The sequence below is a fragment of the Nerophis ophidion genome, linkage group LG04, assembly GCF_033978795.1.
Source record: "Nerophis ophidion isolate RoL-2023_Sa linkage group LG04, RoL_Noph_v1.0, whole genome shotgun sequence".
In the NCBI taxonomy this organism is placed as follows: Eukaryota; Metazoa; Chordata; class Actinopteri; order Syngnathiformes; family Syngnathidae; genus Nerophis; species Nerophis ophidion.
In genome coordinates this window covers 82,497,250-82,569,338 of record NC_084614.1, presented here as the reverse complement: position 1 = coordinate 82,569,338, position 72,089 = coordinate 82,497,250, and the positions used below count along the sequence as shown (strand labels likewise).

Genomic DNA, 72,089 nt, shown 5'->3' with positions numbered 1-72,089 from the left:
ATTCCAATTTTTGAGACTTACAAAAACACTGTAGTCAAAGATCCTCTATAAGGCAGGACCATTCCAATTTGTGTGACCTATAAAAACACTGTAGTCAAAGATCCTCTCTTACGACAGGAGCACTCTGCTGTGTTTAATAACCTCCAAAAGTTAGTCGCTCCAAGTTTTAGCGCTAGAGGCTAACACCAGGAGGTGTCCTGGCTGGTCCGCTACAACGACACCTTTCTACAAGCAGGTGAGTGAACGTCGCCATGGCAACAAGCCATCGTGATTGTGAAGCGGCGATCGGAATGCGAGGGGAAAAAAAACGATTCCATATCGTTGCTTCTTTGTAAATGGCGATGTGTGAAACACGCCCCCTACGTGTCGACACGTGTCACGGCGAGCTCTCCCGTGTCATAAGGCCGCCATCGTCAAACATCATAGAGGAAAGTTGTGTTTCAAAGAGGTGGAAAGTAGTCCAATATCCGTGCAGAATTTGGCAAAACACCACAACATGGGAACCCGAGCGAGGGTCTGACCGCCAGGAGCCGGATGAAGCAATGTGTCGGCCCGCTTGCCTCAAGGAAGCGTTACCGCCGGCAACAGCGTGACCCCGAGTCACGCCAAATGGAGAGTGAAATTGAGCTGCAAATACTCTCCACCGACTTGAAGCTGCACGCCCAACGCGCTCACCTCCTCGGAGGACCCCGACGACACCGGACTTGTCTCCATGACGACTGGCTGGGACTGCTGCAGTTCTACCTGACGTGTGTGGAGGTGCGCTGTGGACCACCCGCCCCCATGGAGGCCAAAGACAACAATACTTCAAAACAAGACCACCCTGAGCCTCCCGCACAGGAGGCCCAGGCAGACCCCCCGCTCCAAGGGGGGCCGCAGAAAAAGGAGAAGGCGGATCATCAGGACGATAAGAATGGTGATCAGGAGGAGGAGGGGAAAAACCGGGAGGAGGAGGGGAAAAACCAGGAGGAGAAAAGGAGCGACCCCGTGAAGGAGGAGGGCGCGAACAAAGATGGCACGGGCGAAGACCGTGAGGAGAAAGAGAAGGACCGTCATCAGGAGGAGAAGGAGGGCGGCGAGCAGGACAAAAGGAGTGAGCGGCAGATAAAAGAAAAAGGTGGTCAGCACGGAGAGGAAAAAGGGAAAAAGGAAGAGAGCGATGAAGAGGAGAGCGACGATGACGGGGAGCTGGACAACGGAGAGAGCGACCTGGAGAAAAAAGAAAAGGCCGAGGAACACGAGAAGGAGAGCGGCGATGAGGACGCTGATAACGAAGAGAGCGACGAGGAGAAGGACAATGACGAACAGCTGGGGACTGATGATGAGTTGGACGACGAAGAGAGCGGCTGGGAGAAGGAAGGAAAGGCCGAGGAACCCGGGAAGGAGAGCGATGAGGAGGACACCGCCAATGAGGAGAAGGACGACTATAACGGGCGGGAGAGCGACGAGGCGGTGGACAACGAGGAGAGTGGCCGGGAGAAGATCAAAACGGCCGGAGAACGCGAGGAGAGCGACGACGAGGACACCGACGAGAACGACGAGGAGGAGAAGGACAATGGAGATGAGCAGGAGAGTGATGATGAGGAGAAAGAGGGCGACGACGAGGAGGCGGACAATGAAGAAAGTGACCAGGAGAGGGAGAAGGAGAGTGACAAAGAGGAGAGTGACCAGGAGGAGAAGAAGGACAAGGAGAAAGATGACCAGGAGGAGGATGAGGAGAAGCGAAGTGAGGACAATGACGAGAGCGACCAGAGTGACCAGGATGAAGATCTTGACAAAGACGAGAGTGACCAGGACGACGACGACGACGAGGAGAATCAAAGTGATCAGGAGGAAGAGGAGCGTGACAATGACGAGAGTGACCAGGAGGACGAGGGAGAAAGCGATCAGGAGGAAAAGGACGAGCGAGACAATGACGAGACCGACCGGGACGAGGACCTGAGTGACGCGGAGGAAGAGGAGTATGACAATCAGGAGGAGCGTGACATCGATGAGAGTGACCAGGACGAGGACCAGGAGGACCAAAGTGACGAGGAGGAGGAGGAGTACGACAATCAGGAGAAGGAGCGTGACAATGATGAGAGTGACCGGGAGGATGAAGACGAGAGCGACAAGGATGAGAGTGACCAGGAGGAGGACAAACAGGACCAAAGTGACCAGGAGGAGACTGACAATCAGGAGACTGAGCATGACCCAGGAGAGGAGGACGAGGACGGAGAGAATCATTGCGAGCAAAAGGAGGAGAACGGCATGAAGAATGAAGCGGAGGTAGAGGAGAACCAGGAGAACCAGGAGGCCATCAGTCACGAGGACCAGGAGAGGAAGATCAAGAGCATCAAAAAAGCCATGGGAGATCACGGGGAGAACCAGCAGGCTTTGGAGGTCCAAGGCTACCAGGCCTGGAACACAGCAGCCAGGAGGCGCTGGATCGAAAGATGGAGAATGGGGAGGAGACTGACGGGAAGGCGCTGGGTGATCATGAGGGGGAGGAGGTACAGAGCCATGAGGAGGCGCTGGATGACCACCAGGAGGCGATCCAGAGCAAAGAAGAGAGTGGCCGTGATGAGGAAGAGGGAGAGGAGAGTGACCGTGTGAACAACATGAAACACTACATCAGTGACAAATATGTAAATCATATTTATGAAACACTTATTCTTGTTATCATGCTAACATTATTTAGGGTGTGCTACAAAAACAAATAAAGTCATTAGAAACATCTGGCTGATTTTACTTTTCTATTTTAAAAAAAAAAACATACCAGATAGTCCTCCCCAGTTCAATTTCAGGACCAGATACTAGCCAAAGATCCTCTATACGACAGGAGCACTGTTTTATTTTACAAAAAAAAAAACGCTAGACAAAGATCCTTTATATGAGAAGAGCGCTCTGGTTGTTGCGTATAAACCACTAGTCAAAGATCCTCTATACGACAGGAGCACTGTTTTATTTTAGAAAAAAAAAAAAACGCTAGACAAAGATCCTTTATATGAGAGGAGCGCTCTGGTTGTTGCGTATAAACCACTAGTCAAAGATCCTCTAGATGACACAGCGCTATGCCAGGTTTTTTTTTACTTACAAAATACTAGCCAAAGATCCTCTATACGACAGGAGCACTGTTTTATTTTACAAAAAAAAAAAAGGCTAGACAAAGATCCTTTATATGAGAGGAGCGCTCTGGTTGTTGCGTATAAACCACTAGTCAAAGATCCTCTATATGACACAGCGCTATGCTGTTTCTTTTTTATTTACAAAACACTAGCCAAAGATCTTCTATACGACAGGAATACTGTTTCATTTTACAAAAAAAAAAAACGCTAGACAAAGATCCTTTATATGAGAGGAGCGCTCTGGTTGTTGCGTATAAACCACTAGTCAAAGATCCTCTATATGACACAGCGCTATGCCAGGTTTTTTTTTACTTACAAAATACTAGCCAAAGATCCTCTATACGGCAGGAGCACTGTTTTATTTTACAAAAAAAAAAACGCTAGACAAAGATCCTTTATATGAGAGGAGCGCTCTGGTTGTTGCGTATAAACCACTAGCCAAAGATCCTCTATATGACAGGAGCACTGTTTTATTTTACAAAAAAAAAAAAAAAACGCTAGACAAAGATCCTTTATATGAGGGGAGCGCTCTGGTTGTTGCGTATAAACCACTAGTCAAAGATCCTCTATATGACACAGCGCTATGCTGGGTTTTTTTTTTACTTACAAAATACTAGCCAAAGATCTTCTATACGACAGGAGCACTGTTTTATTTTACAAAAAAAAAAAAACGCTAGACAAAGATCCTTTATATGAGAGGAGCGCTCTGGTTGTTGCGTATAAACCACTAGTCAAAGATCTTCTATACGACAGGAGCACTGTTTTATTTTACAAAAAAAAAAAAAACGCTAGACAAAGATCCTTTATATAAGAGGAGCGCTCTGGTTGTTGCGTATAAACCACTAGTCAAAGATCCTCTATATGACACAGCGCTATGTTGGTTTTTTTTTTACTTACAAAATACTAGCCAAAGATCCTTTATACGACAGGAGCACTGTTTTATTTTACAAAAAAAAAAAACGCTAGACAAAGATCCTTTATATGAGAGGAGCGCTCTGGTTGTTGCGTATAAACCACTAGTCAAAGATCCTCTATATGACACAGCGCTATGCTGTTTCTTTTTTATTTACAAAATACTAGCCAAAGATCTTCTATACGACAGGAGCACTGTTTTATTTTACAAAAAAAAAAAAACGCTAGACAAAGATCCTTTATATGAGAGGAGCGCTCTGGTTGTTGCGTATAAACCACTAGTCAAAGATCTTCTATACGACAGGAGCACTGTTTTATTTTACAAAAAAAAAAAAAACGCTAGACAAAGATCCTTTATATAAGAGGAGCGCTCTGGTTGTTGCGTATAAACCACTAGTCAAAGATCCTCTATATGACACAGCGCTATGTTGGTTTTTTTTTTACTTACAAAATACTAGCCAAAGATCCTTTATACGACAGGAGCACTGTTTTATTTTACAAAAAAAAAAAACGCTAGACAAAGATCCTTTATATGAGAGGAGCGCTCTGGTTGTTGCGTATAAACCACTAGTCAAAGATCCTCTATATGACACAGCGCTATGCTGTTTCTTTTTTATTTACAAAATACTAGCCAAAGATCTTCTATACGACAGGAGCACTGTTTTATTTTACAAAAAAAAAAAAACGCTAGACAAAGATCCTTTATATGAGAGGAGCGCTCTGGTTGTTGCGTATAAACCACTAGTCAAAGATCCTCTATATGACACAGCGCTATGCTGTTTTATTTTTATTTACAAAATACTAGCCAAAGATCCTCTATACGACAGGAGCACTGTTTTATTTTACAAAAAAAAAAAACGCTAGACAAAGATCCATTATATGAGAGGAGCGCTCTGGTTGTTGCGTATAAACCACTAGTCAAAGATCCTCTATATGACACAGCGCTATGCTGGGTTTTTTTTACTTACAAAATACTAGCCAAAGATCCTCTATACGACAGGAGCACTGTTTTATTTTACAAAAAAAAAAAAAACGCTAGACAAAGATCCTTTATATAAGAGGAGCGCTCTGGTTGTTGCGTATAAACCACTAGTCAAAGATCCTCTATATGACACAGCGCTATGCTGTTTTTTTTTTACTTACAAAATACTAGCCAAAGATCCTCTATACGACAGGAGCACAGTTTTATTTTATATTAAAAAAAAAACGCTAGAAAAAGATCCTTTATATGAGAGGAGCGCTCTGGTTGTTGCATATAAACCACTAGTCAAAGATCCTCTATATGACACAGCGCAATGTTGTTTTTTTTACTTACAAAATACTAGCCAAAGATCCTTTATACGACAGGAGCACTGTTTTATTTTACAAAAAAAAAAAACGCTAGACAAAGATCCTTTATATGAGAGGAGCGCTCTGGTTGTTGCGTATAAACCACTAGTCAAAGATCCTCTATATGACACAGCGCTATGCTGTTTCTTTTTTATTTACAAAATACTAGCCAAAGATCTTCTATACGACAGGAGCACTGTTTTATTTTACAAAAAAAAAAAAACGCTAGACAAAGATCCTTTATATGAGAGGAGCGCTCTGGTTGTTGCGTATAAACCACTAGTCAAAGATCCTCTATATGACACAGCGCTATGCTGTTTTATTTTTATTTACAAAATACTAGCCAAAGATCCTCTATACGACAGGAGCACTGTTTTATTTTACAAAAAAAAAAAACGCTAGACAAAGATCCATTATATGAGAGGAGCGCTCTGGTTGTTGCGTATAAACCACTAGTCAAAGATCCTCTATATGACACAGCGCTATGCTGGGTTTTTTTTACTTACAAAATACTAGCCAAAGATCCTCTATACGACAGGAGCACTGTTTTATTTTACAAAAAAAAAAAAACGCTAGACAAAGATCCTTTATATGAGAGGAGCGCTCTGGTTGTTGCGTATAAACCACTAGTCAAAGATCCTCTATATGACACAGCGCTATGCTGTTTTATTTTTATTTACAAAATACTAGCCAAAGATCCTCTATACGACAGGAGCACTGTTTTATTTTACAAAAAAAAAAAACGCTAGACAAAGATCCATTATATGAGAGGAGCGCTCTGGTTGTTGCGTATAAACCACTAGTCAAAGATCCTCTATATGACACAGCGCTATGCTGGGTTTTTTTTACTTACAAAATACTAGCCAAAGATCCTCTATACGACAGGAGCACTGTTTTATTTTACAAAAAAAAAAAAACGCTAGACAAAGATCCTTTATATGAGAGGAGCGCTCTGGTTGTTGCGTATAAACCACTAGTCAAAGATCCTCTATATGACACAGCTATGCTGTTTCTTTTTTATTTACAAAATACTAGCCAAAGATCTTCTATACGACAGGAATACTGTTTCATTTTACAAAAAAAAAAAACGCTAGACAAAGATCCTTTATATGAGAGGAGCGCTCTGGTTGTTGCGTATAAACCACTAGTCAAAGATCCTCTATATGACACAGCGCTATGCTGTTTCTTTTTTATTTACAAAACACTAGCCAAAGATCTTCTATACGACAGGAATACTGTTTCATTTTACAAAAAAAAAAAACGCTAGACAAAGATCCTTTATATGAGAGGAGCGCTCTGGTTGTTGCGTATAAACCACTAGTCAAAGATCCTCTATATGACACAGCGCTATGCCAGGTTTTTTTTTACTTACAAAATACTAGCCAAAGATCCTCTATACGGCAGGAGCACTGTTTTATTTTACAAAAAAAAAAACGATAGACAAAGATCCTTTATATGAGAGGAGCGCTCTGGTTGTTGCGTATAAACCACTAGCCAAAGATCCTCTATATGACAGGAGCACTGTTTTATTTTACAAAAAAAAAAAAAAAACGCTAGACAAAGATCCTTTATATGAGGGGAGCGCTCTGGTTGTTGCGTATAAACCACTAGTCAAAGATCCTCTATATGACACAGCGCTATGCTGGGTTTTTTTTTTACTTACAAAATACTAGCCAAAGATCTTCTATACGACAGGAGCACTGTTTTATTTTACAAAAAAAAAAAAACGCTAGACAAAGATCCTTTATATGAGAGGAGCGCTCTGGTTGTTGCGTATAAACCACTAGTCAAAGATCTTCTATACGACAGGAGCACTGTTTTATTTTACAAAAAAAAAAAAAACGCTAGACAAAGATCCTTTATATAAGAGGAGCGCTCTGGTTGTTGCGTATAAACCACTAGTCAAAGATCCTCTATATGACACAGCGCTATGTTGGTTTTTTTTTTACTTACAAAATACTAGCCAAAGATCCTTTATACGACAGGAGCACTGTTTTATTTTACAAAAAAAAAAAACGCTAGACAAAGATCCTTTATATGAGAGGAGCGCTCTGGTTGTTGCGTATAAACCACTAGTCAAAGATCCTCTATATGACACAGCGCTATGCTGTTTCTTTTTTATTTACAAAATACTAGCCAAAGATCTTCTATACGACAGGAGCACTGTTTTATTTTACAAAAAAAAAAAAACGCTAGACAAAGATCCTTTATATGAGAGGAGCGCTCTGGTTGTTGCGTATAAACCACTAGTCAAAGATCTTCTATACGACAGGAGCACTGTTTTATTTTACAAAAAAAAAAAAAACGCTAGACAAAGATCCTTTATATAAGAGGAGCGCTCTGGTTGTTGCGTATAAACCACTAGTCAAAGATCCTCTATATGACACAGCGCTATGTTGGTTTTTTTTTTACTTACAAAATACTAGCCAAAGATCCTTTATACGACAGGAGCACTGTTTTATTTTACAAAAAAAAAAAACGCTAGACAAAGATCCTTTATATGAGAGGAGCGCTCTGGTTGTTGCGTATAAACCACTAGTCAAAGATCCTCTATATGACACAGCGCTATGCTGTTTCTTTTTTATTTACAAAATACTAGCCAAAGATCTTCTATACGACAGGAGCACTGTTTTATTTTACAAAAAAAAAAAAACGCTAGACAAAGATCCTTTATATGAGAGGAGCGCTCTGGTTGTTGCGTATAAACCACTAGTCAAAGATCCTCTATATGACACAGCGCTATGCTGTTTTATTTTTATTTACAAAATACTAGCCAAAGATCCTCTATACGACAGGAGCACTGTTTTATTTTACAAAAAAAAAAAACGCTAGACAAAGATCCATTATATGAGAGGAGCGCTCTGGTTGTTGCGTATAAACCACTAGTCAAAGATCCTCTATATGACACAGCGCTATGCTGGGTTTTTTTTACTTACAAAATACTAGCCAAAGATCCTCTATACGACAGGAGCACTGTTTTATTTTACAAAAAAAAAAAAAACGCTAGACAAAGATCCTTTATATAAGAGGAGCGCTCTGGTTGTTGCGTATAAACCACTAGTCAAAGATCCTCTATATGACACAGCGCTATGCTGTTTTTTTTTTACTTACAAAATACTAGCCAAAGATCCTCTATACGACAGGAGCACAGTTTTATTTTATATTAAAAAAAAAACGCTAGAAAAAGATCCTTTATATGAGAGGAGCGCTCTGGTTGTTGCATATAAACCACTAGTCAAAGATCCTCTATATGACACAGCGCAATGTTGTTTTTTTTACTTACAAAATACTAGCCAAAGATCCTTTATACGACAGGAGCACTGTTTTATTTTACAAAAAAAAAAAACGCTAGACAAAGATCCTTTATATGAGAGGAGCGCTCTGGTTGTTGCGTATAAACCACTAGTCAAAGATCCTCTATATGACACAGCGCTATGCTGTTTCTTTTTTATTTACAAAATACTAGCCAAAGATCTTCTATACGACAGGAGCACTGTTTTATTTTACAAAAAAAAAAAAACGCTAGACAAAGATCCTTTATATGAGAGGAGCGCTCTGGTTGTTGCGTATAAACCACTAGTCAAAGATCCTCTATATGACACAGCGCTATGCTGTTTTATTTTTATTTACAAAATACTAGCCAAAGATCCTCTATACGACAGGAGCACTGTTTTATTTTACAAAAAAAAAAAACGCTAGACAAAGATCCATTATATGAGAGGAGCGCTCTGGTTGTTGCGTATAAACCACTAGTCAAAGATCCTCTATATGACACAGCGCTATGCTGGGTTTTTTTTACTTACAAAATACTAGCCAAAGATCCTCTATACGACAGGAGCACTGTTTTATTTTACAAAAAAAAAAAAACGCTAGACAAAGATCCTTTATATGAGAGGAGCGCTCTGGTTGTTGCGTATAAACCACTAGTCAAAGATCCTCTATATGACACAGCGCTATGCTGTTTTATTTTTATTTACAAAATACTAGCCAAAGATCCTCTATACGACAGGAGCACTGTTTTATTTTACAAAAAAAAAAAACGCTAGACAAAGATCCATTATATGAGAGGAGCGCTCTGGTTGTTGCGTATAAACCACTAGTCAAAGATCCTCTATATGACACAGCGCTATGCTGGGTTTTTTTTACTTACAAAATACTAGCCAAAGATCCTCTATACGACAGGAGCACTGTTTTATTTTACAAAAAAAAAAAAACGCTAGACAAAGATCCTTTATATGAGAGGAGCGCTCTGGTTGTTGCGTATAAACCACTAGTCAAAGATCCTCTATATGACACAGCGCTATGCTGTTTCTTTTTTATTTACAAAACACTAGCCAAAGATCCTTTATACGACAGGAGCACTGTTTTATTTTACAAAAAAAAAAAACGCTAGACAAAGATCCTTTATATGAGAGGAGCGCTCTGGTTGTTGCGTATAAACCACTAGTCAAAGATCCTCTATATGACACAGCGCTATGCTGTTTTTTTTTTTTACTTACAAAACACTAGCCAAAGATCCTCTATACGACAGGAGCACTGTTTTATTTTACAAAAAAAAAAACGCTAGACAAAGATCCTTTATATGGGAGGAGCGCTCTGGTTGTTGCGTATAAACCACTAGTCAAAGATCCTCTATATGACACAGCGCTATGCTGTTTTTTTTTTACTTACAAAACACTAGCCAAAGATCCTCTATACAACAGGAGCACTGTTTTATTTTACCAAAAAAAAAACGCTAGACAAAGATCCTTTATATGAGAGGAGCGCTCTGGTTGTTGCGTATAAACCACTAGTCAAAGATCCTCTATATGACACAGCGCTATGCTATTTCTTTTTTATTTACAAAACACTAGCCAAAGATCCTTTACACGACAGGAGCACTGTTTTATTTTACAAAAAAAAAAAAAACGCTAGACAAAGATCCTTTATATGAGAGGAGCGCTCTGGTTGTTGCGTATAAACCACTAGTCAAAGATCCTCTATATGACACAGCGCTATGCTGTTTTTTTTTTATTTACAAAATACTAGCCAAAGATCCTCTATAGGACAGGAGCACTGTTTTATTTTACAAAAAAAAAACGCTAGACAAAGATCCTTTATATGAGAGGAGCGCTCTGGTTGTTGCGTATAAACCACTAGTCAAAGATCCTCTATATGACACAGCGCTATGCTGTTTTTTTTTTTACTTACAAAATACTAGCCAAAAATCCTTTATACGACAGGAGCACTGTTTTATTTTACAAAAAAAAAAACGCTAGACAAAGATCCTTTATATGAGAGGAGCGCTCTGGTTGTTGCGTATAAACCACTAGTCAAAGATCCTCTATGACACAGCGCTATGCTGGTTTTTTTTTTTACTTACAAAACACTAGCCAAAGATCCTTTATACGACAGGAGCACTGTTTTATTTTACAAAAAAAAAAAACGCTAGACAAAGATCCTTTATATGAGAGGAGCGCTCTGGTTGCGTATAAACCACTAGTCAAAGATCCTCTATATGACACAGCGCTATGCTGTTTTTTTTTATTTACAAAATACTAGCCAAAGATCCTCTATACAACAGGAGCACTGTTTTATTTTACAAAAAAAAAAAAAACGCTAGACAAAGATCCTTTATATGAGAGGAGCGCTCTGGTTGTTGCGTATAAACCACTAGTCAAAGATCCTCTATATGACACAGCGCTATGCTGTTTTTTTTTTTTACTTACAAAATACTAGCCAAAGATCTTCTATACGACAGGAATACTGTTTTATTTTACAAAAAAAAAAACGCTAGACAAAGATCCTTTATATGAGAGGAACGCTCTGGTTGTTGCGTATAAACCACTAGTCAAAGATCCTCTATGACACAGCGCTATGCTGGTTTTTTTTTTACTTACAAAACACTAGCCAAAGATCCTTTATACGACAGGAGCACTGTTTTATTTTACAAAAAAAAAACGCTAGACAAAGATCCTTTATATGGGAGGAGCGCTCTGGTTGTTGCGTATAAACCACTAGTCAAAGATCCTCTATATGACACAGCGCTATGCTGTTTTTTTTTTATTTCCAAAATACTAGCCAAAGATCCTTTATACGACAGGAGCACTGTTTTATTTTACAAAAAAAAAACGCTAGACAAAGATCCTTTATATGGGAGGAGCGCTCTGGTTGTTGCGTATAAACCACTAGTCAAAGATCCTCTATATGACACAGCGCTATGCTGTTTTTTTTTTATTTCCAAAATACTAGCCAAAGATCCTCTATACGACAGGAGCACTGTTTTATTTTACAAAAAAAAAAAAACGCTAGACAAAGATCCTTTATATGAGAGGAGCGCTCTGGTTGTTGCGTATAAACCACTAGTCAAAGATCCTCTATATGACACAGCACTATGCTGTTTTCTTTTTACTTACAAAATACTAGCCAAAGATCCTCTATACGACAGGAGCACTGTTTTATTTTACAAAAAAACGCTAGACAAAGATCCTTTATATGAGAGGAGCGCTCTGGTTGTTGCGTATAAACCACTAGTCAAAGATCCTCTATATGACACAGCGCTATGCTGTTTTTTTTTTTTTACTTACAAAATACTAGCCAAAGATCTTCTATACGACAGGAATACTGTTTTATTTTACAAAAAAAAAACGCTAGACAAAGATCCTTTATATGAGAGGAGCGCTCTGGTTGTTGCGTATAAACCACTAGTCAAAGATCCTCTATATGACACAGCGCTATGCTGTTTCTTTTTTATTTACAAAACACTAGCCAAAGATCCTTTATACGACAGGAGCACTGTTTTATTTTACAAAAAAAAAAAAACGCTAGACAAAGATCCTTTATATGAGAGGAGCGCTCTGGTTGCGTATAAACCACTAGTCAAAGATCCTCTATATGACACAACGCTATGCCAGGTTTTTTTTTACTTACAAAATACTAGCCAAAGATCCTCTATACGACAGGAGCACTGTTTTATTTTACAAAAAAAAAAACGCTAGACAAAGATCCTTTATATGAGAGGAGCGCTCTGGTTGTTGCGTATAAACCACTAGTCAAAGATCCTCTATATGACACAGCGCTATGCTGTTTTTTTTTAATTTACAAAATACTAGCCAAAGATCCTCTATACGACAGGAGCACTGTTTTATTTTACAAAAAAAAAAAAACGCTAGACAAAGATCCTTTATATGAGAGGAGTGCTCTGGTTGTTGCGTACAAACCACTAGTCAAAGATCCTCTATATGACAGCGCTATGCTGTTTTTTTTTTATTTACAAAACACTAGCCAAAGATCTTCTATACGACAGGAATACTGTTTTATTTTACAAAAAAAAAAAACGCTAGACAAAGATCCTTTATATGAGAGGAGCGCTCTGGTTGTTGCATATAAACCACTAGTCAAAGATCCTCTATATGACACAGCGCTATGCTGTTTTTTTTTTTTACTTACAAAATACTAGCCAAAGATCCTCTATACGACAGGAGCACAGTTTTATTTTATATTAAAAAAAAACGCTAGAAAAAGATCCTTTATATGAGAGGAGCGCTCTGGTTGTTGGGTATAAACCACTAGTCAAAGATCCTCTATATGACACAGCGCTATGCTGTTTTTTTTATTTATTTACAAAACACTAGCCAAAGATCCTCTATACGACAGGAGCACTCTGTTTTTTGCTACATTAAAAAAACTGATACCCAAAGATCCTTTACATAAGAGACACGCGCTCTGTTTGTTGCATACAAAACACTAGTCAAAGATCCTCTATATGACGCAAGCACTCTGCTGTTTTTGTTACCTACAAAACACTAGCCAAAGATTCTCTACACAACAGGAGCGCTCTGGTCTATGTTACATAAAAAAATGCTAGCCAAAGATCCTTTATATGAGAGGAGCACTCTGTTTTTGGTACCTACAAAACACTAGTCAAAGATCCGCTATATGACAGGTGCGTGGTGTTTTGTTACATTAAAAAAACTGATACCCAAAGATCCTTTATATAAGAGACACGCGCTCTGTTTGTTGCATACAAAACACTAGTCAAAGATCCTCTATATGACGCAAGCACTCTGCTGTTTTTTGTTACCTACAAAACACTAGCCAAAGATTCTCTACACAACAGGAGCGCTCTGGCCTATGTTACATAAAAAAATGCTAGCCAAAGATCCTTTATATGAGAGGAGCACTCTGTTTTTGGTACCTACAAAACACTAGTCAAAGATCCGCTATATGACAGGAGCGTGCTGTTTTTTAGTACCTACAAAACACTAGCCAAAGATCCTCTATACGACAGGAGCGCTCTGTTATTTGCTACATTAAAAAAACTGATACCCAAAGATCCTTTACATAAGAGACACGCGCTCTGTTTGTTGCATACAAAACACTAGTCAAAGATCCTCTATATGACGCAAGCACTCTGCTGTTTTTTGTTACCTACAAAACACTAGTCAAAGATTCTCTACACAACAGGAGCGCTCTGGCCTATGTTACATAAAAAAATGCTAGCCAAAGATCCTTTATATGAGAGGAGCACTCTGTTTTTGGTACCTACAAAACACTAGTCAAAGATCCGCTATATGACAGGAGCGTGCTGTTTTTTAGTACCTACAAAACACTAGCCAAAGATCCTCTATACGACAGGAGCGCTCTGTTTTTTGCTACATTAAAAAAACTGATACCCAAAGATCCTTTATATAAGAGACACGCGCTCTGTTTGTTGCATACAAAACACTAGTCAAAGATCCTCTATATGACGCAAGCACTCTGCTGTTTTTGTTACCTACAAAACACTAGCCAAAGATTCTCTACACAACAGGAGCGCTCTGGTCTATGTTACATAAAAAAATGCTAGCCAAAGATCCTTTATATGAGAGGAGCGCTCTGTTTTTGGTACCTACAAAACACTAGTCAAAGATCCTCTATACGACAGGAGCGCTCTGTTTTTTGCTACATTAAAAAAACTGATATCCAAAGATCCTTTATATAAGAGACACGCGCTCTGTTTGTTGCATACAAAACACTAGTCAAAGATCCTCTATATGACGCAAGCACTCTGCTGTTTTTGTTACCTACAAAACACTAGCCAAAGATTCTCTACACAACAGGAGCGCTCTGGTCTATGTTACATAAAAAAATGCTAGCCAAAGATCCTTTATATGAGAGGAGCGCTCTGTTTTTGGTACCTACAAAACACTAGTCAAAGATCCGCTATATGACAGGTGCGTGGTGTTTTGTTACATTAAAAAAACTGATACCCAAAGATCCTTTATATAAGAGACACGCGCTCTGTTTGTTGCATACAAAACACTAGTCAAAGATCCTCTATATGACGCAAGCACTCTGCTGTTTTTGGTACCTACAAAACACTAGCCAAAGATTCTCTACACAACAGGAGCGCTCTGGCCTATGTTACATAAAAAAATGCTAGCCAAAGATCCTTTATATGAGAGGACTGCTCTGTTTTTGGTACCTACAAAACACTAGTCAAAGATCCGCTATATGACAGGAGCGTGCTGTTTTTTAGTACCTACAAAACACTAGCCAAAGATCCTCTATACGACAGGAGCGCTCTGTTTTTTGCTACATTAAAAAAACTGATACCCAAAGATCCTTTATATAAGAGACACGCGCTCTGTTTGTTGCATACAAAACACTAGTCAAAGATCCTCTATATGACGCAAGCACTCTGCTGTTTTTGTTACCTACAAAACACTAGCCAAAGATTCTCTACACAACAGGAGCGCTCTGGTCTATGTTACATAAAAAAATGCTAGCCAAAGATCCTTTATATGAGAGGAGCGCTCTGTTTTTGGTACCTACAAAACACTAGTCAAAGATCCGCTATATGACAGGTGCGTGGTGTTTTGTTACATTAAAAAAACTGATACCCAAAGATCCTTTATATAAGAGACACGCGCTCTGTTTGTTGCATACAAAACACTAGTCAAAGATCCTCTATATGACGCAAGCACTCTGCTGTTTTTGGTACCTACAAAACACTAGCCAAAGATTCTCTACACAACAGGAGCGCTCTGGCCTATGTTACATAAAAAAATGCTAGCCAAAGATCCTTTATATGAGAGGACTGCTCTGTTTTTGGTACCTACAAAACACTAGTCAAAGATCCTCTATGTGACAGGTGCGTGGTGTTTTGTTACATTAAAAAAAACTGCTGGCCAAAGTTTCTTTATATGAGAGGAGCGCTCTGTTTTTGGTACCTACAAAACACTAGTCAAAGATCCTCTATACGACAGGAGCGCTCTGATGTTTTTTGTTACCTACAAAACACTAGTCAAAGATCCTCTATACCAGTGGTCCCCAACCTTTTTGTATTCGCGGACCGGTCAATGCTTAATAATTTGTCCCGATTTAATAAAAATAAAAAAAATATTTTTTTTTTTGTTGTTTTTTTTTTAATAAAAATGAATAAAAAATTATTCTGCGGCCCGGTGGTTGAGGACCACTGCGCTATACGTCAGGAGCGCTCTGATGTTTTTTGTTACCAAAAAACACAAGTCAAAGATCCTTTATATGAGAGGAGCGCTCTGTTTGTTGCATGCAAAACATTAGTCAAAGATCCTCTATACGACACGAGCGCTCTGCTGTTTTTTGTTACCTACAAAACGCTAGTCCAAGATCCTCTATACAACAGGAGCAATCTGTATTTTGACACCAACGAAAACGCTAGTCAAAGATCCTTTATGTAACAAAAGAAATACGTTTTTTGTCACCTACAAAAACACTAGTCGAAGATCCGCTACACAACAGGAGCAATCTGTATTTTGACACCAACGAAAACGCTAGTCAAAGATCCTTTATGTAACAAAAGAAATACGTTTTTTGTCACCTACAAAACGCTAGTCCAAGATCCTCTATACAACAGGAGCAATCTGTATTTTGACACCAACGAAAACGCTAGTCAAAGATCCTTTATGTAACAAAAGAAATACGTTTTTTGTCACCTACAAAACGCTAGTCCAAGATCCTCTATACAACAGGAGCAATCTGTATTTTGACACCAACGAAAACGCTAGTCAAAGATCCTTTATGTAACAAAAGAAATACGTTTTTTGTCACCTACAAAACGCTAGTCCAAGATCCTCTATACAACAGGAGCAATCTGTATTTTGACACCAACGAAAACGCTAGTCAAAGATCCTTTATGTAACAAAAGAAATACGTTTTTTGTCACCTACAAAAACACTAGTCGAAGATCCTCTACACAACAGGAGCAATCTGTATTTTGACACCAACGAAAACGCTAGTCAAAGATCCTTTATGTAACAAAAGAAATACGTTTTTTGTCACCTACAAAACGCTAGTCCAAGATCCTCTATACAACAGGAGCAATCTGTATTTTGACACCAACGAAAACGCTAGTCAAAGATCCTTTATGTAACAAAAGAAATACGTTTTTTGTCACCTACAAAACGCTAGTCCAAGATCCTCTATACAACAGGAGCAATCTGTATTTTGACACCAACGAAAACGCTAGTCAAAGATCCTTTATGTAACAAAAGAAATACGTTTTTTGTCACCTACAAAAACACTAGTCGAAGATCCTCTACACAACAGGAGCAATCTGTATTTTGACACCAACGAAAACGCTAGTCAAAGATCCTTTATGTAACAAAAGAAATACGTTTTTTGTCACCTACAAAAACACTAGTCGAAGATCCTCTACACAACAGGAGCAATCTGTATTTTGACACCAACGAAAACGCTAGTCAAAGATCCTTTATGTAACAAAAGAAATACGTTTTTTGTCACCTACAAAACGCTAGTCCAAGATCCTCTATACAACAGGAGCAATCTGTATTTTGACACCAACGAAAACGCTAGTCAAAGATCCTTTATGTAACAAAAGAAATACGTTTTTTGTCACCTACAAAACGCTAGTCCAAGATCCTCTATACAACAGGAGCAATCTGTATTTTGACACCAACGAAAACGCTAGTCAAAGATCCTTTATGTAACAAAAGAAATACGTTTTTTGTCACCTACAAAACGCTAGTCCAAGATCCTCTATACAACAGGAGCAATCTGTATTTTGACACCAACGAAAACGCTAGTCAAAGATCCTTTATGTAACAAAAGAAATACGTTTTTTGTCACCTACAAAAACACTAGTCGAAGATCCTCTACACAACAGGAGCAATCTGTATTTTGACACCAACGAAAACGCTAGTCAAAGATCCTTTATGTAACAAAAGAAATACGTTTTTTGTCACCTACAAAACGCTAGTCCAAGATCCTCTATACAACAGGAGCAATCTGTATTTTGACACCAACGAAAACGCTAGTCAAAGATCCTTTATGTAACAAAAGAAATACGTTTTTTGTCACCTACAAAACGCTAGTCCAAGATCCTCTATACAACAGGAGCAATCTGTATTTTGACACCAACGAAAACGCTAGTCAAAGATCCTTTATGTAACAAAAGAAATACGTTTTTTGTCACCTACAAAAACACTAGTCGAAGATCCTCTACACAACAGGAGCAATCTGTATTTTGACACCAACGAAAACGCTAGTCAAAGATCCTTTATGTAACAAAAGAAATACGTTTTTTGTCACCTACAAAAACACTAGTCGAAGATCCTCTACACAACAGGAGCAATCTGTATTTTGACACCAACGAAAACGCTAGTCAAAGATCCTTTATGTAACAAAAGAAATACGTTTTTTGTCACCTACAAAACGCTAGTCCAAGATCCTCTATACAACAGGAGCAATCTGTATTTTGACACCAACGAAAACGCTAGTCAAAGATCCTTTATGTAACAAAAGAAATACGTTTTTTGTCACCTACAAAACGCTAGTCCAAGATCCTCTATACAACAGGAGCAATCTGTATTTTGACACCAACGAAAACGCTAGTCAAAGATCCTTTATGTAACAAAAGAAATACGTTTTTTGTCACCTACAAAACGCTAGTCCAAGATCCTCTATACAACAGGAGCAATCTGTATTTTGACACCAACGAAAACGCTAGTCAAAGATCCTTTATGTAACAAAAGAAATACGTTTTTTGTCACCTACAAAAACACTAGTCGAAGATCCTCTACACAACAGGAGCAATCTGTATTTTGACACCAACGAAAACGCTAGTCAAAGATCCTTTATGTAACAAAAGAAATACGTTTTTTGTCACCTACAAAACGCTAGTCCAAGATCCTCTATACAACAGGAGCAATCTGTATTTTGACACCAACGAAAACGCTAGTCAAAGATCCTTTATGTAACAAAAGAAATACGTTTTTTGTCACCTACAAAACGCTAGTCCAAGATCCTCTATACAACAGGAGCAATCTGTATTTTGACACCAACGAAAACGCTAGTCAAAGATCCTTTATGTAACAAAAGAAATACGTTTTTTGTCACCTACAAAAACACTAGTCGAAGATCCTCTACACAACAGGAGCAATCTGTATTTTGACACCAACGAAAACGCTAGTCAAAGATCCTTTATGTAACAAAAGAAATACGTTTTTTGTCACCTACAAAACGCTAGTCCAAGATCCTCTATACAACAGGAGCAATCTGTATTTTGACACCAACGAAAACGCTAGTCAAAGATCCTTTATGTAACAAAAGAAATACGTTTTTTGTCACCTACAAAAACACTAGTCGAAGATCCTCTACACAACAGGAGCAATCTGTATTTTGACACCAACGAAAACGCTAGTCAAAGATCCTTTATGTAACAAAAGAAATACGTTTTTTGTCACCTACAAAACGCTAGTCCAAGATCCTCTATACAACAGGAGCAATCTGTATTTTGACACCAACGAAAACGCTAGTCAAAGATCCTTTATGTAACAAAAGAAATACGTTTTTTGTCACCTACAAAAACACTAGCCAAAGATCCTCTACACAACAGGAGCGCTCTGGTCTATGTTACATAAAAAAATGCTAGCCAAAGATCCTTTAAAAGCAGACTTTTGCCAAAAGGACAATAATTCATTTGTTGTGGGTTTATCCACTTTAATGCACTTTATTTGTTTTTTGGAATGCATGTTTTGTTTGAAGGCCTAATATAAATGAAAAACTTTGTGCTTTTTTTTGAAAAGCAAAGGCTACTGGAATATTAAAAACATGTCAATATTCAATCAAAAAAATTACTTTATTTGAAAAACGTGTCTAAATATTTATTCTAGGCTATTTATGCAATATTTAAAAAATTGTGAAAAACTGCATTCATTATTCGGCCTCCGGCCAAGCGTTTAAATTTTATTCGGCTTCGGCCACAATTTTCATTTCGGTGCATCCCTAGTATTCACAGCTTTTTGCTTGTTAGAAGTAGAGAGTGTTTTAACATATAGTTGTAATTCTTTTTGAAAAGGCACTAAAAACAGATCGGGTATTGAAGAAGTTACATTTAGGAAGAAGAAATGTCGCCAATAGTGCGACGAGGTTGCAAAGGACCTTTGGACAGCCCTTCTATCCGGAGTGAAGTTGCACCGTTACACGACATCCACCAGAGGGCGCCATTGTACCACTTTGCCGCCTTCAGAATAAAAGCCGGGCAGACGGGCGGGGCGTGGCTTCCACGCGGACGACCGCCGCTCCAAACTTGAGAAAACTTTGTTGAAGAATCGCGGGAGGAACGGAAGAGGAGCGTATCTGCCATTTAGTCCACCGGTAAGTCTTTTTTTTAATCTATTTTTTAAATAATCACAACTCGCAGTGGTTTGTTTTGTAAACCTCAGACTTCAAAGTAAAAGAAGCGAGGACAACCTGATCCAGCATGTTTGCTCCTTCCTACAAAAGATTAGAAGTGTGCACTGAGACATTTGACCTGAATGTGTGTCTCCCAGAGGCCAGGAGGGCTTGAGAAAGCGCCAACATGGACGACATCTTCACGCAATGCCGAGAAGGGAATTCTGTGGCCGTCCGCCTGTGGTTGGACAACACGGAGAATGACCTCAATTTGGGGTGAGTGGGCGGGAAGGAGCTTCTTGTGGTCAAATAGTTTCCGTGCCAGGAAACTTGACATCCTTAGCCGGGAAAAGGCAGGGAAATTCCCAGAAAGGAAGTGAGAGGACCAACAGGATCTGGGTCCGCACGTGTTGACAGGCCGGACCATTGTTGGGGAGCGCCACCTCCGCCGTGTTGCACCCGATCTTGATGAGCGGCTCGGGACCACTTGGAGCCTTCCAGTTCTTTTTATAGCACGCAGGCTCCACAGGGAGTGTGACGTCACGTCGGCGTCCTTTTACACAACAATCTTTGTCAGCACACAACGTTGTGTCCGTCACACCTCCCACCGACGAGTGGGGGAACAAAACACTCTTTGGTAATCCTACACTAAACTTCTGTACCGTCAAAACACCACTCAAAGATCCTCTATATGACAAAAAAGCAAAAGCACTTTGTTTTTAGGTACTTACAAAAGAAAAAAAAACACCAGTCAAAGATCCTCTATATAACAGGAGCGCTCCATTTTTGGTAACCTACAAAACATTAGTCAAAGATCTTATATATGACAGGAGCGTGCTTTATTTTAGTACCTACAAAACACTAGTCAAAGATCTTATATATGACAGGAGCGTGCTTTATTTTAGTACCTACAAAACACTAGTCAAAGCGACAGGAGCTCTCTGTTTTTTGTTAAATTAAAAAAAACTGCTAGCCAAAGATCATTTATATGAGAGGACTGCTCTGTTTTTGGTACCTACAAAACACTAGTCAAAGATCTTCTATATAAAATGAGCATGCTGTTTTTTAGTACCTACAAAACACTAGCCAAATATCCTCTTTACAACAGGAGCTCTCTGTTTTTTGTTACATAAAAAAAAAACTGCTAGCCAAAGATCATTTATTTGAGACGACTGCTCTGTTTTTGGTACCTACAAAACATTAGTCAAAGATCCTCTACATGACAGGAGCGTGCTGTTTTTTAGTACCTACAAAACACTAGCCAAAGATTTTCTATACGACAGGATCGCTCTGTTTTTTGTTACATAAAAAAAAACTGCCAGCCAAAGATGATTTATTTGAGAGGACTGCTCTGTTTTTGGTACCTACAAAACACTAGTCAAAGATCCACTATATGACAGGTGCGTGGTGTTTTGTTACATTTTAAAAAACTGCTAGCCAAAGATCCTTTATATGAGAGGAGCGCTCTGTTTTTGTTACCTACAAAACACTAGTCAAAGATCCTCTATACGACAGGAGCGCTCTGATGTTTTTTGTTACCTACAAAACACTAGTCAAAGATCCTCTATACCAGTGGTCCCCAACCTTTTTGTATCCGCGGATCGGTCAACGCTTAATAATTTGTCCCGATTTAATAAAAAAAATATATATTTTTTTTTTTTGTTGTTGTTTTTTTTTTTTAATAAAAATGAATAAAAAATTCTTCTGCGGCCCGGTGGTTGGGGACCACTGCTCTATACGTCAGGAGCGCTATGATGCTTTTTGTTACCAAAAAACACTAGTCAAAGATCCTTTATATGAGAGGAGCGCTCTGTTTGTTGCATGCAAAACATTAGTCAAAGATCCTCTATACGACACGAGCGCTCTGCTGTTTTTTGTTACCTACAAAACGCTAGTCCAAGATCCTCTATACAACAGGAGCAATCTGTATTTTGACACCAACGAAAACGCTAGTCAAAGATCCTTTATGTAACATAAGCAATACGTTTTTTGTCACCAACAAAAACGCTAGTCAAAGATCCTTTATGTAACAAAAGAAATACGTTTTTTGTCACCTACAAAAACACTAGTCGAAGATCCTTTATATAACAGGAACAATGTGTTTTTTGTCATCAACAAAAACGCTAGTCCAAGATCCTCTATACAACAGGAGCAATCTGTATTTTGACACCAACGAAAACGCTAGTCAAAGATCCTTTATGTAAAAAAAGAAATACGTTTCTTGTCACCTACAAAAACAGTAGTCGAAGATCCTTTATATAACAGGAACAATGTGTTTTTTGTCACCAACAAAAACGCTGGTCCAAGATCCTCTATATAACAAGAGCATAAATGTGTCAGAGAGTTTCCATACGGTGTCTGCTGACCAACTCCAGCTCGTGTTTCCTTCCATGATGACATCATCACTAAATGACATCATTGCATTCATATTGTAAATATGCACGAGGGGGGGGGGGGGATCAGCAGGATCTCATTCCCGACTTTATAGTTAAGTTTTTAGTTAGCGAGCGGCACCTCCTGTCAGGCTGCTGTGTTGTTCCCTCAATCTTCTCGAGCGGCTTGGGAATACTTTTTATAGCGCTGGATTCCACACAGAGTGTGACGTCACCTCAGACTCCTTTAACACAACAACCTTTTTTTAGCCCATTTCTGTCAAACCTCCCACCAACTCGTGAAAACACTCAGGAGCCATCCAATACTCAAGCTTTATTACCTACTAAAACACCAGTCAAAGATCTTCTGTTTGACAGGAGAACTCTGCTGTTTTTTTGTTACCTAGTACTAAACACTAACCAAAGATCCTCTCTATGACAGGAGCAATCTGCTGTTTTTTGTTACCTACAAAAATCGCTAACCAAAAGTTCTGTAGATGACAGCAACAGTCTGCTGTTTTTTGTTACCTACAAAAATCGCTAAACAAAAGTTCTGTAGATGACAGCAACAGTCTGCTGTTTTTTGTTACCTACAAAAATCGCTAACAAAAGTTCTGTAGATGACAGCAACAGTCTGCTGTTTTTTGTTACCTACAAAAATCGCTAAACAAAAGTTCTGTAGATGACAGCAACAGTCTGCTGTTTTTTGTTACCTACAAAAATCGCTAAACAAAAGTTCTGTAGATGACAGCAACAGTCTGTTGTTTTTTGTTACCTACAAAAATCGCTAAACAAAAGTTCTGTAGATGACAGCAACAGTCTGCTGTTTTTTGTTACCTACAAAAATCGCTAAACAAAAGTTCTGTAGATGACAGCAACAGTCTGCTGTTTTTTGTTACCTACAAAAATCGCTAAACAAAAGTTCTGTAGATGACAGCAACAGTCTGTTGTTTTTGTTACCTACAAAAATCGCTAAACAAAAGTTCTGTAGATGACAGCAACAGTCTGCTGTTTTTTGTTACCTACAAAAATCGCTAAACAAAAGTTCTGTAGATGACAGCAACAGTCTGCTGTTTTTTGTTACCTACAAAAATCGCTAAACAAAAGTTCTGTAGATGACAGCAACAGTCTGCTGTTTTTTGTTACCTACAAAAATCGCTAACAAAAGTTCTGTAGATGACAGCAACAGTCTGCTGTTTTTTGTTACCTACAAAAATCGCTAAACAAAAGTTCTGTAGATGACAGCAACAGTCTGTTGTTTTTTGTTACCTACAAAAATCGCTAAACAAAAGTTCTGTAGATGACAGCAACAGTCTGCTGTTTTTTGTTACCTACAAAAATCGCTAAACAAAAGTTCTGTAGATGACAGCAACAGTCTGTTGTTTTTGTTACCTACAAAAATCGCTAAACAAAAGTTCTGTAGATGACAGCAACAGTCTGTTGTTTTTTGTTACCTACAAAAATCGCTAAACAAAAGTTCTGTAGATGACAGCAACAGTCTGCTGTTTTTTGTTACCTACAAAAATCGCTAAACAAAAGTTCTGTAGATGACAGCAACAGTCTGCTGTTTTTTTGTTACCTACAAAAATCGCTAACCAAAAGTTCTGTAGATGACAGCAACAGTCTGCTGTTTTTTGTTACCTACAAAAATCGCTAACCAAAAGTTCTGTAGATGACAGCAACAGTCTGCTGTTTTTTGTTACCTACAAAAATCGCTAAACAAAAGTTCTGTAGATGACAGCAACAGTCTGTTGTTTTTTGTTACCTACAAAAATCGCTAAACAAAAGTTCTGTAGATGACAGCAACAGTCTGCTGTTTTTTGTTACCTACAAAAATCGCTAAACAAAAGTTCTGTAGATGACAGCAACAGTCTGCTGTTTTTTTGTTACCTACAAAAATCGCTAACCAAAAGTTCTGTAGATGACAGCAACAGTCTGCTGTTTTTTGTTACCTACAAAAATCGCTAACCAAAAGTTCTGTAGATGACAGCAACAGTCTGCTGTTTTTTTGTTACCTACAAAAATCGCTAACCAAAAGTTCTGTAGATGACAGCAACAGTCTGCTGTTTTTTGTTACCTAGAAAAATCGCTAACCAAAAGTTCTGTAGATGACAGCAACAGTCTGTTGTTTTTTTGTTACCTACAAAACTCTTACCAAAGATACTTTAAAATGACAGGAGCACTCTGATGTGTTTTGTTTCCCAGTACTAAACGCTAACCAAATGTTTTTTTGTTACGTACAAAAAAGCCAGTCAAAGATCCTCTTTATGACAGGAGCACTCTGCTGTTTTTTGTTACCTACAAAACTCTTACCAAAGATACTTTAAATGACAGGAGCGCTCTGATGTTTGTTACCTACAAAATCGCTAACCAAAGATCCTCTATTGCACAGGAGCACGCCCGTTGTTGTTACTGCCAAAAAACGCTAACCAAAGATCTTTTATATAACAAGAGCACTCCGTTGTTTTTTGTTACCTACAAAACTCTTACCAAAGATACTTTAAAATGACAGAAGCACTCTGATGTGTTTTTGTTACGTACAAAAGGGGCGCATTTCAATTCCTGACACACACTTGTTATTTCATATGTTGACCAGAGGGGGCGCACTTTTAAAATCAACACACAGTCAATTTGAAAAATCCCTCCTTTTTGGGACCAGCGTAATGTTGATAGATTTCACCACCAGGGGGTGCAAATGAGACATTCTCTATTAGATGCCATGGTTTTCCTTATCAGGACCATGATTTATGTCCTAAGTTGTTCACACCTCCTCATATGGAAGCTACTTTTCCTTGTTGATGTCTCAAGAAGGTAGAAATACAAGAACACACACACACACACACACTCTTGTATCTCTTACCTTCTTGAGACCTCCGAGTTGTGAAAAATGAGAATTTCACAAGAAAAATGTAGAATTTTGCCAGTATTATAGTAATAAAAGTCGTAATTTTACAAGGAAAACTGAACATTTGTGCAATATTATGATAAAAGATACAATTTTACTCAATAACAGTCGCGATTTTACAGAAAAAGTTCAAAATGTTGGCGATTTTATGAAGAGAGTCGTCATTTTACTCCACAAAAGTCACAATTTTATAACAGCACTTTCCAATGTTGGCAATATTATAATAATAATCGGAATTTTACTTGGCAAAATTATGACAAAAGTCATAATGTTACTCCAAAAAATTTCACAATTTTCCAGGAACAAAAAAATTTGCGATAAAAGTCAGAATTTTACATGACAAATGTCGCCATTTTTACATGAAAACATTTAATTATTTTACGACAAAATAACACAATAATACAGAAACTATATGGGAAATTGTTCCCAATTTTTAACGAAAAAAGTTGACACATTGTGAGAAAAAGACTGCTTTTAGTAAAAAAAAAAAAAATTTTTTTGTTTGTAATGGGTTTTAATCGTCATTATTGACTTCAAGTTATTACAGAATGTCTCTGTATACGTATTAATTTTTTTCAATAATTTGGGCCAAAAGGGGCGCATTTCAATTCCTGACACACACTTGTTATTTCATATGTTGACCAGAGGGGGCGCACTTTTAAAATCAACACGCAGTCAATTTAAAAAATCCCTCCTTTTTGGGACCAGCGTAATGTTGATAGATTTCACCACCAGGGGGTGCAAATGAGACATTCTCTATTAGACGCCATGGTTTTCTGTATCAGGACCATGATTTATGTCCTAAGTTGTTCACACCTCCTCATATGGAAGCTACTTTTCCTTGTTGATGTCTCAAGAAGGTAGAAATACAAGAACACACACACACACACACACTCTTGTATCTCTTACCTTCTTGAGACCTCCGAGTTGTGAAAAATGAGAATTTCACAAGAAAAATGTAGAATTTTGCCAGTATTATAGTAATAAAAGTCGTAATTTTACAAGGAAAACTGAACATTTGTGCAATATTATGATAAAAGATACAATTTTACTCAATAACAGTCGCGATTTTACAGAAAAAGTTCAAAATGTTGGCGATTTTATGAAGAGAGTCGTCATTTTACTCCACAAAAGTCACAATTTTATAACAGCACTTTCCAATGTTGGCAATATTATAATAATAATCGGAATTTTACTTGGCAAAATTATGACAAAAGTCATAATGTTACTCCAAAAAATTTCACAATTTTCCAGGAACAAAAAAAATTGCGATAAAAGTCAGAATTTTACATGACAAATGTCGCCATTTTTACATGAAAACATTTAATTATTTTACGACAAAATAACACAATAATACAGAAACTATATGGGAAATTGTTCCCAATTTTTAACGAAAAAAGTTGACACATTGTGAGAAAAAGACTGCTTTTAGTAAAAAAAAAAAAAATTTTTTTGTTTGTAATGGGTTTTAATCGTCATTATTGACTTCAAGTTATTACAGAATGTCTCTGTATACGTATTAATTTTTTTCAATAATTTGGGCCAAAAGGGGCGCATTTCAATTCCTGACACACACTTGTTATTTCATATGTTGACCAGAGGGGGAGCACTTTTAAAATCAACACACAGGCAATTTAAAAAATCCCTCCTTTTTGGGACCAGCGTAATGTTGATAGATTTCACCACCAGGGGGTGCAAATGAGACATTCTCTATTAGACGCCATGGTTTTCTGTATCAGGACCATGATTTATGTCCTAAGTTGTTCACACCTCCTCATATGGAAGCTACTTTTCCTTGTTGATGTCTCAAGAAGGTAGATATACAAGAACACACACACACACACACACACACACTTGTATCTCTTACCTTCTTGAGACCTCCGAGTTGTGCAAAATGAGAATTTCACAAGAAAAATGTAGAATTTTGCCAGTATTATAGTAATAAAAGTCGTAATTTTAAAAAGAAAACTGAACATTTGTGCAATATTATGATAAAAGATACAATTTTACTCAATAACGGTCGCGATTTTACAGGAAAAGCTCAAAATGTTGGCGATTTTATTAAAAGAGTCGTCATTTTACTCCACAAAAGTCACAATTTTATAACAGCACTTTCCAATGTTGGCAATATTATAATAATAATCGGAATTTTACTTGGCAAAATTATGACAAAAGTCATAAAGTTATTCCAAAAAGTTTCGCAATTTTCCAAGAACAAAAAAAATTGCGATAAAAGTCAGAATTTTACATGACAAATGTCGCCATTTTTACATGAAAAAATGTCATTATTTCACGACAAAATAACACAATAATACAGAAACAATATGGGAAATTGTTCCCATTTTTTTACGGAAAAAGTTGACACATTGTGAGAAAAAGACTGCTTTTAGTAAAAAAAAAAATTATTTCTATTTTTTGTTTGTAATGGGTTTTAATCGTCATTATTGACTTCAAGTTATTACAAAATGTCTCTGTATACGTATTTATTTTTTTCAATAATTTTGGCCAAAAGGGACGCATTTCAATTCCTGACACACACTTGTTATTTCATATGTTGACCAGAGGGGGCGCACTTTTAAAATCAACACACAGTCAATTTGAAAAATCCCTCCTTTTTGGGACCAGCGTAATGTTGATAGATTTCACCACCAGGAGGTGCAAATGAGACATTCTCAATTAGACGCCATGGTTTTCCTTATCAGGACCATGATTTATGTCCTAAGTTGTTCACACCTCCTCATATGGAAGCTACTTTTCCTTGTTGATGTCTCAAGAAGGTAGAAATACAAGAACACACACACACACACACACACACACACTTGTATCTCTTACCTTCTTGAGACCTCCGAGTTGTGAAAAATGAGAATTTCACAAGAAAAATGTAGAATTTTGCCAGTATTATAGTAATAAAAGTCGTAATTTTACAAGGAAAACTGAACATTTGTGCAAAATTCAGTTAAAAGTTACAATTTTACTCAATAACAGTCGCAATTTTACAGAAAAAGCTCAAAATGTTGGCGATTTTATTAAAAGAGTCGTCATTTTACACCACAAAAGTCACAATTTTATAAGAGCACTTTCCAATGTTGGCAATATTATAATAATAATCGGAATTTTACTTGGCAAAATTATGACAAAAGTCATGTTATTCCAAAAAATTTCCAAGAACAAAAAAATTTGCGAAAAAAGTCAGAATTTTACATGACAAATGTCGCCATTTTTACATGAAAACATTTAATTATTTCACGACAAAATAACACAATAATACAGAAACAATATGGGAAATTGTTCCCAATTTTTTACGGAAAAAGTTGACACATTGTGAGAAAAAGACTGCTTTTAGTAAAAAAAATTAATTTTTTTTGTTTGTAATGGGTTTTAATCGTCATTATTGACTTCAAGTTATTACAGAATGTCTCTGTATACGTATTAATTTTCTTCAATAATTTGGGCCAAAAGGGGCGCATTTCAATTCCTGACACACACTTGTTATTTCATATGTTGACCAGAGGGGGAGCACTTTTAAAATCAACACGCAGTCAATTTAAAAAATCCCTCCTTTTTGGGACCAGCATAATGTGAATGTTGTCTGTCTATCTGTGTTGGCCCTGCGATGAGGTGGCGACTTGTCCAGGGTTTACCCCGCCTTCCGCCCGATTGCAGCTGAGATAGGCGCCAGCGCCCCCCGCGACCCCAAAAGGGAATAAGCGGTAGAAAATGGATGGATGGATGGATAATGTTGATAGATTTCACCACCAGGGGGTGCAAATGAGACATTCTCTATTAGATGCCATGGTTTTCCGTATCAGGACCATGATTTATGTCCTAAGTTGTTCACACCTCCTCATATGGAAGCTACTTTTCCTTGTTGATGTCTCAAGAAGGTAGAAATACAAGAACACACACACACACACACACACACACACTTGTATCTCTTACCTTCTTGAGACCTCCGAGTTGTGCAAAATGAGAATTTCACAAGAAAAATGTAGAATTTTGCCAGTATTATAGTAATAAAAGTCGTAATTTTACAAGGAAAACTGAACATTTGTGCAATATTATGATAAAAGATACAATTTTACTCAATAACAGTCGCGATTTTTCAGAAAAAGCTCAAAATGTTGGCGATTTTATTAAGAGAGTCGTCATTTTACTCCACAAAAGTCACAATTTTATAACAGCACTTTCCAATGTTGGCAATATTATAATAATAATCGGAATTTTACTTGGCAAAATTATGACAAAAGTCATAATGTTACTCCAAAAAGTTTCGCAATTTTCCAGGAACAAAAAAATTTGCGATAAAAGTCAGAATTTTACATGACAAATGTCGCCATTTTTACATGAAAAAATGTCATTATTTTACGACAAAATAACACAATAATATAGAAACAATATGGGAAATTGTTCCCATTTTTTTACGGAAAAAGTTGACACATTGTGAGAAAAAGACTGCTTTTAGTAAAACAAATTCAATTTTTTTGTTTGTAATGGGTTTTAATCGTCATTATTAACTTCAAGTTATTACTGTATGTCTCTGCGTACATATTTTTTTATTTTTTTCAATTAATTTTGGCCAAAAGGCATGCATTTCAATTATACTTACACACACTTGTTATTTCATATGTTGACCAGAGGGGGAGCACTTTTAAAGTCAACACAGTCAATTTGAAAAATCCCTCCTTTTTGGGACCAGCGTAATGTTGATAGAGGCGATGCAAATGAGACGTTTGGAGCATGATTTATGTCCTGAATTGTTCAGCGGTCCTCATATGGAGGCTACTTTTCCTTGTTGATGTCTCCAGAAGGTAGAAATACAAGAACACACACTGGCAGCTGTGCCATGAGGTCAGCGAGCTATAGCGTGAAGGCGCTAAAGGTGACGTGTGTTGGTTTTATCGCGGCAGCACAGCAGGCCGCAGCCCACAGGCCGCAGCAGGAAGTGTGCTGCTCGGTCCAAATAAAGATTAGGACCTGCTGTCAGGCTGAAGAACGTCAGTCGGGATATAAACCAGTTCCACTGAAACATTTTTTTTTTTTTGTAGAAAAAAATGTTAACATTCCGGAAATGTGAAAGTTGGAGTACAGTTTATGGTGCGTTTTTTTTTTTTTTTTCCTCTGGGAGGGGGGGGGGTTTGGTTGCGCCCTAAAAAGTGTTACTGCTGCAAGTATAACAGCAGTTTAATTGTAACATGCATCCACGAACACATTGTTGAAAATCGCCATGTTAAATCGCTAATGCTAATCGATAGCATGTCAATGGCGAAGCCCAAGTTCAAACCCCGTTTCCATATAAGTTGGGAAATGGTGTTAGATGTAAATATAAACAGAATACAATGATTTGCAAATCCTTTTCAAGCCATATTCAGTTGAATATGCTACAAAGACAACATATTTGATATTCAAACTCATAAACTTAATTTATTCTTTTGCAAATAATAATTAACTTAGAATTTCATGGCAGCAACATGTGCCAAAGTAGTTGGGAAAGGGCATGTTCACCACTGTGTTACATCACCTTTTCTTTTAACAACACTCAATAAACGTTTGGGAACTGAGGAAACTAATTGTTGAAGCTTTGAAAGTGGAATTCTTTCCCATTCTTGTTTTATGTAGAGCTTCAGTCCTTCAACAGTCCGGGGTCTCTGCTGTCCTATTTTACGCTTCATAATGCGCCACACATTTTCCATGGGAGACAGGTCTGGACTCCAGGTGGGCCAGGAAAGTACCCGCACTGTTTTTTTATGTTGTAACACATGCTGAATGTGGCTTGGCATTTTCTTGCTGAAATAAGCAGGGGCGTCCATGAAAAAGAAGGCGTTTAGATGGCAGCATATGTTGTTCCAAAAGCTGTATGTACCTTTCAGCATTAATGGTGCCTTCACAGATGTGTAAGTTACCCATGCCTTGGGCACTAATGCACCCCCATACCATCACACATGCTGGCTTTTACACTTTGCGTCGATAACAGTCTGGATGGTTCGCTTCCCCTTTAGTTCGGATGACACAATGTCGAATATTTCCAAAAACAATTTGAAATGTGGACTCGTCAGACCACAGAACACTTTTCCACTTTGCATCAGTCCATCTTAGATGATCTCGGACCCAGAGAAGCCGGCGGCATTTCTGGATGTTGTTGATAAATGGCTTTCGCTTTGCATAGTAGAGCTTTAACTTGCACTTACAGATGTAGCGACCAACTGTATTTAGTGACAGTGGTTTTCTGAAGTGTTCCTGGGCCCATGTGGTGATATCCTTTAGAGATTGATGTCGGTTTTTGAGGGATGGAAGGTCACGGTCATTCAATGTTGGTTTCCGGCCATGCCGCTTACGTGGAGTGATTTCTCCAGATTCTCTGAACCTTTTGATGATATTATGGAGCGTAGATGTTGAAATCCCTAAATGTCTTGCAATGTCACTTTGAGAAAGGTTGTTCTTAAACTGTTTGACTATTTGCTCACACAGTTGTGGACAAAGGGGTGTACCTCGCCCCATCCTTTCTTGTGGAAGACTGAGCATTTTTTGGGAAGCTGTTTTTATAGCCAATCATGGCACCCACCTGTTCCCAATTAGCCTGTTGGATGTTCTAAATAAGTGTTTGATGAGCATTCCTCAACTTTATCAGTATTTATTGCCACCTTTCCCAACTTCTTTGTCACGTATTGCTGGCATTAAATTCTAAAGTTAATGATTATTTGCACAAATTAAAATGTTTATGAGTTTGAACATCAAATATGTTGTCTTTGTAGCATATTCAACTGAATATGGCTTGAAAAGGATCATTGTATTCTGTTTATGTTTACATCAAACGCAATTTCCCAACTCATATGGAAACAGGGTTTGTATATTAGCATCAAGCTATCACACTGTTGGAAAAGCGGAGCCTTACTTCACTTACGTTTTTTGAGTAAATTTCTTAGTGGGCGTCGACAATTGCAACATTGCCTGGAGGGCTTGTCCGCTCTCAGTGCTGCTGGAGTGCTGGCCAAGTACCAAAGTGCCACTCCAGGACTTTGGTATTTGTTGCTCACCTTTGCAAGAAGAAGTGTTCTGCATGTATGTTCTTGTGGGAACATGTATGTTCTTGTGGGAACACCCCGGGATGGAACTCCTCCACTCCTGAAGGGTTGCAGATGTGTCAAGACATGCACCGTTACTCTTAACTGTGCATATTGGTACCTTTCCACGTTCAAACCGAGACGGTACCAATCCCTGGTACCTGGCAGGGGTGGGGCTTCGTCCTACAAAGTGTTAATACTGTAAATATTGGACTTATTGCACACCAGCTGTTCGATTCTAACGTGCATCTTAGTTGACGTTTTCAGTAACACATTTGGTGTTTAAATCGCCATGTAAAATCACTAATGCTAATCGCTAGCATGTATATGGCGTATCCAATGTGAATTAGCATCGAGCTAGCGCATTTTGAAAAGTGGAGGCTCATTTTTGAGCGCATTTTTTACAAAACATGCTTGCTTTGTTGACATGAAAAATTGCAACATAATACACCTGTTTTCCTGCTCATGTTGTCGTAGTCAGGAAGTAGTCTTTGCCATTAAAATAAATGTACTAGTCGTTGAGTCCTAAAAAGTGTTTGTACTGTAAGTATTGTACTTATTACACACCAGGTGTTTGAAAGTAACTTGGATCTTAGTTGTAGTTTTCATATTACAAATTTAGAGGCTTTAAAATCACCGCGCTAATGCTAATCGCTAGTATGTATATGGTATATCCAATGTGAATTAGCATCGAGGTAGCGCATTTTGAAAAGTGGAGGCTCATTTTTGAGCGCATTTTTTACAAAACATGCTTGCTTTGTTGACATGGAAAATTGCAACATAATACACCTGTTTTCCTGCTAATGTTGTCGTAGTCAGGAAGTAGTCTTTGCCATTAAAATAAATGTACTAGTCGTTGAGTCCTAAAAAGTGTTTGTACTGTAAGTATTGTACTTATTACACACCAGGTGTTTGAAAGTAACTTGGATCTTAGTTGTAGTTTTCATATTACAAATTTAGAGGCGTTAAAATCACTGCGCTAATGCTAATCGCTAGCATGTATATGGCATATCCAATGTTAATTAGCATCGAGCTAGCGCATTTTGAAAAGTGGGGGCTTTTTTTGAGCACTTTTTGTAAGACATGCTTGCTCTGGCTACATGGAAAATTGCAACATAATACACCTGTTTTCCTGCTAATGTTGTCGTAATCAAGAAGTAGTCTTTGCCATTAAAATAAATGTACTAGTCGTTGAGTCCTAAAAAGTGTTAGTACTGTAAGTATTGCACTTATTACACACCAGCTGTTTGATTGTAACGTGCATCTTAGTTGTCATTTTCATTAACACATTTTGGTGTTTAAATCGCCATGTAAAATCGCTAATGCTAATCGCTAGCATGTATATGGCATATCCAATGTGAATTAGCATCGAGCTAGCGCATTTTGAAAAGTGGGGGCTCATTTTTGAGCGCATTTTTTACAAAACATGCTTGCTTTGTTGACATGGAAAATTGCAACATAATACACCTGTTTTCCTGCTAATGTTGTCATAGTCAGGAAGTAGTCTTTGCCATTAAGATAAATGTACCAGTTGTTCAGTCCTAAAAAGTGTTAATACTGTAAGTATTGTACTTATTACACACCAGGTGTTTGAAAGTAACTTGGATCTTAGTTGTAGTTTTCATATTACAAATTTAGAGGCGTTAAAATCACCGCGCTAATGCTAATCGCTAGCATGTATATGGCATATCCAATGTTAATTAGCATCGAGCTAGCGCATTTTGAAAAGTGGGGGCTTTTTTTGAGCGCTTTTTGTAAGACATGCTTGCTCTGCCTACATGGAAAATTGCAACATAATACACCTGTTTTCCTGCTAATGTTGTCGTAATCAAGAAGTAGTCTTTGCCATTAAAATAAATGTACTAGTCGTTGAGTCCTAAAAAGTGTTAGTACTGTAAGTATTGTACTTATTACACACCAGCTGTTTGATTGTAACGTGCATCTTAGTTGTCATTTTCATTAACACATTTTGGTGTTTAAATCGCCATGTAAAATCACTAATGCTAATCGCTAGCATGTATATGGCGTATCCAATGTGAATTAGCATCGAGCTAGCGCATTTTGAAAAGTGGAGGCTCATTTTTGAGCGCATTTTTTACAAAACATGCTTGCTTTGTTGACATGGAAAATTGCAACATAATACACCTGTTTTCCTGCTCATGTTGTCGTAGTCAGGAAGTAGTCTTTGCCATTAAAATAAATGTACTAGTCGTTGAGTCCTAAAAAGTGTTAGTACTGTAAGTATTGTACTTATTTCACACCAGCTGTTTGAGTGTAGCATATATCTGAGTTGACGTTTTCATTAAAACATTTGGTGTTTAAATCGCCATGTAAAATCGCTAATGCTAATCGCTAGCATGTATATGGCATATCCAATGTTAATTAGCATCGAGCTAGCGCATTTTGAAAAGTGGGGGCTTTTTTTAAGACATGTTGGCTTTGTCTACATGGAAAATTGCAACATAATACGCCTGTTTTCCTGCTCATGTTGTCGTAGTCAGGAAGTAGTCTTTGCCATTAAGATAAATGCCCCAGTCGTTCAGTCCTAAAAAGTGTGAATACTGTAAGTATTGTACTTATTACACACCAGCTGTTTGACTGTAGCATATATCTGAGTTGACGTTTTCATTAAAACATTTGGTGTTTAAATCGCCATGTAAAATCGCTAATTCTAATCGCTAGCATGTATATGGCGTATCCAATGTTAATTAGCATCGAGCTAGCACATTTTGAAAAGTGGGGGCTTTTTTGAGCACTTTTTTAAGACATCCTTGCTTTGTCTACATGGAAAATTGCAACATAACAAGCCTGTTTTCCTGCTAATGTTGTCGTAGTCAAGAAGTAGTCTTTGCCATTAAGATAAATGTACTAGTCGTTGAGTCCTAAATAGTGTTAGTACTGTAAGTATTGTACTTATTACACACCAGCTGTTTGATTGTAACGTGCATCTTAGTTGTCATTTTCATTAACACATTTTGGTGTTTAAATCTTGGTAAAATCGCTAATGCTAATCGCTAGCATGTATATGGCATATCCAATGTTAATTAGCATCGAGCTAGCGCATTTTGAAAAGTGGGGGCTTTTTTTGAGCGCTTTTTTTAAGACATGTTTGCTTTGTCTATCTACATGGAAAATTGCAACATAACACGACAGTTTTCCTGCTAATGTTGTCATAGTCAGGGAGTAGTCTTTGCCATTAAGATAAATGTACCAGTCGTTGAGTCCTAAAAAGTGTTAGTACTGTAAGTATTGTACTTATTACACACCAGCTGTTTGATTGTAGCATACATCGGAGTTGACGTTTTCATGAACACATTTGGTGTTTAAATCGCCATGTAAAATCGCTAATGCTAATCGCTAGCATGTATATGGTGTATCCAATGTGAATTAGCATCAAGCTAGCGCATTTTGAAAAGTGGAAGCTCATTTTTTAACGCATTTTTTACAAAACATGCTTGCTTTGTTGACATGAAAAATTGCAACATAATACACCTGTTTTCCTGCTAATGTTGTCATAGTCAGGAAGTAGTCTTTGCCATTAAGATAAATGTACCAGTTGTTCAGTCCTAAAAAGTGTTAATACTGTAAGTATTGTACTTATTACACACCAGGTGTTTGAAAGTAACTTGGATCTTAGTTGTAGTTTTCATATTACAAATTTAGAGGCGTTAAAATCACCGCGCTAATGCTAATCGCTAGCATGTATATGGCATATCCAATGTTAATTAGCATCGAGCTAGCGCATTTTGAAAAGTGGGGGCTTTTTTTGAGCGCTTTTTGTAAGACATGCTTGCTCTGCCTACATGGAAAATTGCAACATAATACACCTGTTTTCCTGCTAATGTTGTCGTAATCAAGAAGTAGTCTTTGCCATTAAAATAAATGTACTAGTCGTTGAGTCCTAAAAAGTGTTAGTACTGTAAGTATTGTACTTATTACACACCAGCTGTTTGATTGTAGCATGCATCTTAGTTGACGTTTTCAGTAACACATTTGGTGTTTAAATCGCCATGTAAAATCGCTAATGCTAATCGCTAGCATGTATATGGCGTATCCAATGTGAATTAGCATCGAGCTAGCACATTTTGAAACGCGGGGGCTTTTTTGAGCGCTTTTTGTAAGACATGCTTGCTCTGTCTACATGGAAAATTGCAATGTAATACGCCTGTTTTCCTGCTCATCTTGTCGTAATCAAGAAGTAGTCTTTGCCATTAAGATAAATGCAGCAGTCGTTCAGTCCTAAAAAGTGTTAATACTGTAAGTATTGTACTTATTACACACCAGCTGTTTGATTGTAACTTGTATCTTAGTTGACGTTTTCATTAACACATTTTGGTGTTTAAATCGCCATGTAAAATCGCTAATGCTAATCGCTAGCATGTATATGGCATATCCAATGTGAATTAGCATCGAGCTAGCGCATTTTGAAAAGTGGGGGCTTTTTTTGAGCGCTTTTTTTAAGACATGCTTGCTTTGTCTATCTACATGAAAAATTGCAATATAACGTGACAGTTTTCCTGCTAATGTTGTCATAGTCAGGAAGTAGTCTTTGCCATTAAGATAAATGTACCAGTCGTTGAGTCCTAAAAAGTTTTAGTACTGTAGGTATTGTACTTATTACACACCAGCTGTTTGATTGTAGCATACATCTGAGTTGACGTTTTCGCCATGTAAAATCGCTAATGCTAATCGCTAGCATGTATATGGCATGTCCATTGTAAATTAGCATCGCGCTAACGCATTTTGAAAAGTGGAGACTTTTTTTTGCGCATTTTGTAAGACATGCTTGCTTTGTCTACATAGAAAATTGCAACATAAAACGCCTGTTTTCCTGCTAATTCTGTCATAGTCAGGAAGTAGTCTTTGCCATTAAGATAAATGCAGCAGTCGTTGAGTCCTAAAAAGTGTTAGTACTGTAGGTATTGTACTTATTACACACCAGCTGTTTGATTGTAACGTGCATCTTAGTTGTCGTTTTCATTAACACATTTGGTGTTTAAATCGCCATGTAAAATCGCTAATGCTAATCGCTAGCATGTATATGGCATGTTCATTGTAAATTAGCATCGCGCTAACGCATTTTGAAAAGTGGGGACTTTTTTTTAGCGCATTTTGTAAGACATGCTTGCTTTGTCTACATAGAAAATTGCAACAGAATACGCCTGTTTTCCTGCTAATTCTGTCGTAGTCAGGAAGTAGTCTTTGCCATTAAGATAAATGCAACAGTCGTTCAGTCCTAAAAAGTGTTAATACTGTAAGTATTGTACTTATTACACACCAGGTGTTTGAAAGTAACTTGGATCTTAGTTGTAGTTTTCATATTACAAATTTAGAGCCGTTAAAATCACCGCGCTAATGCTAATCGCTATCATGTATATGGCATATCCAATGTTAATTAGCATCGAGCTAGCACATTTTGAAAAGTGGGGGCTTTTTTTGAGCGCTTTTTTTAAGACATGCTTGCTTTGTCTATCTACATGAAAATTGCAACATAACACGCCAGTTTTCCTGCTCATGTTGTTGTAGTCAGGAAGTAGTCTTTGCCATTAAGATAAATGTGCCAGTCGTTGAGTCCTAAAAAGTGTTAATCCTCCAAGTATTGTTTATCGTATTATCGAGCTGGCGCACTTTGAAAAGTGGAAGCTTATTTTGGATTGTCCTTCCAGCGACGACCACGGCTTCAGTCCGCTGCACTGGGCCTGCAGGGAGGGGCGCGGCGGCGTGGTGGACATGCTCATCATGAGGGGCGCCCGCATCAACGTGATGAACCGCGGCGACGACACACCCCTGCATCTGGCCGCCAGTCACGGCCACGGCGACATCGTGGCTAAGGTACGCCCCCCCCCCCCCCCCGTTATGACACCATGGCGACGACCTCACCTTTGCCTGAACTGTGTGCAGCTGATTCAGTGCAAAGCGGACCCAAACACCGTCAACGAACACGGGAACACGCCGCTGCACTACGCCTGCTTCTGGGGCAAAGAGGAGGTGGCGGAGGTAGCGACACGCCGCACTGACAGCGCCCTCTGCTGGACAGATTACATCAAACTAGGAGTTAAAGGGGAAGGAGGGTTAAAAATAGACATTTTTAAAGCAGTCTCAATTACTCACGTTTATTTGCTACTCAGGTGGTCTTGGAACTTCATCCCCCCAAATAGACGGGGTACACGCTACATTAATATATTTTGCGTCTTTATTACCAAAGTTTTTTTTTTGGACATTGAGTTTATGCAACTTAATTTTTTGTGTTTAAATTTTGTGAACTGAATTTTTTACATCAAATCGTGCTGACACTTTCATTGGAAAAAAACATGTTAGCAAAATACGTGTTTAAAAATCAAGCATTTTGAAATTATACATTTTCAAGTTACAAAAAATGTTATACACAAAATTTTTACTCCATGAATTTTTTTCTACAATTATTTTTTCTAAAAATTAATTTTTAAATACACTGAATGTTCCTACAATTATTTTTTTCTAACAATTATTTTTTTAAATACACTGAATTTTTCTAACAATGAATTTTAAAACAATGACAACACAATTTTTCTCCACTGAATTTTTCTAATGACGACTTTTTATACCCTGAATTATACATTTAACTTGAATACACATTTTTATACACTACATTTTTCATACACAAATTTTTTTTATTCACTAAATTTCTATACGTTAAATGTGTAAACACAATTTTTCATACACTAAATTTTAGACACAGTTTTTCATACTCCAAATTTTTCTAACAATTATTTTTTATACACTGAATTATTATGCACTGAATTGTTTACACCAAATTTTTCATACACAACATTTTTACACGCTAAATTTTTCTAACGGGAATTTTCCTTACAGTTAATATTATACACTGAATTTGTGTACAATTAATTTTTAGATACACTGAATTTTTCTCACAAAGAATTTTGAACCAATGACTTTTTATACACAACATTTTTCCAATGACTTTTTTTACACTGAATTATTATTCACTGAATTATACATTCAATTTCTATACCGTACACTACATTTTTATGCACTAAATTTCTATACATTAAATGTGTATACACAATTTTTCATACACTACATTTTTATACACAATTTTTTATACACTAAATTTTTCTAATCACTTTTTATACACTGAACTATTATGCATAAATTTTTTTACACTACATTTTTATACACTGAATTTTTCATACACAAAATTTTTATACGCTAAATTTTTCTAACGGTAATTTTTAAACACATTTTTATACACTGAAATTTTTATACACTCAATATTTATAACGTGAATTTTTCTTACAGTGAATTTTATACACTGAATTTTTCTAAAATTACATTTTTTAAATACACTGAATTTTTGTAACAAGAATTTTAAAACAATGACTTTCTATACATAAAATTTTTGTAATGACGACTTGTTATACACTGAATTATTATTCACTGAATTATACATTCAATTTCTATACACTACATTTTTCATCCACTAAATGTCTATCCACTAAATTTATATACATTAAATGTGTATACACAGTTTTTCATACGCTAAATTTTTCTAACAATTACTTTTTATACACTGAATTATTATGCAGTAATTTTTTTACACTACATTTTTATACACCAAATTTTTCATACACTACATTTTTATGAGATAACTTTTTCTGACAGGAATTTTTAAACGTTTAATTTTTACACACAAAATTTTTCTAACAGTGAATTTATAAACACTGATTTGTTTACACTGAATTTTTGTAAGAGTGAATTTTTTAACGCTGAATTTTTAAACACTGAGCTTTTATATACTGACTTTTTCTAACAGTGAATTTTTCTAACACTGAATTAAAAAAAAAAATTTCATTGAATTTTTGTACACTGATTTTTTAAACACAAAAAATCAATGAAATTAATTCAATTTTATGTACAAAACTTCAGTTCAAAAAATTCAAACTGAATTTTTCAACATAATTTTTAAACGTTGAATGTTTATACACTAACTTTTTCTGAAAGTGAATTTTTAAACACTGAATTTTTCTAACAGATTTTTTTAACGCTGAGTTTTGAAACACTGAGCTTTTATATACTGATTTTTTTTAAATGAATAGTTTTAATTGAATTTTTATATACTGATTTTTTTACACTGAATTAAATTTTTTTTTTTTTTTTTTTTTTTGCATTTTTGTACACTGACTTATTTACACTGAATTTTAAACTCAAAAAAATCTATGAAATTCATAAAATTTTATGTACAAAAATTCAGGTCACAAAATTAAAACTGATCTTTTAAACACTGATTTTTTATACACTGAATTTTAATACACTACATTTTTCTACACTACATTTTCTAACACAATTTTTATACTGTGAATTTCAAAACACACATTTTGATAAAAAAAAGTTTTTTCAATTAAATTTTCAGCATAATTTGATGTAAAAAAAAAAAAATCAGTAAAAATCAGTTCACAAAATTCGAAAGCAAAAAAAAAAAAGTGTTATATTAATTCAGTTACCAAAAAAAAACTTTAGTAAAAACAACACAAATTAACCTCTATAAAAATACATGTACATTACTAAAACATTTATTGGTGGTAACTTTGACCACAAAAAATAATTTGATGTCCACAATAAAATTTAACTTTAAGTTGTTCCACCAGATCTGATCCAGATTGACATAAATATCAATGAATCATCTCATCATGTCATTTTGTGGTCTTCAAGTTACATTTGCGTTAAACTGAAAAACAAATATTTTCGAATTTTCTTTTGACGTGCCGCTGCTCATTCCATGACAAAGAAGGAGTTCTAAGGATTCTTGTTTGTGTTAATTCTTGAAGAACCTTTGTGCTCGTTTAGGACCTGCTGGACAGCGGTGCTGAGGTGTGTGTGTGCAACAGGTACGGACAGACGCCTCTGGACAAGGCCAAGCCCCGCTTGAGGCAAATTCTTCAAGGTGAGAAGTCACTAAGGAAGGTATTAAGTAGGGATCGGTCATCTATCGGTCTGTATCGGCCAGGTTTCCGTGAAAAATGACGTGATCGGACCATCACAAAAGCTGTCCCGTCTGTATTTACTTGTAGTACCTGGGTCGACAGCCAACTGTATATGTCCATACACAGTGTGGAGCCGCTCCCCTAAGTTAATCACCCTCCATTGCGGCAACTAAACATGCTACATGAGTAAAAGCAAGCAGAAGCAAACACGGAGGGACGCTAACCTCTAAGTTAGCCTGAAAGAACTGATGAAAAAAGTGCCCAGTAGAGTTTAGAAGAGTAGATGGAAGCATGTTTCAACAAAAAGTAAGAAAAATCAGGAGCAGGAGGAAGTACATGAAATATTCGTCGGCACATATGATACTGGCGGTCACGTCCAACCCGATGCCCTGACCCACCGTCAAAACATTTCAGGAGATCGGAGCACATGTAAGGAAGTTATGACTGTTATAGTTTTTCACCACAAGGAGGCGAAAAATGCAGTTGCGTCCCACCCAACATCGAAATTTTCCGGAAGATCGGAGTATGTGTAAAGAAGTTATTACGTTAGATTTTTTCACCACAAGGGGGCGAAAAAAGACGCCACAGTCATGCAGTTGCATCCCACCCGAATCCTTACAAATTTTCCGGAAGATCGGAGTATGTGTAAAGAAGTTATTACCGTTACAGTTTTTCACCACAAGGGGGTGAAAAAAGACGCCACAGTCATGCAGTTGCGTCCCACCCAATCATCGAAATATTCCGGAAGATCGGTGCATGTGGAAGGATGTTATTACTGATACATTTTTTCACCACAAGGGGGCGAAAAAAGACGCCACAGTCACGCAGTTGCATCCCACCCGAATCCTTACAAATTTTCCTGGAAGATCGGAGCATGTGTAAGGAAGTTGTTACTGTTTTAGTTTTTCACCACAAAGGGACGAAAAAAGACGCCGCAGTCATGCAGTTGCTTCTCACACAACCATCCAAATTTTCCGGAAGATCGGCGCATGTGTAAAGAAGTTATTACTGTTATAGTGTTCCACAACAAGGGGGCGATGAATGGCACTGCAGTAGTCAAGCAGTTGCGTCCCACCCAACACGCCGACCCACAATCCAAATTTTCCGGAAGATCGGAGCATGTGTAAGGAAGTTATTACTGTCATAGTGTTTTACCATAAGGGTGTCGCAGTAATCGTGCAGTTGCGTCCCACCAAACAACCGACCCACCATCCAAATATTCCGTAAGATCGGCGCATGTGTAAAGAAGTTATTACTGTTATAGTTTTTCACCACAAGGGGGCGAAAAAAGACGCAGCAGTTGCATCCCACCCAACCATCCAAATTTTCCGGAAGATCAACACATGTGTAAGGAAGTTATTACTGTTATAGTTTTTCACCACAAGGGGGTGAAAAAAGACACCGCAGTAGTCATACAGTTGCGTCCCACCCAACACCCCGAACCACCGTCCAAATTTTCCAGAAGATCGGAGCATGTGTAAAAAAGTTATTACTGTTATAGTTTTTCAACACAAGGTGGCGAAAAAAGACATCATGCAGTTGCGTCCCATCCTACACGCCGACACACCATCCAAATTTTCCAGAAGATCGGAGAATGTGTAAGGAAGTTATTACTGTTATAGTTTTTCACCACAGGGGGGCGACAGATGGCACTGCAGTAGTCAAGCAGTTGCGTCCCACCCAACAACCCGACCCCCCATCCAAATATTCCGTAAGATCGGCGCATGTGTAAGGAAGTTATAACTGTTATAGTGTTTTACCATAAGGGGGCGAAAAAGGGTGTCTCAGTAATCGTGCAGTTGCATCCCACCCGAATCCTTACAAATTTCCCGGAAGATCGCAGCATGTGTAGGGAAGTTATTACTGTTATAGTTTTTCACCACAAGGGGGTGAAAAAAGACACCGCAGTAGTCATGCAGTTGCGTCCCACCCAACACCCCGAACCACCGTCCAAATTTTCCAGAAGATTGGAGCATGTGTAAGGAAGTTCTTACTGTTTTAGTTTTTCACCACAAGGTGGCGAAAAACGACGCCGCAGTCATGCATTTGCGTCCCGCCCAACCATCCAAATATTCCGGAAGATTGGAAAATGTGTAAGGAAGTTATTACTCATAGTGTTTCACTATAAGAAGACGAGAAAAGGTGTCGAAGTAGTCATGCAATTGCATCCCACCCAACATCCAAATTTTCCAGAAGATCGGAGCATGTGTAAAAAAGTTATTACTGTTATAGTTTTTCAACACAAGGGGGTGAAAAAAGACACCGCAGTAGTCATGCAGTTGCGTCCCACCCAACACCCCGAACCACCGTCCAAATTTTCCAGAAGATTGGAGCATGTGTAAGGAAGTTCTTACTGTTTTAGTTTTTCACCACAAGGTGGTGAAAAACGACGCCGCAGTCATGCATCTGCGTCCCGCCCAACCATCCAAATATTCCGGAAGATTGGAAAATGTGTAAGGAAGTTATTACTCATAGTGTTTCACTATAAGAAGACGAGAAAAGGTGTCGAAGTAGTCATGCAATTGCATCCCACCCAACATCCAAATATTCCGGAAGATCGGAGCATGTGTAAAAAAGTTATTACTGTTATAGTTTTTCAACGCAAGGTGGCAAAAAAAGATGTCATGCAGTTGCGTCCCATCCAACACGCCGACCCACCATCCAAATTTTCCGGAAGATCGGAGAATGTGTTAGGAAGTTATTACTGTTATAGTTTTTCACCACAGGGGGGCGACAAATGACGCTGCAGTAGTCAAGCAGTTGCGTCCCACCCAACATGCCGACCCCCCATCCAAATATTCGTAAGATCGGCGCATGTGTAAGGAAGTTATAACTGTTATAGTGTTTTACCATAAGGGGGGCGAAAAAGGGTGTCTCAGTAATCGTGCAGTTGCGTCCCACCCGAATCCTTACAAATTTCCCGGAAGATCGCAGCATGTGTAGGGAAGTTACTGTTATAGTTTTTCACCACAAGGGGGTGAAAAAAGACACCGCAGTAGTCATACAGTGGCGTCCCACCCAACACCCCGAACCACCGTCCAAATTTTCCAGAAGATCGGAGCATGTGTAAAAAAGTTATTACTGTTATAGTTTTTCAACACAAGGTGGCGAAAAAAGACGTCATGCAGTTGCATCCCATCCAACACGCCGACCCACCATCCAAATTTTCCGGAAGATCAACACATGTGTAAGGAAGTTATTACTGTTATAGTTTTTCACCACAGGGGGGCGACAGATGGCACTGCAGTAGGCAAGCAGTTGCGTCCCACCCAACATGCCGACCCCCCATCCAAATATTCCGTACGATGAGCGCATATGTAAGGAAGTTATAAATGTTATAGTGTTTTACCATAAGGGGGCGAAAAAGGTGTTGCAGTAATCGTGCAGTTGCATCCCACCCGAATCCTTACAAATTTCCCGGAAGATCGCAGCATGTGTAGGGAAGTTATTACTGTTATAGTTTTTCACCACAAGGGGGTGAAAAAAGACACCGCAGTAGTCATGCAGTTGCGTCCCACCCAACACCCCGAACCACCGTCCAAATTTTCCAGAAGATCGCAGCATGTGTAAGGAAGTTCTTACTGTTTTAGTTTTTCACCACAAGGTGGTGAAAAACGACGCCGCAGTCATGCATTTGCGTCCCGCCCAACCATCCAAATATTCCGGAAGATTGGAAAATGTGTAAGGAAGTTATTACTCATAGTGTTTCACTATAAGAAGACGAGAAAAGGTGTCGAAGTAGTCATGCAATTGCATCCCACCCAACATCCAAATATTCCGGAAGATCGGAGCATGTGTAAAAAAGTTATTACTGTTATAGTTTTTCAACACAAGGTGGCAAAAAAAGACGTCATGCAGTTGCGTCCCATCCAACACGCCGACCCACCATCCAAATTTTCCGGAAGATCGGAGAATGTGTTAGGAAGTTATTACTGTTATAGTTTTTCACCACAGGGGGGCGACAGATGGCACTGCAGTAGTCAAGCAGTTGCGTCCCACCCAACACGCCGACCCCCCATCCAAATATTCCATACGATCGGCGCATGTGTAAGGAAGTTATAACTGTTATAGTGTTTTACCATAAGGGGGCGAAAAAGGGTGTCTCAGTAATCGTGCAGTTGCGTCCCACCCGAATCCTTACAAATTTTCCGGAAGATCGCAGCATGTGTAGGGAAGTTATTACTGTTATAGTTTTTCACCACAAGGGGGTGAAAAAAGACACCGCAGTAGTCATGCAGTTGCGTCCCACCCAACACCCCGAACCACCGTCCAAATTTTCCAGAAGATCGCAGCATGTGTAAGGAAGTTCTTACTGTTTTAGTTTTTCACCACAAGGTGGTGAAAAACGACGCCGCAGTCATGCATTTGCGTCCCGCCCAACCATCCAAATATTCCGGAAGATTGGAAAATGTGTAAGGAAGTTATTACTCATAGTGTTTCACTATAAGAAGACGAGAAAAGGTGTCGAAGTAGTCATGCAATTGCATCCCACCAAACATCCAAATTTTCCAGAAGATCGGAGCATGTGTAAAAAAGTTATTACTGTTATAGTTTTTCAACACAAGGTGGCGAAAAAAGACGTCATGCAGTTGCGTCCCATCCTACACGCCGACACACCATCCAAATTTTCCAGAAGATCGGAGAATGTGTAAGGAAGTTATTACTGTTATAGTTTTTCACCACAGGGGGGCGACAGATGGCACTGCAGTAGTCAAGCAGTTGCGTCCCACCCAACATGCCGACCCCCCATCCAAATATTCCGTACGATCGGCGCATGTGTAAGGAAGTTATAACTGTTATAGTGTTTCACCATAAGGGGGCGAAAAAGGGTGTCTCAGTAATCGTGCAGTTGCGTCCCACCCAACAACCCGACCCACCATCCAAATATTCCGAAGGATCGGAGCATTTATAAAGGATGTTATTACTGTAATAGTTTTTCCAACACAAGGGGGCGAAAAAAGACGTCGTAGTCATGCAGTTGCGTCCCAGCCAACACCCGACCCACCATCCAAATATTCCGTAAGATCGGCGCATGTGTAAGGAAGTTATAACTGTTATAGTGTTTTCCCATAAGGGGGCGAAAAAGGGTGTCTCAGTAATCGTGCAGTTGCGTCCCACCCGAATCCTTACAAATTTCCCGGAAGATCGCAGCATGTGTAGGGAAGTTATTACTGTTATAGTTTTTCACCACAAGGGGGTGAAAAAAGACACCGCAGTAGTCATGCAGTTGCGTCCCACCCAACACCCCGAACCACCGTCCAAATTTTCCAGAAGATTGGAGCATGTGTAAGGAAGTTCTTACTGGTATAGTTTTTCACCACAGTTGCGTCCCACCCAACACCCCGAACCACCGTCCAATTTTTCCAGAAGATTGGAGCATGTGTAAGGAAGTTCTTACTGTTTTAGTTTTTCACCACAAGGTGGTGAAAAACGACGCCGCAGTCATGCATCTGCGTCCCGCCCAACCATCCAAATATTCCGGAAGATTGGAAAATGTGTAAGGAAGTTATTACTCATAGTGTTTCACTATAAGAAGACGAGAAAAGGTGTCGAAGTAGTCATGCAATTGCATCCCACCCAACATCCAAATATTCCGGAAGATCGGAGCATGTGTAAAAAAGTTATTACTGTTATAGTTTTTCAACACAAGGTGGCGAAAAAAAGATGTCATGCAGTTGCGTCCCATCCAACACGCCGACCCACCATCCAAATTTTCCAGAAGATCGGAGAATGTGTAAGGAAGTTATTACTGTTATAGTTTTTCACCACAGGGGGGCGACAGATGGCACTGCATTAGTCAAGCAGTTGCGTCCCACCCAACACGCCGACCCCCCATCCAAATATTCCGTAAGATCGGCGCATGTGTAAGGAAGTTATAACTGTTATAGTGTTTTACCATAAGGGGGCGAAAAAGGGTGTCTCAGTAATCGTGCAGTTGCGTCCCACCCGAATCCTTACAAATTTCCCGGAAGATCGCAGCATGTGTAGGGAAGTTATTACTGTTATAGTTTTTCACCACAAGGGGGTGAAAAAAGACACCGCAGTAGTCATGCAGTTGCGTCCCACCCAACACCCCGAACCACCGTCCAAATTTTCCAGAAGATCGGAGCATGTGTAAAAAAGTTATTACTGTTATAGTTTTTCAACACAAGGTGGCAAAAAAAGACGTCATGCAGTTGCGTCCCATCCAACACGCCGACCCACCATCCAAATTTTCCGGAAGATCGGAGAATGTGTTAGGAAGTTATTACTGTTATAGTTTTTCACCACAGGGGGGCGACAGATGGCACTGCAGTAGTCAAGCAGTTGCGTCCCACCCAACAACCCGACCCCCCATCCAAATATTCCGTGAGATCGGCGCATGTGTAAGGAAGTTATAACTGTTATAGTGTTTTCCCATAAGGGGGCGAAAAAGGGTGTTGCAGTAATCGTGCGGTTGCATCCCACCCGAATCCTTACAAATTTTCCGGAAGATCGCAGCATGTGTAGGGAAGTTATTACTGTTATAGTTTTTCACCACAAGGGGGTGAAAAAAGACACCGCAGTAGTCATACAGTTGCGTTTCACCCAACACCCCGAACCACCGTCAAAATTTTCCAGAAGATCGGAGCATGTGTAAAAAAGTTATTACTGTTATAGTTTTTCAACACAAGGTGGCAAAAAAAGATGTCATGCAGTTGCGTCCCATCCAACACGCCGACCCACCATCCAAATTTTCCGGAAGATCGGAGAATGTGTTAGGAAGTTATTACTGTTATAGTTTTTCACCACAGGGGGGCGACAGATGGCACTGCAGTAGCCAAGCAGTTGCGTCCCACCCAACAACCCGACCCCCCATCCAAATATTCCGTAAGATCGGCGCATGTGTAAGGAAGTTATAACTGTTATAGTGTTTTACCATAAGGGGGCGAAAAAGGGTGTCTCAGTAATCGTGCAGTTGCATCCCACCCGAATCCTTACAAATTTCCCGGAAGATCGCAGCATGTGTAGGGAAGTTATTACTGTTATAGTTTTTCACCACAAGGGGGTGAAAAAAGACACCGCAGTTGTCATGCAGTTGCGTCCCACCCAACACCCCGAACCACCGTCCAAATTTTCCAGAAGATTGGAGCATCTGTAAGGAAGTTCTTACTGTTTTAGTTTTTCACCACAAGGTGGCGAAAAACGACGCCGCAGTCATGCATTTGCGTCCCGCCCAACCATCCAAATATTCCGGAAGATTGGAAAATGTGTAAGGAAGTTATTACTCATAGCGTTTCACTATAAGAAGACGAGAAAAGGTGTCGAAGTAGTCATGCAATTGCGTCCCACCCAACATCCAAATATTCCGGAAGATCGGAGCATGTGTAAAAAAGTTATTACTGTTATAGTTTTTCAACACAAGGTGGAAAAAAAAGATGTCATGCAGTTGCGTCCCATCCAACACGCCGACACACCATCCAAATTTTCCGGAAGATCGGAGAATGTGTAAGGAAGTTATTACTGTTATAGTTTTTTACCATAAGGGGGCGACAGATGGCACTGCAGTAGTCAAGCAGTTGCGTCCCACCCAACATGCCGACCCCCCATCCAAATATTCCGTAAGATCGGCGCACGTGTAAGGAAGTTATAACTGTTATAGTGTTTCACCATAAGGGGGCGAAAAAGGGTGTCTCATTAATCGTGCAGTTGCGTCCCACCCAACACCCGACCCACCATCCAAATATTCCGGAGGATCGGAGCATTTATAAAGGATGTTATTACTGTAATAGTTTTTCCAACACAAGGGGGCGAAAAAAAGACGCCGTAGTCATGCAGTTGCGTCCCAGTCAACACGGCGACCCACCATCAGAAATTTCAGGAAGATCGGAGTATGTGGAAGGAAGTTAAGACAATTATTATGTTTCACCACAAGAGGGCGATAAAGGCGCAACAGTGTTGATTTTGTAGACGAAAAATTTTCGCCATACTTATCGTCTTTTTCTGACTAAAACGAGACAATAACTAAATAAAAAATAATATACGTGGACTAAGACGATGACGAGGTGTATTGACATATTCGTCAACGAATAAAAACGAGACGAAAATGTCTGCCAGAGACGAAATCCAATCGGAACTCATTTTGTTCGGAAGGAGTTGGGAAGAGAACCAATCAGAGCGACGTGGTAAGGAAGTTACATAAACGTAGTTGGCGTTTGAGACTGCTGAAGACAACATGTCAACGCCGGGGAGGAAGAGGAGAGAGGACATATGGGGACATTTTATATTTGACGTCAAAGATAAGAAGACGCCGTGTAAGAAATGTAGCGCGAGGATTACCGGGAAAAACACAACAAACTTGAAGCGACATTTACAGTCCAATCACCCCGAAATCCACACACAGGTAAGCATTTTCCACAACATACAACTCACTCCACGTCATCCCGTTTATTACACAGCTTACTCGTGAAATACTACATTTGAGACATGATTTTCATCAAAATACGACTTGATTTTTCCACTGTTTTGCTTTGACTTTCAGAAATTGAAGGGAAAGTTTACATATTACCCTTTAGTCGACTAAATCTACTGTAGTTTTCGTCGACTATAATCTTATGATGTTTCGTCAACTAAAACTAGACTAAAACTAAAACAATTTAAATAACTAAATTATGACTAAAATTAATTTACATTTTAGTCAAAAGACTATGACTAAAACTAAATCAAATTTTGCTGTCAAAATTAACACTGAGACGCAACTCATTTGGCCAAAGTCCCTCGGGAAGTTTGTAATAGTTTGACCCTTTTTTCCACCGAAAAATGGCCAAAAACCATTAAAGCAAAGTTTGGCGCCATACCAGGCAAACATTTTATAGCGTAGCAATTTATCAAAGCCTATATCAGGGGTAGGGAACCAATGGCGCTAGAGCCAGATGTGGCTCTTTTGATGACTGCATCTGGCTCTCGGATAAATCTTAGCTGACATTGCTTAACACGATAAGTAATGAATAATTCCGCTGGAATTCACAGTACTAAAAATAAAGTTCAAAATATAAAACATTCTCATGCATTTTAATCCATCCATCCGTTTCCTACCGCACCTGTTCAAGAAGTCACATTAATGGTAAGAAATATTTTATTGCTGCGGGGTCGTTCTCCCAGGAAGGCAGACGGACTACTCGGGACATGGCATTTAGGTAAAAAACATGACTTAATTTAAACTAAAAAAAGAGAAAAACAAAAATTGCTGACAGCGGAATCACAACTTGGGCTAAGAAGAAAGCTAACGCATAAACAGACTACGAACATAAATCAAACAAAACTTACTTGGCATGGCATGAAGCACGAAACTATGGCAAGGCATGAAACAAATCAGCACAGAGCAAGAAAAGATCACATTGACGCCAGGGCGACTGACTGGCAAAGACAAGCTTAAATACTGCCTCGGATTAGTGCTCGGGAAGCACGTGAGCGGGCATTTTGTCCACCAGAGACAGGTGGACAAAATGAATAACCAAGGAAACCAGACAAGGGAATGGAAAAAAAACAGGAACTTAAAGAGTCCAAAAGACAAACAGCACATGGCCAAACAAAAACATGATCAACAGACATGACATTTTATTTATTATTGGTTAGCTTCAGAATAATATTGTTATGAAAAAGAATAAGAGACTTATTATACTTTAAAAATGTTGGTCTTACTTAAAAATGCACGCATTTAGTTGTATTCAGTGTTAAAAAATATTATCTGGCTCTCACGGAAATACATTTTGAAATATTTGGCTTTCATGGCTCTCTCAGCCAAAAAGGTTCCCGACCCCTGGCCTAAATGGTGGGTATCGGTCATTTTAACCGCGACTATTTTGCCCAAACACCCTAGGAGGAGATGGTTAGACTTAGACAAACTTTATTGATTCACAAGGGAACAATAAAGTACATCCTGTTGTTTTTGTTCAGAAAAGGCAGAGAAAATGGGCCAGAGTCTGACCAAAGTTCCTTACAAGGAGACTTCCTGGAAGGGCACCATGCGGACGCGACTTCGTGAGTGGGGGGGGGGGGGGGGGGGGGGGGGGGGGGGGGGCACCTTAGTCATGGAAATGTTCTTGAAATATTTGATTTATTTGGTATTTTCCACTGGCAGGCAACGGCACCCTCAGCAAGCAGGCTGCCATCGACTACAAGCAACTTTCTCTGGTGGCAAAGATCAACGAAAACCACTCGGGAGAGGTTAGTGTTCTCCCGCGTGTTGTTCTAAGGCAGGGGTGTCCAAACTACGGCCCGTGGCATCTTCAATTTGGCCCGCATGACTTCATGGGTTTAAATTCTAATGTATGTGCTGATACTTTGTCGCCATCATGTGGACGACATGAGTAATTCAGGTCCGTGACCTCTTCTCATGCTTTGAATGACAGAAACTGCAGCGTTTACTATTCTGGCCCAATGCAAACAACCTGCCCTAGTCATGGTGGGGGAAAAAAAAAATAATATATATATATATATATATATATATATATATATATATATATATATATATATATATATATATAGATAGATAGTATTTTTTTAATTCCTACAATGTGAATTCCTGATTTTTTTTTTCACATTCTGTCTCTCCCAGTTGAAGTGTACCTATGGTGAAAATGACAGACCTCTGTCATCATTTTAAGTGGGAGAACTTGCACAATCCCTGGCTGACTAAATACTTTTTTGCTCCACTGTGTGTGTGTGTGTATATATATATATATACTGTATATATATATATATATATATATATATATATATATATATATATATATATATAACCAACATAAAACGCCAACAGACATGGTCTCACATAAAAGAATACAACACAATTTGTGGATATTGTATATAACAAAATAAAAAAATAAAAAAATAAAAACGTTCACACACCGTAAAAAAAGTCAGAATAACACCCATTTAAACCCATTACAAAGCATGATGGGGAAAATTTTAAACACTATCTCCATTCCATGTTTAGCGCATGTTAGCTGCTTGATATTTCTAATTGATTACAAAACCCTAAGGAGGTTGTCATACAAGTAAAAAAAAATATATATATATATATATATATATATATATAAAAACACACACACATACATACATACACACACATGCATACACATGCATACATACAGTATATACATACATGTATACACATGTACATATGTACATATATACATACATATACATGTATACACATACATACATATGTACATATATACATACATATACATGTATACACATACATACATATGTACATATATACATACATGTATACACATATACACACATGTACCTATACATACATACATACACACACACATACATACATACATACATATATGAATACAAATGTACATACATGTATACACATGTACATATACACGTACATGCTGTACATACATGTATACACATGTACATATACACATCTATACACAAGTACGTATATACATACATTTATACATCTATACACAAGTACGTATATACATACATTTATACATCTATACACAAGTACGTATATACATACATTTATACATCTATACACAAGTACGTATATACATACTTGTATACATATGCATACATACACGTACATATATAAATACATACATATGTACATACATACACACACGTGCATATATACATACATGCACACACATACATACATACATACACACACATGTACATATATACATACATTTATTCATCTATACACAAGTACGTATATACACATATGTATACATATACACACATACATAATATATATATATATATATATATATATATATATATATACGTCTTGATTGAATTATCCAGAGATGAGTGCTCGATACTGTGGTAGAGCGCAATATGTATGTGTGGGAAAAATCACAAGACTACTTCATCTCTACAGAACTGTTTCATGAGGGGTTCCCTCAATCAAATCTCCTGATGATTGAGGGAACCCCTCATGAAACACCCCTGCTTCAAGCTGTCCCCGTGTGTCTCCTCAGTGCTGGCAGGGTCGCTGGCAGGGCGACGAGGTGGTGGTCAAGGTGCTGCGTGTGAGGGACTGGACCACCAGGAAGAGCCGAGACTTTGGCGAGGAGCATCCCAAACTACGGTAAAAAAAAAAAAAAGCGAACCCTCCGACTGCCGTGCTGCCATCTTGTGGTCCCAGGCAACACAATTAAACCCGGACGTCCACTCCTCCAGGATCTTCTCTCACCCCAACATCCTTCCCGTTCTGGGAGCGTGCCAGTCGCCCCCCTCCCCGCACCCCATCGTCCTCACCCGCTACATGCCGTACGGGTCCCTGCACAGCCTCCTCCACCAGGGCACCAGTGAGTGGCCTCCTTGTGTGTTGAAGTGATGACAAGAGAGCACGGTGACTTGTGCGTCCTCCTCAGCTCTGGTGGTGGACCAGAACCAAGCGGTCAGGTTGGCCTTGGACATCGCCAGCGGTATGACCTTCCTGCACACCTTGGAGCCCATGGTGCAGCGGCTGCACCTCAACAGCCAGCATGTGATGGTGAGTGTCGCCGTCGCGCCCGACGGAAAATCCGCCAGACTCCTTCCGTTCTCGCCGGCAGATCGACGAGGACATGACGGCCAGGATAAACATGGCGGACGCCAAGTTCTCCTTCCAGTGTCCCGGTCGCATGTACGCTCCGGCCTGGGTGGCACCAGAAGGTGGCGTTGGTCTTTTTCTTGTACGGCACGCAGATGGGCAATAATAATCAGAACAATGTCACGTTTCAGCCCTGCAGAAGAAGTCTGAGGACATCAACAGGAGGTCTGCAGACATGTGGAGCTTCGCGGTTCTGCTGTGGGAACTTGTGACCAGAGAGGTGCCCTTTGCCCACCTTTCACCCATGGAGATTGGCATGAAGGCAAGAAGTCCGCATTGTCTCCGTACTTTTACTCCCATTTTCTATAAAAATGTCACCGCCAGGCTCAGAGATACTTTCAAACTCTTACTTCATTAAATTATTGGTCAGAACTTTGGAGAAAGAAGCAATATTAATGCTGATGAAAAGATCCTCTATTAGACAGGAGCCCTCTTCTGTTTTAAACGCTTATTGCAAAAACACTAGTCAAAGATCATCTATACGACAAGAGCGCTCTGTTGTGTTTAGGACATAACTGAAAAAAAAAACACTATACGGCAGGAATGTGTTGCTGTTTTTAGAACGCTACTGAAAAAACACTTGTCAAAGATCATCTATATGACAGGAACGCTCTGATGTTTTTAAACACTCATGGCAAAAACACTTGTCAAAGATCCTCAATAGAACAAGAGCGCTCTGTTGTATTTAGGACTCAACTGAAAAAAACAACTAGTCAAAGATCATCTGTACAACAGGAATACTTTGCTTTTTTTTTAAATGCTACTGAACAAACATGTGTCAAAGATCATCTTTATAACAAGGATGCTTTGCTGTTTTTAAACACTAACTGCAAAAACACTTGTCAAAGATCATCTATACGACAGGAATACCCTGCTTTTTTCAAACACTTATTGCAAAAACACTTGTCAAAGATCATCTATACGACAGGAATACTCTGCTTTTTTCAAACGCTTATTGCAAAAACACTTGTCAAAGATCATCTATATGAAAGGAATGCTTTGCTTTTTTCAAACACTTATTGCAAAAACACTTGTCAAAGATCATCTATACGACAGGAATAATCTGCTTTTTTCAAACGCTTATTGCAAAAACACTTGTCAAAGATCATCTATACGACAGGAATAATCTGCTTTTTTCAAACGCTTATTGCAAAAACACTTGTCATAGATCATCTATATGAAAGGAATGCTTTGCTGATTTTAGAACTCTACAGAAAAACACTTGCCAAAGATCATCTATATGACATGAATGATCTGCTGTTTTTAAATACTTAATGCAAAAACAATTGTCAAAGATCATCTATACAACAGGAATTCTCTGCTGTTTTTAGAATGCTACTGAAACAACACTTATCAAAGATCATTTATATAATTAGAGCACTGCTGTTTTAAGCACTTTGTGCAAAAACACTACAAAGATTATAAATATGACAAGAATTCTCCGCCGTTTTTAGGCACTTACAGCACAAACACTATACAAATATAATCTATGACAACAATCTGCTGTTTTTAGGCACTTACTGCAAAACACTATACAAAGATCATCTATATGACAGAAACACTGCTTTTTTAAGCACTTAAAGCCCCAAAAAAAATTACAAAGATCCTCTACACAACAGAAACGCTTGCTGTTTTTAGGCACTTGCTGCAAAAAAAACCCTATACAAAGATTCTCTATATGACAGAAACACTACTGTTTTTAAGCAATTACTGCATAAACACTATACAAAGATCCTCTGATATAAATGATTTGCTGTTCTTATAATGCTCCTGAAAAAACACTTGTCAAAGATCATTTATACAACAGGAGCACTCTGCTGTTTTTAATCTATGACAAACACTATGCTGTTTTTAGGCACTTACTGTAAAAACATTATACAAAGATCATCTAAATGACAGAAACTCTGTTTTTAAGCACTTACTGCAAAAACACTATATAGAGATCATCCATATGACAAGAACGCTCTGCTGTTTTTAGGCACTTGCAGCAAAAACACTATACAAAGATCCTCGATATTGATTGATTGATAAGTTTGACATCTTAAAGAATGGAATCAATGGAATCCTTTGAAAAATCAAATGGATGGCACAAAAAGCCAAAAAGGTTTGTTTCCATTGTGGTCCCATGACAGAAACACTGCTGTTTTTAGGCAATTACTGCAAAAACACTATACAAAGATCCTCTAATAACAAAAATATGATGCTGTTTTTAGGCACTTGCTGCAAAAACACTAAACAAAGATAATCTATACAACAGAAACTCTGTTTTTAAGCACTTACTGCAAAAGCACTCATCAAAAATCCTTTATGACAGAAATGCTCTGCTGTTTTTGGGCACTTGCTGTAAAAACACTTAACAAAGATCATCTATATGACAGAAACTGTTTAAGCACTTACTGCAAAAACACTACATAGAGATCATCTATATGACAGGAAGGCTCTGATGTTTTTAAGCACTTGCTGCAAAAACACTACACAAAGATCCTCTATATTGATTGATTGAAAAGTTGAAATCTTAAAGATTTGATACCATTTAATGCTTTAAAAAAAGCAAATGGATAGCACAAAAAGCCAAAAATGTTTGTTTCCATTGTGGTCCCATGACAGAAACACTGCTGTTTTTAAGCAATTACTGCAAAAACACTATACAAAGATCCTCTAATAACAAAAATATGATGCTGTTTTTAGGCACTTGCTGCAAAAACACTAAACAAAGATCATCTAAATGACAGAAACTCTGTTTTTAAGCACTTACTGCAAAAACACTACATAGAGATCATCTATATGACAGGAAGGCTCTGATGTTTTTAAGCACTTGCTGCAAAAACACTACACAAAGATCCTCTATATTGATTGATTGAAAAGTTGAAATCTTAAAGAATTGATACCATTTAATGCTTTAAAAAAAGCAAATGGATAGCACTAAAAGCCAAAAAGCTTGTTTCCATTGTGGTCCCATGACAGAAACACTGCTGTTTTTAAGCAATTACTGCAAAAACACTATACAAAGATCCTCTAATAACAAAAATATGATGCTGTTTTTAGGCACTTGCTGCAAAAACACTAAACAAAGATCATCTATATGAGAGAAACTCTGTTTTTAAGCACTTACTGCAAAAGCACTCGTCAAAGATCATCTATGACAGAAATGCTCTGCTGTTTTTGGGCACTTACTGTAAAAACACTATAAAAAGATCCGCCACACGTCATTTTCATAACAGGAGCACTCTGCTGTTTTTAAGCACTCAGTGCAAAAACACTATACAAAGATCCTCTAATAACAAAAATATGATGCTGTTTTAGGCACTTGCTGCAAAAACACTAAACAAAGATCATCTATATGAGAGAAACTCTGTTTTTAAGCACTTACTGCAAAAGCACTCGTCAAAGATAATCTATGACAGAAATGCTCTGCTGTTTTTGGGCACTTACTGTAAAAACACTATAAAAAGATCCGCCACACGTCATTTTCATAACAGGAGCACTCTGCTGTTTTTAAGCACTCAGTGCAAAAACACTATACAAAGATCCTCTAATAACAAAAATATGATGCTGTTTTAGGCACTTGCTGCAAAAACACTAAACAAAGATCATCTATATGAGAGAAACTCTGTTTTTAAGCACTTACTGCAAAAGCACTCGTCAAAGATAATCTATGACAGAAATGCTCTGCTGTTTTTGGGCACTTACTGTAAAAACACTATAAAAAGATCCGCCACACGTCATTTTCATAACAGGAGCACTCTGCTGTTTTTAAGCACTCAGTGCAAAAACACTATACAAAGATCCTCTAATAACAAAAATATTATGCTGTTTTTAGGCACTTGCTGCAAAAACACTAAACAATGATCATCTATATAATAAATAAATAAAATAAATGGGTTGTACTTGTATAGCGCTTTTCTACCTTCAAGGTACTCAAAGCGCTTTGACACTACTTCCACATTTACCCATTCACACACACATTCACACACTGATAGAGGGAGCTGCCATGCAAGGCGCTAACCAGCACCCATCAGGAGCAAGGGTGAAGTGTCTTGCTCAGGACACAACGGACGTGACGAGGTTGGTACTAGGGGGGATTTGAACCAGTGACCCTCGGGTTGCGCACGGCCACTCTCCCACTGCGCTGAGAGAAACTCTGTTTTTAAGCACTTACTGCAAAAGCACTCGTCAAAGATCATCTATGACAGAAATGCTCTGCTGTTTTTGGGCACTTACTGTAAAAACACTATAAAAAGATCCGCCACACGTCATTTTCATAACAGGAGCACTCTGCTGTTTTTAAGCACTCAGTGCAAAAACACTATACAAAGATCCTCTAATAACAAAAATATTATGCTGTTTTTAGGCACTTGCTGCAAAAACACTAAATAAAGATCATCTATATGAGAGAAACTCTGTTTTTAAGCACTTACTGCAAAAGCACTCGTCAAAGATCATCTATGACGGAAATGCTCTGCTGTTTTTGGGCACTTACTGTAAAAACACTATCAAAAAATCCGCCACACGTCATTTTCATAACAGGAGCACTCTGCTGTTTTTAAGCACTCAGTACAAAAACACTATACAAAGATCATCAATATGCCAGGAATGCTCTGCTGTACTTGAACTGACCTGATGCCTAAAAATAGCTGCCGCTCTCAGGTGTCTCTGGAGGGCCTCCGGCCGACCATCCCGCCGGGGATCTCTCCTCACATCTGCAAGCTGATGAGGCTCTGCATGAACGAGGACGCCGCCAAGAGACCCAAGTTTGACATGATCGTGCCCATCTTGGAGAAAATGCAAGACAAGTAAACGCTGTGCTGCTGTAAATAATCTCACTTTAACCACCCGCTAAATATAACGTCCTAATTTAAGTCCTCGCTGATTGTTTGTGTTGGTGGAAAACTCAAGTGACTAATTAGCCACTTGTACAAAAAATGAGTGTGTATAAATATGTTTTTGGTACTCCAGCAACCAAACAGCATTGCAATAAAGGTTTTATATTTATGTTTATTTTTCTCTGTGTGCTTTTTTTTTCCAAATATGGCGCCTCGGAGTGGGCGTACACCAGGGGTGTCCAAGGTGTGGCCCGGGGGCCTTTTTGCGGCCCGCAGCTAATGTTTTACCGGCCCGCAGCACATCGTTCTAAAAATACCACAAAAAAAAATGTTTTTTTAAACAATAAAAAGTGGAATAAAAGAGCACATTGGTCAAATGCAACCAGAAAAAGTTGTATTGTTGACTCTGATAACACAATTTTTGCAATAATTTCTTAAAAAAACAATAATGAATAAAAATCAATGTTGCTATAAATTATTGATTGATTTAAGGACAAAAAGGACATAAATACAACAAACGTAAAAACATGAAAAATAGGAAAAAAATGTTTCCATACTAATTATATACTAATACTACTTATCCTATTGATATATATTAAAAAAAAAATTCTAATCAATTTTGCTATGAATTATTGACCTATTTAGGGATCCAATAACTCCACATGAAATATTTGACTTTAAAAATCTTTTCAGGAGAAATATTGTCTGTTTTGTATTTTGCCTCAAAAAATAGGGTTTTGACAAAAAGCTCGTAAAAAGTAAAATAAATGATTCAGTAGAATTAGCGATTCAAGGGTTTTATGAAACAATAATATATGACTTATTTTGAACTTTGTTTAAGACTGAAACCCTTCAGGGTCCCTAAGGCCTAAAAAAGTGTATATTGTTATGGTTTTGAAAATGAAAAAAAATTTCAACTTGGCCCACACGTGCTTTGATTTTTCAGTGTGCGGTCCTCAGTGGAAAAAGTTTGGACACCCCTGGCGTACACCTATCTGAGGAGACAGCCAATAGGAGACAGCCAATAGGAGACACAGCCAATAGGAGACACAGCCAATAGGAGACACAGCCAATAAAAAGACAGCCAATAGGAGACACAGCCAATAGGAGACACAGCCAATAGGAGACACAGCCAATAGGAGACACAGCCAATAGGAGACAGCCAATAGGAGACACAGCCAATAGGAGACACAGCCAATAGGAGACACAGCCAATAGGAGACACAGCCAATAGGAGACACAGCCAATAAAAAGACAGCCAATAGGAGACACAGCCAATAGGAGACACAGCCAATAGGAGACAGCCAATAGGAGACACAGCCAATAAAAAGACAGCCAATAGGAGACACAGCCAATAGGAGACACAGCCAATAAAAAGACAGCCAATAGGAGACACAGCCAATAGGAGACACAGCCAATAGGAGACACAGCCAATAGGAGACACAGCCAATAGGAGACACAGCCAATAAAAAGACAGCCAATAGGAGACACAGCCAATAGGAGACACAGCCAATAGGAGACACAGCCAATAGGAGACACAGCCAATAGGAGACAGCCAATAGGAGACAGCCAATAGGAGACACAGCCAATAAAAAGACAGCCAATAGGAGACACAGCCAATAGGAGACACAGCCAATAAAAAGACAGCCAATAGGAGACACAGCCAATAGGAGACACAGCCAATAAAAAGACAGCCAATAAAAAGACAGCCAATAAAAAGACAGCCAATAGGAGACACAGCCAATAAAAAGACAGCCAATAGGAGACACAGCCAATAAAAAGACAGCCAATAGGAGACAGCCAATAGGAGACACAGCCAATAGGAGACACAGCCAATAGGAGACACAGCCAATAGGAGACGCAGCCAATAGGAGACACAGCCAATAGGAGACACAGCCAATAGGAGACACAGCCAATAGGAGACAGCCAATAGGAGACACAGCCAATAGGACACACAGCCAATAGGAGACACAGCCAATAGGAGACACAGCCAATAGGACACACAGCCAATAGGAGACACAGCCAATAGGAGACACAGCCAATAGGAGACACAGCCAATAGGAGACACAGCCAATAGGAGACACAGCCAATAAAAAGACAGCCAATAGGAGACACAGCCAATAGGAGACAGCCAATAGGAGACACAGCCAATAGGAGACACAGCCAATAGGAGACACAGCCAATAGGAGACACAGCCAATAGGAGACACAGCCAATAGGAGACACAGCCAATAGGAGACACAGCCAATAGGAGACACAGCCAATAGGAGACACAGCCAATAGGAGACACAGCCAATAGGAGACACAGCCAATAAAAAGACAGCCAATAGGAGACACAGCCAATAGGAGACAGCCAATAAAAAGACAGCCAATAGGAGACACAGCCAATAGGAGACAGCCAATAAAAAGACAGCCAATAGGAGACACAGCCAATAGGAGACAGCCAATAAAAAGACAGCCAATAGGAGACACAGCCAATAGGAGACACAGCCAATAAAAAGACAGCCAATAGGAGACACAGCCAATAGGAGACAGCCAATAGGAGACACAGCCAATAGGAGACACAGCCAATAGGAGACACAGCCAATAAAAAGACAGCCAATAGGAGACACAGCCAATAGGAGACACAGCCAATAAAAAGACAGCCAATAGGAGACACAGCCAATAGGAGACAGCCAATAAAAAGACAGCCAATAGGAGACACAGCCAATAGGAGACAGCCAATAAAAAGACAGCCAATAGGAGACACAGCCAATAGGAGACAGCCAATAAAAAGACAGCCAATAGGAGACACAGCCAATAGGAGACACAGCCAATAAAAAGACAGCCAATAGGAGACACAGCCAATAGGAGACACAGCCAATAGGAGACACAGAGACACAGCCAATAGGAGACACAGCCAATAGGAGACACAGCCAATAGGAGACACAGCCAATAGGAGACACAGCCAATAGGAGACACAGAGACACAGCCAATAGGAGACACAGCCAATAGGAGACACAGAGACACAGCCAATAGGAGACACAGCCAATAGGAGACACAGCCAATAGGAGACACAGAGACACAGCCAATAGGAGACACAGCCAATAAAAAGACAGCCAATAGGAGCGAAGGATCCCAAAGACAAGTCCGGATTTATGATGGCATTTGCATTTTTTGTCACACAACCTAAACAATTTTGTTTAAGAAAATCGTAGGATTTTAAATACAAATGTTTATGAAACAAAGTGGCGATTTTTAACCTTTTTTTTATTATTTTGAACGTTTACCGCATAATAAGTAGTCAAAAAGTACACGTACAAACATTTCCGGTAAAACAACAACAACATCCAAAATTTTTGTTCCTATGTGATTTCTCGTCTTTGTTGTACCGGCTAAACTCATAACGTGAAAATAAAATGTTCCCATTACAGCAGGGGTGTCCAAACTTTTTCCACTGAGGGCCGCACACTGAAAAATCAAAACAAGCGGGGGCCATTTTCATATTTTTTATTTTAAAAACCAATACAATATATGTATAAAAAATATACATTCAGGCCTCCACTCAGTTATGATCCCGGAGACCCCAAAGGGTTTTGGTCAAAAAAAATATTAAAAATGTGTCAATATTCAGTATTATTATTAAAGTATTAAATCTCTAAATCAACATTATGAAAAAATTTGAAAAAACACAAAATATTCAATATTTTCACCCAATAACTTTTTGGGTGGAATATTTGAGATTATATAATAATCGGAGCCTTAATTTTGGATTTTGATTCATTATTATTTTTACAGCAATGACACTTAAAAACAAATCACACTAAAATAATTGTGGATCCAAGTGTTAAAAAATTAATTATACTTTATTTATACTGTTTACTTTTAGCACAATAATCTCCAGATCAACTTCAGATATATCCGTCAATTTTAAGTTTTATTGTTGTTAATGTTTTGTTTGTTTTAGGCCCTTCTTTAAAAAAAAACAGCTCATTTTTTTATATGGCAAAACAAAAAATATGCAACATTTTCCCCAAAAAATATCTCAAAGTGGAATATCTAATGTGACGTAATTGAAGCCTCGAATAGGTCAATAATTCATAATGACATTAATCTTGATTCATTATTATTTTTTTAAAGAAAGAAACAGCCTGCATGGCAGCTTTGTGTTATTAAAGCATTGCAACATTTTCTTGTTACATTTGACAACCAAACAATTAAACAAGGCGACACGGTAAAGAATCTGGGTATTATCTTCCACCCAACTCTCTCCTTTGAGTCACATATTAAAAGCGTTACTAAAACGGCCTTCTTTCATCTCCGTAATATCGCTAAAATTTGCTCCATTCTGTCCACTAAAGACGCTGAGATCATTATCCATGCGTTTGTTACATCTTGTCTCGACTACTGTAACGTATTATTTTCGGGTCTCCCCATGTCTAGCATTAAAAGATTACAGTTGGTACAAAATGCGGCTGCTAGACTTTTGACAATAACTAGAAAGTTTGATCATATTACGCCTGTACTGGCTTCCTGTGCACTTAAGATGTGATTTTAAGGCTTTACTACCTACGTATAAAATACTTCACATGCTAACATATGCAGTCCTCTCCAAGGTTTCTCATAGTCATCATTGTCACTGTCACCTACATCCCACTGCGGTGACTTTTTCCTTGCTATTATGTTGGCTCTACCGAGGATGTCGTTGTGGTTTGTGCAGCCCTTTGAGACACTAGTGATTTAGGGCTGTATAAATAAACATTGATTGATTGAAACATTTCCGGTAGGATAACAACAACTTCCGGAATGTTGGTTCCTATATGATTTCTCTTCTTTGTTATACAGCATGAACATATAACATATGAAATAAAATAAAAATCCCCATTACGGTGGAAAAGTAATGACTGTAAAACCTTTACCTTCTTCAAAAAGTTCCTTGTCGTCCAAGCCCGAGGTTGACGCGCCGCCATTTTTCATGTCCCACTTCCGTGTTTGTTGTCCCTCCTTCAGACATATTTATATGTAACTAACCCGATATTCGTTAAATCACCACGATGTACAATGTTTGCCCAGCAAAATAACAATGTCTGGTTTAGTAACGTAATTTTCAGTGTGAGTAATTGTCGACGGAACTTAGTGGATGCATTATTGCAGCAAAATTCCATGGTATGAACTTGGCGCCTCGGAGTGGGCGTATACCTATCTGAGGAGACAGCCAATAGGAGACAGCTGATAAGAGACAGCCAATAGGAGACAGCCAATAGCAGACAGCCAATAGGAGCGTAGGATACTAAAGATTTTTTTTTTAATATTTATTTATCAATGTCAACGTTTACAAACAGTTGAGGAACAATCATTAAAATAAGTCCAACAACAGTATAACACATTATAAATCATTATAAAAACAGTACAAAACAATGCCAGTATTCAAAGTAACAAAAATAGAATACAAAAAAATATATATATAATAAACGGGATCATAAATATTAGTCCGGATTTACGGTTGCGTTTGCGTTTTTTTGTCACACAACCTAAACAGTTTTGTCCAAGAAAATCGTAGAATTTTAAATACACATTTGTATGAAACAAAGTGGCGATTTTGAACGTTTGCCTCATTCCAAATAGTCCGTCTTGTCAAAAAAGTTATTGTGCAAACATTTCCGGTAGGACAACAACAACTTCCGGAATTTTAGAGTTCCTATATGATTTCTCTTCTTTGTTATACCGCCTAAATTCATACAACATATGAAAATAAAAGGTTGCCATTACAGGGAAAAAAACAAGTGTAAAACTTTTACCTTCTTCAAATAGTTCCTTGACGCGTCGCCATTTTCATATCCCACTTCCGTTTTTGTGTTCCCTCCTTCAGACGTATTTATACATCCCTAACCCGACATTATTCGACTAGTCAGAATGTAAAATGTTTACCCAGCAAAATAACAATGTCTGATTTAGTAACGTTAATCTTAAACTTGATTAAATTGTCGACAGAACTCGACTTGTGCAGCCACTTCCGGTTCCACACGGACTTATATAGGGCGGGACACACAACAGTCGCCGACACTATTAAATATTTTAATACTATTAAATGTTTTAAATTCATATTTTGACTACATTTGACCTTGTGAATAAATAATAAAAATAACTAAATGAATTAATCACTTTATTGTCGTCGTTCAGCGAAAGAAAAAGAAAATAAGTGGCTGATTGTCACGTGCAGGCCGCAGGATGACGCAGCATCAGGACCAGCCGGCCTCACGTCACGTGACTTGGGAAAACTACGCCAATTCATGTTGTTTTTCTTCTTTTTTGCCATCTATCTGTAGCTACATGCGTCGAAAATGAAAGAAAGGATGCCAAGAACGCCATATTATTGATAAACAACCAGGTGTCCTTTATTTGACATCACTCCCCCCCACTCCCACCCGCCCCCCTCGTCCTTGGAAGTGTTTTTGCTCTGCATCACCAAGACTTGCAGCATCATCGTCCCGCTCTGACCTCAGGTAAGTCTTCTGATTAAAAAAAATAACAATATATTTTTTAAAAAGCACTGGATTTGACATATGTTGTGATAAACCCTTGTTGTGTCCCTCAAGTCATCATGCTGCCGCCCGTGTTTGTTTTGTGCGGCGTCCTGGCAGGTGAGCATCGATAAGTAGTGTCCAAACTTTTTGGGGCGCATGAATACAAATTGAAGGATTTTGTTCAAACCCCGTTTCCATATGAGTTGGGAAATTGTGTTAGATGTAAATATAAACAGAATACAATGATTTGCAAATCCTTTTCAAGCCATATTCAGTTGAATATGCTACAAAGACAACATATTTCATGTTCAAACTCATAAACTTAATTTTTTTTTGCAACTAATAATTAACTTAGAATTTCATTACTGCAACATGTGCCAAAGTAGTTGGGAAAGGGCATGTTCACCACTGTGTTACATCACCTTTTCTTTTAACAACACTCAATAAACGTTTGGGAACTGAGGAAACTAATTGTTGAAGCTTTGAAAGTGGAATTCTTTCCCATTCTTGTTTTATGTAGAGATTCAGTCCTTCAACAGTCCGGGGTCTCCGCTGTCCTATTTTACGCTTCACACATTTTCCATGGGAGACAGGTCTGGACTGCAGGCTGGCCAGGAAAGTACCTGCACTCTTTTACTATGAAGCCAGGCTGTTGTAAAACGCGACTTGGCATGGTCTTGCTGAAATAAGCAGGGGCGTCCATGATAACGTTGCTTGGATGACAACATATGTTGCTCCAAAACCTGTATGTACCTTTCAGCATTAATGGTGCCTTCACAGATGTGTAAGTTACCCATGCCTTGGGCACTAATGCACCCCCATACCATCACACATGCTGGCTTTTACACTTTGCGCCTACAACAATCCGGATGGTTATTTTCCTCTTTGTTCCGGAGGACACGACGCCCACAGTTTCCAAAAACAATTTGAAATGTGGACTCGTCAGACCACAGAACACTTTTCCACTTTGCATCATTCCATCTTAGATGATCTCGGGCCCAGAGAAGCCAGTGACGTTTCTGGATGTTGTTGATAAATGGCTTTCACTTTGCATGGTAGAGCTTTAACTTGCACTTACAGATGTAGTGACCAGCTGTAGTTACTGACAGTGGTTTTATGAAGTGTCCCTGAGCCCATGTGGCGATATCCTTTACACACTGATGTCGGTTTTTGATGCAGTACTGCCTGAGGGATCAAAAGTCCGTAATATCATGGCTTACGTGCAGTGATTTCTCCAGAATCTATGAACTTTTTGATGATTTTACGGACTATTTGTTATGAGGTAAACGTTCAAAATCGCCACTTTGTTTTATACAAATGTGTATTTAAAATTCTACGATTTGTAAGTTACCCAAGCCTTGGGCACTAATACACCCCCCTCCCCCCATAAGTCACAGATGTGCCTAGAACAATCCGGATGGTTCTTTTCCTCCTTGGTCCGGAGGACACGACGTCCACGGTTTTCCCCCAAAAAAATTGAAATGTGGACTCTTCGGACCACAGAACACTTTTCCACTTTGCATCAGTCCATCTTGGATGAGGTCGGGACCAGTGAAGCCGGCGACGTTTCTGGGTGTTGTTGATAAATGGCTGTGGCTTTGCATAGTAGAGTTTTTTTTGCAAGTCCTCTTCAAGTTATATTCAATTGAATAGACTGCAAAGACAAGATATTTAATGTTTGGGGCATTTTTACCACTGTGATACATGGCCTTTCCTTTCAACAAGCGTTCCAGCATCGTCTTGCTGAAATAAGCAGGGGCGTCCATGATAACGTTGCTTGGATGACAACATATGTTGCTCCAAAAACCTGTATGTACCTTTCAGCATTAATGGTGCCTTCACAGATGTGTAAGTTACCCATGCCTTGGCCACTAATAATTTTACAGCCGAACACCTCAGAGTCACAAACTTGGTATTTGACAAATGCTAACAGTTAGCTTGCTAGCATTTAGCTACTTTTAAACATGTACACTATAGTCATATGAATTGGTAGTTGATACATGCTAACTCTTAACATGCTAACTTTTACTTGTCACTTGCTAAATGTACATGCTAACTTTTTTAGCCAATTTTACAGCCGAGAGTCACAACTTGGCACTTGACAAATGCTAACTGTTTGCTTGCTAACCATTTAGCCATTTTTAAACATGTATGCTATAGTCATATTAATTGGATATGTGATATCTGCTAACGGTTAACTTGCTAACTTTTACTTGTCACTTGCTAAATATACATGCAAACTTTTTAGCCAATTTTATAGCCGAGAGTCACAACTTGGTACTTGAAAAATACTAACTGTTCGCTTGCTAACCATTTAGCTACTTTTAAACATGTATGCTATAGTCATATGAATCGGATACATGATATATGCTAACTGTTAACAGGCTAACTTTTACTTGTCACTTGCTAAATGTACAAGCTATCTTTTTTTTTGCCAAATTTACAGGCGAACACCTCAGAGTCACAAACTTGGTACTTGACAAATGCTAACAGTTAGCTACTTTTCAACATGTACACAATAGTCATATGACTTGGTAGTTGATACATGCTAACTGTTAACACGCTAACTTTTACTCATCACTTGCTGGACTTTTTTAGCCAATTTTACAGCCGAGAGTCACAACTTGGTACTTGACAAATGCTAACTGTTTGCTTGCTAACCATTTAGCCATTCTTAAACATGTACGCTATAGTCATATGAATTGGATATGTGATATCTGCTAACGGTTAACTTGCTAACTTTTACTTGTCACTTGCTAAATATACATGCTAACTTTTTAGCCAATTTTATAGCCGAGAGTCACAACTTGGTACTTCAAAAATGCTAACTGTTCGCTTGCTAACCATTTAGCTACTTGTAAACATGTACACTATAGTCATATGAATCGGATACGTGACACATGCTAACTGTTAACGTGCTAACTTTTAGTTGTCACTTGCTAAATGTACATGCTAACTTTTTTTAGCCAGTTTTACAGGCCAACACCTGAGAGTCACAACTTGGTACTTGACAAATGCTAACTTTTTTTCAGGTATCTAGCACAGTCAAAGATCCTCTACATAACAGGAGCACTCTGCTGTGTTTAGGAATCTACCGCCCAAAAATTTATAGTCAAAGATCTTCTCTATGGTAGGAGCCCTCGACAGTTTTTATATATCCACTGCCAAAATGATGGACAAAGATCCTCTATTTGACAAGAGCACTGCTGTTTTTAGTTATCTAACACTAGTCAAAGATCCTATAATCGACAGCAATTCTTTGTTGTTAAAAAAACAGCTCCAAAAACACGAGTCAAAGATCCTCTCTATGGCAGGAGCACGTTGCCATTTTTAGGTATGTAACACAGTCAAAGATCCTCTATATGGCAGGGGGCACACTGCCGTTTTTAGGTATCTAACACAGTCAAAGATCCTCTCTGTGGCAGGAGCATGCTGCCGTTTTTAGGTATCCAACACAGTCAAAGATCCTCTCTATGGCAGGGGCACGCTGCCGTTTTTAGGTATCTAACACAATCAAAGATCCTTTATATCGCAGGAGCACGCTGCCGTTTTTAGAAATATAACACAGTCAAAGATCCTCTCTATGGCAGGAGCACGCTGCCGATTTTAGATATCTAACACAGTCAAAGATCCTCTATATCGCAGGGGCACGCTGCCATTTTTAGGTATATAACACAGTCAAAGATCCTCTATATAACAGGAGCACTCTGCTGTTTTGAGGTATCTAATACTAGTCAAAGATCCTATGTGTGACAGGAGCCCTGTGCTGTGTTTGGATATCTCCTGCCAAAATGATAGTCAAAGATCCTCTATTTGACAGGATTTCTCTGTTATTCAAAAAAGAAATGCTACAAAACCATTACACAAAGATCCTCTATATGACAGGGGCACTACTGTTTTTAGTTATCTAACAGGAGTCAAAGATCCTCTAATTGACAGCAACTTTCGGTTGATTGAAAAAACAGCTCCAAAAACACGAGCCAAAGATATTATATATGACAGGAGCTCTCTGCTGTATTTAGATATCTACTGCCAAAACTATAGCCAAAGATCCTCTATATGACAAAAGCCCTCTGCTATTTTTCGATATTTACTGCCAAAATGACAATCAAAGATCCTCTAATTGACAGAAACTTTCGGTTGTTTAAAAAAAACAGCTCCAAAAACACGAATCAAAGATCCTCTATACACCATCCTCTACATAACAGGAACTATCTTGTTGTTTAAAATATTTTCTGCAAAAACACTACTCAAAGATCATCTACGTGACAGGAACTATCTTGATGTTTAAAAAAAAATACTTCAAAACACTAGTTAAAGATCCTCTCTATATGACAGGAACACTTTGCTGTTTATAAAAGATTGCAAAACATTAGTCAAAGATCCTCTATATGACAGAAAGTCTGCTGTTCTTAGGTATCTGCTGCAAAAACACTAGTCAAAGATAATCTACACGACAGGAACTATATTGTTTTTTTCTTTTTTTTAAACTAACTGTTAACTAACTTTTTGTGGGTGTTCCCCCCGCCAGCGTTGCTCACGCCGGCACGGTGCGAGCTCATCAAGGTGTGCATCGAGGAGGACGACCACCTGAGAGTGGACTGCCGGGTGAAGGCCAAGACCAACCAGATCAGCAGCTACCAGTTCTCCTGGTCCTCCGGCTCCAAGGAGTCGCTCATCAACGCCAACGTGTCCGGTTTGCCGGCCGAGTCGCAGTTCAGAGGCAAGAGCGAGGTGACGGAGTTGGAGCCCCACGGCTACAGGATGAGGCTGAAGGGCTTCACGGACAAGTTGCCGCACAACACCACGTACTTGTGCAAAATAAACGGCGCGGGCGCCAGCGTTACCGTGGAGAAAGGTGAGGGGGATGCGCTTACTGCCAAAGATCCTCTATATGACAGGAGCACTCTGCTGTGTTTAGGAATCTACCGCCAAAAATTATAGTCAAAGATCCTCTATATGACAGGAGCACTCTGCTGTGTTTAGGAACATACCTCCAAAAATTATAGTCAAAGATCCTCTATATGACAGGAGCACTCTGCTGTGTTTAGGAATCTACCGCCAAAAATTATAGTCAAGGATCCTCTATATGACAAGAGCACTGGGCTGTGTTTAGGAATCTACCGCCAAAAATTATAGTCAAAGATCCTCTATATGACAAGAGCACTCTGCTGTGTTTGGGTATCTACCGCCAAACATTTATAGCCAAAGATCCTCCATATGACAGGAGCACTCTGCTGTGTTTAGGAATCTACCGACAAAAATGTATAGCCAAAGATCCTCTATATGACAAGAGCACTCTGCTGTGTTGAGGAATCTACCACCACAAACTATAGTCAAAGATCCTCTATATGACAAGAGCACTCTGCTGTGTTTAGGAATCTACCACCACAAATTATAGTCAAAGATCCTTTATATGACAGGAGCACTCTGCTCTGTTTAGGAATCTACCAGCACAAATTATAGTCAAAGATCCTCTATAAGAAAGGAGCACTCTGCTGTGTTTAGGAATCTACCGCCAAAAATTATAGTCAAAGATCCTCTATATGACAAGAGCACCCTGCTGTGTTTAGGAATCTACCAGCACGAATTATAGTCAAAGATCCTCTATATGACAGGAGCACTCTGCTGTGTTTAGGAATCTACCGCCAAAATGTATAGTCAAAGATCCTCTATTTGACAGGAGCATTTTGCTGTTTTTAGGAATCTACCGCCAAAAATTATAGTCAAAGATCCTCTATATGACAAGAGCACTCTGCTGTGTTTAGGAACATACCGCCAAAAATTATAGTCAAAGATCCTCTATATGACAGGAGCACTCTGCTGTGTTTAGGAACATACCGCCACAAATTATAGTCAAAGATCCTCTATATGACAGGAGCACTCTGCTGTGTTTAGGAATCTACCGTCATTAATTATAGTCAAAGATCCTCTATATGACAGGAGCACTCTGCTGTGTTTGGGTATCTACCGCCAAACATTTATAGCCAAAGATCCTCGATATGACAGGAGCACTCTGCTGTGTTTAGGAATCTACTGCCAAAAATGTATAGTTAAAGATCCACTATATGACAGGAGCACTCTGCTGTGTTTAAGAATGTACCACCAAAAATTATAGTCAAAGATCCTCTATATGACAAGAGCACTCTGCTGTGTTTAGGAACATACCGCCAAAAATTATAGTCAAAGATCCTCTAAATGACAAGAGCACTGCTGTTTTTAGTCATCTAACACTAGTCAAAGATCCTATAATTGACAGCAACTCTCTGTTGTTAAAAAAACAGTTCCAAAAACACGAGTCAAAGATCCTCTATATGGCAAGAGCTCGCTGCCTTTTTAAGGTGTCTAGTACAGTCAAAGATCCTCTAAATGAAAGGAGCACTCTGCTGTTTTTAGGAATCTACCGCCAAAATGTATAGTCAAAGATCCTCTACATGACAAGAGCACTGCTGTTTTTAGTTATCTAACACTAGTCAAAGATCCTATAAATGACAGCAACTCTCTGTTGTTTAAAAAAAAAGCTCCAAAAACTTGAGTCAAAGATCCTCTATATGGCAGGAGCACGCTGCCGTTTTAAGGTGTCCAGCACAGTCAAAGATACTCTATATGAAAGGAGCACTCTGCTGTATTTAGGAATCTACCGCCAAAATTTACAGTCAAAGATCTTCTATTTGGCAGGAGCACTCGACTGTTTTTATATATCCACTGCCAAAATGATGGACAAAGATCCTCTATATGACAGGAGCACTGCTGTTTTTAGTTATCTAACACTAGTCAAAGATCTTATAATTGACAGCACCTCTCTGTTGTTAAAAAAAAACAGCTCCAAAAACACTAGTCAAAGATCTTCTATATGACAGGAGCACGCTGCCGTTTTT

The 72,089-nt window shown here is 38.6% G+C and overlaps 3 protein-coding genes across 3 annotated transcripts in view; all 3 read left to right on the top strand.

Moving 5' to 3' along the window:
• Positions 1 to 534: 534 nt before the first annotated feature.
• LOC133550639 (uncharacterized) lies at positions 535 to 2,595 on the top strand. Its single transcript, XM_061896565.1, has one exon. The coding sequence runs from the start codon at positions 535 to 537 to the stop codon at positions 2,593 to 2,595; it is 2,061 nt and encodes a 686-aa protein (XP_061752549.1).
• A 17,257-nt stretch (positions 2,596 to 19,852) lies between these two features.
• On the top strand, positions 19,853 to 58,885 carry LOC133552056 (integrin-linked protein kinase-like). Its single transcript, XM_061899366.1, has 13 exons — positions 19,853 to 19,967; positions 20,144 to 20,261; positions 37,987 to 38,152; positions 38,222 to 38,317; positions 41,165 to 41,261; positions 51,217 to 51,300; positions 51,401 to 51,486; positions 53,271 to 53,380; positions 53,473 to 53,600; positions 53,667 to 53,788; positions 53,850 to 53,949; positions 54,019 to 54,149; positions 58,535 to 58,885. Exons 2-13 carry the CDS (start codon positions 20,173 to 20,175, stop codon positions 58,682 to 58,684), a joined length of 1,359 nt encoding a protein of 452 aa, XP_061755350.1. The 5' UTR covers positions 19,853 to 19,967; positions 20,144 to 20,172; the 3' UTR covers positions 58,685 to 58,885.
• A 6,033-nt stretch (positions 58,886 to 64,918) lies between these two features.
• The window catches only part of LOC133552055 (thy-1 membrane glycoprotein-like), a 9,467-nt gene continuing 2,296 nt past the window's right edge, over positions 64,919 to 72,089 (top strand). Inside the window, exons 1-3 of the mRNA XM_061899365.1 lie at positions 64,919 to 65,190; positions 65,284 to 65,328; positions 69,743 to 70,069. Coding sequence (XP_061755349.1) covers positions 65,289 to 65,328; positions 69,743 to 70,069 — 367 coding nt within the window. The 5' untranslated portion in view covers positions 64,919 to 65,190; positions 65,284 to 65,288. The remainder of the gene's footprint in view (positions 65,191 to 65,283; positions 65,329 to 69,742; positions 70,070 to 72,089) is intronic.

Bases quoted from the DNA above. Each gene is read 5' to 3' on its own strand.
- LOC133550639 (XM_061896565.1), top strand. From the start codon at position 535: ATGAAGCAATGTGTCGGCCCGCTTGCCTCAAGGAAGCGTTACCGCCGG.
- LOC133552056 (XM_061899366.1), top strand. From the start codon at position 20,173: ATGGACGACATCTTCACGCAATGCCGAGAAGGGAATTCTGTGGCCGTC. The intron at 38,153-38,221 runs GTACGCCCCCCC...AACTGTGTGCAG, and splicing joins ACGGCGACATCGTGGCTAAG to CTGATTCAGTGCAAAGCGGA. The intron at 53,601-53,666 runs GTGAGTGGCCTC...CGTCCTCCTCAG, and splicing joins CCTCCTCCACCAGGGCACCA to CTCTGGTGGTGGACCAGAAC.